We start from the raw sequence: 68,944 nt of genomic DNA on the forward strand, positions 1-68,944 counted from the left end.
TCTCCCAACAATCCTGAAAAGTCTGTCCCGTTATTATTACCATCTCACAGGTCAGGAAACTGAGGCACGGAGGGCGTAAGTAATGTCTGGAGTTTCACAGCTTGCCAGAGATAGAACTAGGATTTGAAGGTCTATTTCCTAACTCCAGGTCCGGCGATCTTTTCCACAACACTGCAGCCAATTCCTTATCACATGGGTGAAATCAGATGAAAAGTAAACATCCAGAGCGGTCTTCAAATGAGGCAGCCAGACAGGCCAGAGATCGAACTTCAGACTTTTAACCAAAGGTTCTGGGATTCATGCTCCCAGTTGGACACTGTTTACTTCTTAAGTAGTAAAATGAATGGGGTTGGATTGATCCAAACAGTGTCTAAGATCCCTTCCAATTCTAACACTTAGGAGTTTATGTTCAAAAGAACAGCCTGCAGAGGAGCCTGCAGAAGGGGACCCCTCCCACTCAGGGTGGCCTGATAGAATATAGGACATGCATGTCCCACCCCCAGCCCTCTCTGCAAAAGTTAGAGTCAGGGAGAGGAATATGGGCTGAGTATTCGTAGAATGAGGCTGGTTTTTAGCCCCACGCACTCCCTTTCCCTATTGCATTCTTTTTTTTTTTTTGAAAGATGCTGCTCAGCCTTCGAGTGAAGTCTTCTTCATCCATGATGGCAAAGGGCAGAGGAAGACAGATGCCCAAGGGCTCCATCAGGCTTGGTACTTTGTCAACCCCCAGTCCCTAGCATGAAAGATTTTTCCAAGACAGAGTAGGTAAATTTCAATTTTTTTTTTTTTTTTTTTTTTTTTGACACAGAGTCTCACTCTGTTGCCCAAGCTGGAGTGCAGTGGCACAATCTCAGCTCACTGCAACCTCTGCCTCCCGGGTTCAAGTGATTCTCCTGCCTCAGCCTCCCTAGTAGCTGGGACTACAGGTGCATGCCACCATGCCTGGCTAATTTTTTTTGGTATTTTTAGTAGAGACGGGGTTTCACCATGTTGGCCAGGCTGGTCTTGAACTCCTGACCTCAGGTGATCAGCCCACCTTGGCCTCCTAAAGTTCTGGGATTACAGGCATGAACTGCTGTGCCCAGCCTCAATTTTATCTTGTGTTGTGTTTGTATTATTTTCTCCATTCTCAAAATTCAGACACTTGCTAACTTAGCACCCATTGGCTACTGCTCATAGTCCTGCCTGGTTTGGGGTTTCCCAATTTGGGGTGGATCTGGCTCCACTTCATTTTCTGCCTCCATCAAGACTCCCTATTGTTTCTTTGAGGTTGTATTAGGTCAAGGCAAACAATTCTCTTGTTCTCCCAAGATGTAGCAAAATGTCACAATTCTTTTTGGCTCCATTGTTCATTAGCCACTCCATTTTGTTATTCTATCTGCACTACTTCATCACTGAACACGCTTCTTTTTAATAAGGATTTGTGATGGTTAATTTTATGTGTCAATTTGACTGGGCTAAGTGATGCCCAGATAACTGGTAAAATATTATTTCTGGGTATGTCTGTGAGAGTGTTTCTGGAAGCGATTAGCATTTGAATTGGTAGACTAAATGAAGATCTTCCCTCATCAATGTGGGTCCACATCACCCAATACCTTGAGGACTTGAATAGAACAAAAAAGTAGAGGAAGGGCAAATTCTCTCTATTTGAGCCCAGTCATCCATCTTCTTTTACCCTCGAACATCAGAGCTGCAGGTTCTTGAGGGAAGGGCACACGTAGATTAGTGTTTTCTGCACAATCAGTTCACTCACTTCTGCTTGTCTGACCCATGAATGTGTCCGTATCTTTTGAGGTTCATTTGATTCAGATGCTACAGACACCGCCCTTCCCCAGGCTACTGAAATGACTTTCAAACTTGGACTGAATTACACTACTGACTTCCCTTGTTCTCTAGCTTGCAGTCAGCAGATTGTGGGTCTTCCTGACCTCCATAATCACATAAGCCAATTCCCATAATCAATTTCTCTCTCTCTCTCTCTCTCTCTCTCTCTCTCTCTCTCTCTCTCTCTCTGTTTCTCCTATTGGTTCTGTCTCTTTGGAGAACCCTAACACAGGATTATAGAAACTGTAGGAGAAAATGTTAGTGCCTATTGGGATTGGAAAGGCGCATATGATAAAGCCCTATCCTCAAGGCTGTTGCAGCTGTGATAGGAGATTGTCTTATAGCTCCATTTATTTGTTCACAACGGATTTACTATGTGTTAATTATCAGGCAATGGTAGGCACTCAGGATACCAAGATCAACAAGATATGATTCCTGTCCTCAAGCAGTTCACACCTAAGAGATCACTAACTGGTGACTGGAGTTGTTTGGTTGGAAAGATGCATTAATCATTTCTGTCTGTTATCTGTGGCTCATTTCTGTCTGTTATCTATGGCTGTGTAACAAATCACCCCAACTTAGTGGCTTAAAACCACAATGATTTACTTTTCCTCACAATTCTATGGCTTAACCTGATGATTCTCCTCCTGGTCTCACCTGGGCACACTCATGTGGTTGCATTCAGTTGGCAGTTTAGCTAGTTGGTCCTAGACAGCCTCATTCCCAAGTGTGAAGCCTCAGCTGGGGCGGCTGGAATGGCTGAGAAGAGTTTGCTTCTGTCTGCCCATGTGACTTCTTTCTGCCAGTATCTCAATTTCCTTCCTTCCGGCTATCCTGGGCCTCTCTACAGAAGAGCAGAGCATTCCAAGAGGGTCAAAGCCAAAGTTTCAAGACTTTTTGAGGTCTCAACTCAGTGTTACAAATGCTACGCCCGCTGCATCTTATTGGCCAACACAAGTCACAAGGCCCGGCTAGAATTGGGAGGAGGAGGAACAGAATTAATCTCTGATGGGGGAGCAGCAATGTCACATTGTAAAGGGTGGGCAGATAGAGATGGGAGGAATTTGTGGTCATATGTTGCACTCTACTACAGCTGCTACAGCAAAACAAAATTAGATTTCACATAAACATCAAGTTTACAATGTTTTTTCCTTAACAGTGGGGAGATTTGGCAATAAGCCACTGGAGCTGAGTAACTGCTGTGCCATTTAGACTGGACATTCTATCTCTATTCCATCGTAGTCTCTACCACTTCTTTTTTAAAGAGTTGGGTTCTTGTTCTGTTGTCCAGGCTGGAGTGCACTGGCATGATCATGACTCACCAAAGTCTCAACCGCCTAGGCTCAAATGATCCTCCAGCCTCAGCCTTCAAAGTATCTGGGATTACAGGCACACACCACTTCAGCTATTTTTTTTTTTTTTTTTTTGGTAGAGGTGAGTTTTGCTTTGTTTTCCAGGCTGGTCTTGAATTCATGACCTCAAGTAATATCCTCCTGCCTTGGCCTCCCCACTACTGCTTTATTTATTTATTTTTTAAAGATGGAATCTTGCTCTGTTGCCCAGGCTGGAGTGTAGTGGTGCGATCTCAGCTCACTGCAACCTCCACCTCCCGGGTTCAAGTGATTCTCCTGCCTCAGCCTCCTGAGTAGCTGGGACTACAGGCATGAACCACCACACTCAGCTAATTTTGGTATTTTTAGTACAGACAGAGTTTCACCTTGTTGGCCAGGATGGTCTCAGTCTCTTGACCTCGTGATCTGCCTGGCTTGGCCTCCCAAAGTGCTGGGATTACAAGCGTGAGCCACCGTGCCCGGCCCCCTCTACCACTTTTTAAAGGTGAGGAAATTGGGATTTCCAGGGCTAGGATGTAGTAGTCTTTGGGCTACTGATATCAGAGCCTATGTTTTTAACCACTATATTCAACTGCCATCACCAAATGGGCTCTATGGATAATTACACGGGAAACCACTGGTGGGGAGTTACTGAAAAAGTTTGAGTAAGCTCATGTCACAGAGCAAGTGATGCTCTTCAATTAACTAGGGCTCTGGATACAGAGCTGAATAGGGGTGAGGGAGGCGAATGGTCTGGTGGCTGCTAGATCAGTTTGAAAGTCATTTCAGTAGCCTGGGCCAGGGAGGTGTCTGTAGCATCTGAACCAAATGAAACTCAGAAGATAAGGACACATTCTTGGGTCAGACAAGGAGAAATGAGTGAACTGGTTGTGTAGAGAATACTAATCCAAGTGTGCCACTTCCCTCTGAGAAACTCTGTAGGCTCCCTCCTGCCTATACCTGCCAGTCTCAGTGGTAACACATTGTTATGTTAAAAAAAAAAAAAAAAAAAGAGGCCCATAATGTAAGCTGTGACTTTGGTTGTTAATGTTGTGTCAACGTTGGTTCATCTATTCTAACAAAAGTATCACATTGGTGTAGGATGTTGATAGTGGGGGAGGCTGTGCACATGTGGGCACTAGAGGCATATGGGAAGTCTCCTTTACACTCAGCTTTCCTGTAAACTTAAAACCACTTTAGAGGCTGGGCGCGGTGGCTCAAGCCTGTAATCCCAGCACTTTGGGAGGCCGAGACGGGCGGATCACAAGGTCAGGAGATCGAGACCATCCTGGCTAACACAGTGAAACCCCGTCTCTAAAAAAAAATGCAAAAAGCTAGCCGGGCGAGGTGGCGGGCGCCTGCAGTCCCAGCTACTTGGGAGGCTGAGGCAGGAGAATGGCGTAAACCCGGGAGGCGGAGCTTGCAGTGAGCTGAGATCCGGCCACTGCACTCCAGCCTGGGCGACAGAGCGAGACTCCGTCTCAACAACAACAACAACAAAAAAAACCACTTTAGAAATAAATTCTATATACACGAAAAATGGAGGAGGAGGATGATTTCTGAGGTAAGTTTAGGAAATTCAGGTAAGTAAAGCTGATTTTTTAAAAAACTGCAGGACTTACAGCATTGCTTTTACTTCATTACAATATAATCACAAAACATAATTATGCAACTGCTTTTTTCAACTTTAGACATAGGCTCTGTGACAGCAGGGCACATACTCATTGATGTATCGCCAGCACCTAGAATGGCTTGGCACATGGTGGACACTTCTTAGTACAAGGAAGAAGGGAGAAACAATCAACTCACAGGACTTAATGATTGACTGGCTGAGAGAAGTGGGGGGCGGTTAGCTTCAGAGTGGCTTTGGTTAGTCATACCCTTGCTAGAGACCCCGCAGAACTCCCACTCCCTGTCCTTCTCTGCTTGACTACTAATGGCCTGAGACCCCTCAGCCTCCACGGGACCAGCTTTTGCCCTCATCCTGCCATCAGTGGCTCCTAGGCATGTGCCCTTCATCCACTGTGCTCACTGACCCGCCTTCAGACTTCCAGCCTCCTGCAGATACTCCCCCAAAATGTCCCTTACACAGCTTGGAAGCCCAGCCCAACACTCTTCAAGCTCTGAAACCTTGTTGCTCCTGTTTTTCTCTTCATGAATCACCTAAAGCACAGCAGTGCCTCATCGTAGTAAATATGGGTAAGTGTGGGAACCACCAGGGTCCTCTGGTGTCCTTGGGCAGCCAAGGAGTAGATCCTCCTGAACCTGCCCCAAGGCTTGTTTTAAGAAGGGCTGGAAATATGCCAGCACTGAGGCAAGGCAGAAATCACCGTATCTGGTGTGATGTCAGGGGCAGACTCTCTTTGCCAGCTCAAGCCAAGATAAACAGTAATTCTAAAGTCCCGGGGATAATGTTTGTTTCAGAAGCAAGTCCCAGAGAGAGGTGGGACCAGCCTCTTCATGTAAAGTTAGAACATTTCTGATAACAGAAGAAGAATTTCCCCTGTAAGTATTGATATAGTTGTGTAACAACAGGTGTACCTTCTTTCTGTTAATATTAAAAAATTATAATGATAGTATCTGCTTATTTTAAAAATTCTGGAAAAAATAAAGGACTCTGAAGCAGGAGGTGGAAGCCTCCTCTTGTACTCCCTACTCACTCTCATCTTAAAGGCATGCCATATATCTTGTTTTGCAGCCTGTGCCCTTGTGCTCCTCACCACCCCCCTCCTTTAGGAATTGCTCTATCCTCTACTTCATGATTTTTATTGGCCACATAATTTACCATGGTATGGGTGAACCACAATGCTGGAGAACAATCTAAGTGTGCACAGCCTTTAATGCAATTATTCTGCTTCTAGGAATCTGTCCTACAGAAACACCTGACACTAGCATGAAACACTGTATGTACATAAATGTTCATGATAGGATTGTTTGCCAGTAGTGAAACACTAGAGACAATCTGTCCATTTTAATATAATTGAAGAGAGATGAGAAGCCAGTCACTAAGGTATATATGAGAAACTGACTTCCAGGACTCTGTAGGGGAGACAAAAGGCCACTATAAAGTACTGAACATGAGTTTTCTACCAACAAAAGTTTCCCTTTTGAGGGGGCAAACAGGGTAGTATCAGGTTACCTGTCCTCTAACCTGGACTCCAGTGATCTAAAACAATCGGAAGGACACTCCTGACAGTGGTAGTAGCTGTTGTTGTTCTCCTTCTCCTCCTCCTTTTCTCTCTCTCTCTCTTTGTTTTATAGAGATGAGGTCTTGCTATGTTGCCCAGGTCCCACCTTGGCCTCCCAAAGTGCTCGATTATGTGCATGAGTCACTGTGTCAGGTCTTTTTTTTTTTTTTTTAAAGACAAAGGTTAACATGGTATTCTCCATTTTGCTTTTTAATTTTTCATATAAAAAATAGAAAAATCGGCTGGGCACAGTGGCTCACACCTGTAATCCCAGCACTTTGGGAGGCTGAGGTGGGTGGATCACCTGAGGTCAGGAGTTTGAGACCAACCTGGCCAACATGGTGAAACCCCGTCTCTACTAAAAATGCAAAAATTAGCCAGGCATGGTGGCAGGTGCCTGTAATCCCAGCTACTCGAGAGGCTGAGGCCCTGAGGAGAATCACTTGAACCCAGGAGGTGGAGGTTGCAGTGAGCCGAGATTGTGCCATCGCACTCCAGCCTGGGGGACAAGAGCAAGACTTCGTCTCAAAAAAAAAAAAAAAAAAAAAAAAAACATTAAAAAAAAAAAAAAAAAAAAACTGATAAGTACCAAAATACCCTAAATTCCAGAAAATAACACGGTATTTAAAAAAAAATTAATAAACTTCCCGACATGCAGTTTTTGTGACCTCTACCTTTGTGTGGCTATCCCAGGTGAGGTGGCACAGTGGACAACAGGAATATATCTGAGAGGCTTTTCAGCACAGGATGGCAAACAATAAGTATGCATGGAAGTTACTGCAAACCATGTGAACACATCCCACTGAACCCACAGTGAATGTGTCTCTAACCTACCTTCCCTACAGCTAGGTCCCAGAAAAGCCTGTGGCTGCTCCAGTGTCACTTGACGCAAGGTGATATGTGACAGAGCGGAAGTTGGAAGAGAAAGACACTGTCATCTTGAACAACTGTGATTAAAATATCTTTTGCAAATTCTACAAAAGCACAGGACCATGTGAACACACTGCTGGGTCCCCTCCCAGGGTCTTGGCAGGGGCCTCTGCAAGTGACCTGAAACTTTAGCCTCCTTAGCAGACACTGTGCCTGGGGATGTGGGTGCTGTGGCATGAATAGGGGCAGCTAGCAGCAGAGAGTTTCCTCCAGCTCTCCCTCCTCACACTTGGCTTCAAGTTTACCTTTACATGTCTTAGAGATAGTCCCATATTAGGACAAATAGAGGTGCCTAATTCTACCCTGCTCCCCCACTTCTTTTGAGTGATAGTATTCCATTGTATGAACATCCACATTTAGATAATTTCCAACCTGCCATAGTGAATAATGCTGCAAAGAATATCCTTGCTCAAATGGATATTTAGCATTTGTGAGAATATATCTGTAAAATACATCTCAGAAGTGTGATTGCTGGGTCACAGAGTATGTCTAGTTAAAGTTTTGATAGATATTGTCAGTTGCTGTCCTTGGAGGTTGTGAGAACATGCCAGCAGGGTGTGAGAGTGGGCAAGATTGTGTGTTAGCAAACATTGCTGATTCTTGCAGCATTTTTTTTTTTTTTTACCTCTGTAGGTTAAAAAAATAGTACTTTGCTGTAGTTTTAATCCGCATTTCTCTTATCAAAAGTGAAGTGGCACATGCTTTTATATTTTAAGAACCATATACAGTTTCCTTTTTGTGGACTCTTTTTATACTTTGTCCATTTTTCTATGGGTTAATCTTCTTCTTCTTTATTTGTAAGAGTTGTTTAAATACTTAGGAAATTAGCTCTTCATCTGTGGTATAATTGGCAAATATATTCTCCTAGCTTTTATGTATCTGTTGACTCTGTTTATGGTGCTTATGTTTCCATGGGAAATCATTCTATATTTATGTAACTAAAAGTATTAAACAGTTTTAAAATGACTTCTGATATGGGTATCATTCTTAGAAAGGCCTGCCAATCCCAACTGTAATAATATAAAAATTATTCCATAGTTTATTGTAGTACTTTTATGATTTCATTTTTAGTATTTAAGTGTTTGATCTTTCAGAAATTTGTTTTCTGTGTGGTGTTAGCTATGAATATTTTATTTTATCTCAGAAGGCTACCCTATTGTCCCAATATCATTTATTGAAAAATAGATGTTATCTCCACTGATTAAAAAACTATCTTGATTAGAGGAGAATACCTCCTGGCAAAAAACAAACAAAAACGATCTTGGTCATATACTAAATTTCAGTATATAGTTGGTCTTATTTTCTAGATTTTTAGTCTGTTCCATTGAACAGTTTATTTATGCACCAATTGTTCACAGTACCTTTAACATATGTTTTGATTTTGGGGCCTCTAGCCTCTAGAACTGGGCAAGAATAAATTTCTCTTATTTTATGCCACTCAGTTTGTGGTAACTTATGACAGCAGCCTAGGAAACTGCTATAGTGACAGAGCTGGGATTTTAACCCAAGTCTTTGACTCTGAGTCCTGTGTTCTGAATGGGAGCACAGGATTATTCATTTCTGTTCCTAAGAGAGTGTTTATGAGGGGAAGAGTAGGGGAAATTAGTATAACTTAGTTTCCTTAATCCTCCCCAGCCTGTAGGCATTAAGAGATGGAGTGTACTGAATATTCTATGTGTACTCTTCACTCTTCTCCATCCTGCTCTGTGTTCAGGAGGTTGACCTCAAGGGACAGCTTAGCCTTCCAAGGCCTTGCCATTTGGCTTCTGGTTGGGTTTGTCCACTGCTGGGCATTTGCAAGCCGCAGGAAGGTGGCTCCCTCCATGCTGGGTGGCAGCCTGCTGGTGGCTGCGATCGTTACCCAGGCCGATAGCTTCTGTCTTGTGGCCTATGGCTCCAGCTCTTGCCCAGTGGTTGGTTGCAGTAACCACTTCTGCCTTTTCCCTTTCAGGCCTACTGGTGGTAACAGCTTCCTGCTGATACCTAGCCCTCAAGAACTGCACCCGTCTCTTACTGGTTTTCCTTAACCCCACTCAAATCCCCATGAAAGAGCCATTCTTTAAATTTCCCTCAGTCCTCTCATTTGCAAGTACCGTGTTTCCTACTGAGATCCTGACCACTCTGGGGACCATATTGCGTGACACACAGAGAGTAACTCTGGTTTCCTTGACTCTAGCCCTCAGTGCTTATTTGGAGCCACCTTAAGTCCTGACCATTCCAAATGCCTCTGGGAGGGCAATTCTGCTTTGTGGCTCTGAAGGAATGCAAGTTGCTAAGGGACAATGGCAAAGTCAGGGAGAAGCCTGTCTCCTCTCTGGGCTACTCCTACACAAAGGTCCCAAGCAGGGCTGCCTGGGTTCCAGGGCTCCCTGCCCCATCTCCAGGACTTGGATAGGTGTGGATCTGGGCCAGGTATTTGAGTGACAGAACTGCCTCTCTCTCTGGAGCTATGGAGGGATAAGGATCTATTACTCTGTCAGGCTCACAGGGCAGGCCCTTCCTTTAAGCAAGATGAGCTTTCTTCTTGGAGGTTTTTCACTCCTCATGCAAACAGACTCGTGACAGGGTGTGCTCCCCTGTTGCCAGACATGCCTAGACATATCGAATTCTACTTACACTTAAGCTGGGATCCTTTTATATAAGGTTAGGAGAGTAAATGAGGGCCAGGTTGCAGAAGGCCTCCAACACATCAAACCAGTTTTAACCTAATATTGTAGGCAAGGAATCACTGAATGTATTTGAGATAAGGAGAGCCTTGGATCAAGAACTGCTAAGAGCTTAGCTTGGTTGCCATCTCGGTGCCCATATTCTTGCTCTCCCTCTAGTTGAAACATCCCCTCAGCAGAGAGGCCTCATGGAGGCATTCTCCATCACGGTACATTGCCTTATTTCCTGGAGAGTAGTTCTCTTTCTCTGAAATCACACTCTTTCCTTCTTCTTTTTCCATATTCCATGGGGGGCAAGGAGATCTCCATCTTACTCAATGCCATACTCTTAGGGCATGGCTTATAGTAGATACTCAGTGAATACGTGTTAAATTTGTTGAATGAGTGAATGAATTTGGTCCTATGAGTGAATTTAGATGAGGAAGCCCAGAGAGTTCAAGGGAGTTAGTGACCTGCCTGGGTCCACATTAACTCATTAACTCATCCAGAACTGAGCAAAGCTGGGATTAAAACCAGGCTACCTAACCAAATTTTTCTTTCTTTTTTTTTTTTTTTTTTTTTGAGACGGAGTCTCGCTCTGTCGCCCAGGCTGGAGTGCAGTGGCCGGATCTCAGCTCACTGCAAGCTCCGCCTCCCGGGTTTACGCCATTCTCCTGCCTCAGCCTCCCGAGTAGCTGGGACTACAGGCGCCCGCCACCTCGCCCGGCTAGTTTTTTGTATTTTTTTTTTTAGTAGAGACGGGGTTTCACCGTGTTAGCCAGGATGGTCTCCATCTCCTGACCTCGTGATCCGCCTGTCTCGGCCTCCCAAAGACCTAACCAAATTTCTACCTCCAGGAGAGGGAGGAGCTGGGGGATGGGTTAGTAGGAAGGGTGAGGAGAGGATTTCTATGAAGGTGTGGTGACACATTGGCTAGAACTGAGGTTGGGGAGAAGAGATAAGCTCTTGAAAGGGGGAACTAACATATATTGGGTATCTACTCTGTGCCAGCTCTCCTGTGTGGTCTGATTTCTACCCTCTGCTGTATGTATTATCATCATCCCAGTTTTCATGAGTTAAAGAAATAGGGATGCAAGAGTTTAAATAAATTGTCTGCTTTTGTCCATTTATACATAACTTGACTCTTAAGCTTGACCTCTTCTGACCCTCAACATGGCCTCTTTAAACATAGAATTAAACCCAGGAGTTCTCCATGAAGATGGCCACCATGCTTGGGGTTCACGATCAGATAGAGGAGGGCAACAAGAGTTAAGTATTCATTCAGGGAAAGTGCATGGAAGAGGGGTATGTAACTCTCACCTTGCTTTGTAACAGAAACTGAAGCACAATAAGGCAGGAGCCTCTTTTGATAAAAGGAGAGCAGTCAGAGGTGGAAAGAGGGCCAGAGATGGAGATTCACCCCAAAGGCCTTCTGCTTCAAGGTACTGTAGAGGGGCAGGACAGGGGGACCAGGCAGGACGGAGCAGAAGGCTTTGGAGCCAGAAGTAACACAGATGACTTTTTCCTTTTCTGGATTCCGATCTAGGGAGGAGAATCAGGGATGAAGCGGGGTGTGGTGGGCTGAGTCCAGTCCAGACCAGGAGTAGCATGAGCCCCTCCCTGCCCCAAGTTGAGCCCCTTCCTTGCAGTGGGGTGCTCCTGCTCCCTTGCCTGCACACAAACATATGATGACCCTGCAGCCCAGATGTTCCAGGGCAGGCCTAATTTAAAGTCTGATGCCTTTTGACCCCATAGGTATACTTGTGTCTATCAGACTGTGGCTCTTCGTTTTAATCTGGAAAATAAGGTCACTGAGGCTGAAACATAGGCCCTGCCCTCCATAGGGCCAGGTTCTGTTCAGGCCTAGGGCTGTATAAGGTGTTCTTTGTGCTGGGGATGTGACCAGAGCCTGGGTGTTGAAGGTGGCCCCCTAGCCCAGCGCTACTCCCAGAACACTCATGCCAATTGGCTGGCTGGTCAGGTGTTGCAGGAGACCTCGGAGGTTACATTACTGCCTAGACCCTCTATCTCCTTCCCCTCACAGCATAACTCAAACGTGCTAAAAAGGGCTTTCATAAACAACTGAAGTCTGAAAACTCTGGCAGCTTTCCCGCCCCTCCAGCCCTGGGGGGCTTCAGGAGGGTCTGGGCTGCCCGCCAGCTCCAGGCTGTCCCTAGACTTCAGTGGGGGGTGGGGAGTCAGTGCTGTTACCCTTTCCTTCCTGCTTGGTCTCCAGCCCAGAGTTTCCTTAGGCCCCGGCCTCCCTGGGCTCCCCACCCTACTCTACCTTAACCCTTTCCTCCCAGGGAAGGAGTGGCCGAGGTCCCCGTTCTCTTGGGACGCCTGGGAGAGGCGGTTGGGGGTTCGGGGGAGAAGGTGAGGGTAAAAGGGAGAGATCCCTGTTCCAGATCTCAAAAAAGGGTCCCGGAAACCAATCTTCCCCTCCTTCCTCTTCCCCCGTCCTTCCACTAGCAAGAGGGGAACGTGGAAGGAAACTAACTTTGACCCCTGGATTCTGGCTGTGGGCCCAAAACTTGGGTGGAAGGCAGAGGCCTCCGGGACCCTCCCCGCCCCCTCCTCCCCGCCCCGGCTACCCCTCCCTCTTCTCCGCTCCCCTTTAAGCTATCTAGCAGACGGAGACAGAGTTGATCCAGGAGGGGCTGGCGGAGTGCTGGAGGGGAAGGCTGGGGCGGAGGGAAGGGCGGCAGGAGCCCGACCGGTCCCACCCCTCCTACAACCCCGGGCAGGAAGAGCTCGTCGCGCGAGCGGCGGTCGAAGGGGACCAAGCTCCAGAGGGCGGGCGCCCGAGCCGTGCCGGGTGGGTCCGGCAGCCTGGAGGAAGGAGGCCGTGCGGGGGGCGCGCCGCGGGAGGAGGGGGCGTGGCTTAGGCGCCTGGGACTGGGGGCTGGGGCGCCTGCCGCGCCGAGACCCGGGTGACACTATCGTCTCGTTAGTTCCAGGAGCAGGCGGGGCAGCCATGCTCCTGTCTGGGGGCGATCCTCCGGCGCAGGAATGGTTCATGGTGCAGACAAAATCGAAGTCTCGGGTGCAGCGGCAGCGGCTGCAAGTGCAGCGCATCTTTAGGGTCAAGCTGAACGCCTTCCAGAGCCGCCCGGACACCCCCTACTTCTGGCTACAGCTCGAGGGGCCCCGAGAGAACATGGGCAAAGCCAAGGTAAACAGCTTCTCCCCACCCCCACCCATCTCTTCCACCCAGATCACTCTCTCCCCTTCCCCTGGGGAAGTGGTGGTCCTCAGAGGCACCACCCACCCTGCACCCGCCTGGATTTGGCAGTGTGGCGGGCAGGTACTGGGCCTTCCTCCTGCCTCGCCAGATCAGCTTGCGCTCCTTCCATACCCTCTCTTTCCCTCTGGTTCCTTCCTTTCCTGCCCCACCCCTTCCCTACGTGTCACCTCTGTCCCTCAAGTGCACTGAGAGCACCTCCTCGGTGTGTGTCCCCCCATGAGACTTCCCTGGCTAGGGCCCCAGCATCCGCAGCCCCACTTTTCCATCTGGGCAGCAACTCAAGGCGCTGTATTTCTGTGGCCTCTGCAACACACCTCTTTGTTCTCCACCAGGACTGAAAGGCCCAGGTCCTTCTGTCTCCTCTTAAGTCTCATTAAATCCTGGGCGGCCCCTTGGAGCCTCTGAGTACTAGGACTGGAGGGGCCTTTAGAGATCCTTCTAGAGTGATACTGGCATTTTACAGATGAGGTACTGGTGGCCAGAGAGGGTAAGGGGTCTGACTGAGTGCTCAGAGTCAGGTAGGTGAGGTGGTGGGGGTTGGACCAGAAGCCAGGGCTCTGGGCTCCTTACCCCACACTCTTGATGCCACTTAGCCTCTTGCAGGGGTCCTGAGTGAGGTGCAGCCCTCTTCCCAGATTCCCAGCCCTTGGAGATGGGTGGAAATCTGGGAGGAGGGCTGTGGGCTTTCAGATGAAAGGGCTTGCTATGTGGGGCTGGATCTTGGACAGGCCAGATCACAGTGCGCTTCTCTTGCAATCTCCCTGGCTTCTCACAAGCTTTTCCTCCCCTTGGGCCTGTTAGATTCCCCTGTGCCCCAAGGTTTACCTCTTCCCTTAGATTCCTTTATCTTACTTTGTAGAAATGCGACAGTCTCCCTCTGCCCCAGACCACCACCACCTTCCCCTTCAACACACACACCTACTGCAGCTGGGTCTATACCTATATCTTAATTGGTCAAGGCCTTGGGTAGAGAGGCCCAGAACTTGGCTAGCCAGGCTGGTAGGCATGCAGGCTGGGAAGTTCCTCCCTCAACCCCTCTGTGCAGCTGCTGGGTCAGCAGTTTTTCCAATTTTGACAGAGGTGCTAGGAGAGGGAAGTTCAGGGTGGGTGTCTTCCCAGAGAACAGATGTGCAGGAGGCCTTGAGAGGAAGATGTTTCAGAAGCCTGTGTAGGGTACGCTAACAAGAGGAGCGTTTTGGGTTCTTTGGGTTCTTAATCTCTTTGTTACTTTGAAAGGCAGCAGCTCACCCTCTTAGGGGACCCGCACTTTCTTTTTCTCTTTCTTTTCCTTCCTTCCTTCCTTCCTTCCTTCCTTCCTTCCTTCCTTCCCTCTCTCCCTCCCTCTTTTCTTCCTTCCTTTCTTCCTTCCTTCTTTCCTTCCTTCTTTCTCTCTCTCTCTCTTTCTTTTCTCTTTCTTTCTTTCTTTCTTTCTTTCTTTCTTTCTTTCTTTCTTTCTTTCTTTCTTTTTTCCTTCCTTCCTTCCTTTCCTTTCCTTTCCTTTCCTTTCCTTTCCTTTCCTTTCCTTAACTTTCCTTTCCTTTCCTTTCTTTCCTTTCTTTCCTTTCTTTCTTCTTTTTCACTCTGTTGCCCAGGCTGGAGTGCAATGGTGTGGTTTTGGCTCACTGCAACCTCTACCTCCACCTCTCATGTTCAAGTGATTCTCCTGCCTCAGCCTCCCGAGTAGCTGGGATTACAGGCACCTGCCACCATCCCCAGCTAATTTTTGTATTTTAGTAGAGATGAGATTTCACCATGTTGGCCAGGCTGGTCTTGAACTCTTGACCTCAGGTGATCCACCCGTCTTGGCCTCCCAAAGTGCTGGGATTACAGGCATGAAACACTGTTCTAGGCCAGGACTCACACTTTCGGAGGTGCCCCACAACCCCCTCCTTGCTCAAATCCTGGATTGGCTTCTCCAGGCCTACCTGCTCCGTCTCCCTCTGCTGCTTCAGGGTTCTTCAGGCCACAGATCTCACACCTCAGGCTCCCACTCTAGGCCCTGCTAATGGAGTCAGTGGCTCCCTTGATTCCTAGCCCTGTTCCTCCACTTCCTTTTGTCTTCCCTTTGGGAAAGGCATTGTTGAAAAGTGGGAACCCAGCATGTGGGGATTCTGGGTAGCTCCCTGACGTATTGTACACAATGAGCAGAAAGGAAACTTTGTCGGCAATTTGGAGGAGGACGAAGGGAAGGTGGGGGGGATAAAGTTTTGTCTCAGGGGTTAGGGGATCTGGGTTTGATATGCTGTCACCAAGTTACAACCAACATAGGAAGGGTATGGTGAGGAGAGTATGAGACTGGGGTTTGCTACCTGTTAGCTGGGTGACCAGATCAAATAATTTATCCTCTCTTGAGCCATTTCCCTTATCTGTGGAACAGACTATAATACCTGATTCATGAAGAGGTTGTGACAGTCTGCGGAAATCATGCATGTTACAGTACTTTCATAAAATGTGGAGAGCTATAGAGTATAGATGTTAGCTACTATTGTTTTTAACTAGCTGCATGACTTGGAGCAAGTCCTTTTCCCTCTCTGAGTCTTGATCTCCCTGTTTGTAAAGTGGAAGTCTTGGATTAAATGCTATCTAAGGTCCAGCGATCTGACACATGAACATTTCCCAAGTGTAAGGATCTCTTGTGGTTCTCATAGGGAGGTAGTATGGCTGGCCCCAATCTCAGCTGTAGGGTCTCAGAATTATGCACTTTGTTAATGGCCTACTGAACATAGGCCAACAGGCAGAGAGGACTCTGGGAGATCACAGGTTGCAGGATGCTGGGAGGGCTGACGGTGAGGGTGGCTTGCTGGGGTCTAAGGGGAGGAGGGATCGAGGATACAGGCTCATCTGGAGAAGGGCCTGAGTGTGTTTCTATGTGGTTGGTTTCTCAGGAAAATCTCTGTAAAACTTGAGTGCTTTAAATTGTTTTGTTTGGTGGGATTAAAAAACATTGAAGACATTACTGTGAAACACATTCCCAGGCAGCAAAACAAACACTGGGGAGTACTCTGTGAGGTGAAATCAGTGAGTGGGGAGGCGGGTTTTAGTAATGATCAGAAGAGGCCCAGGACAAACCCTGCTCCGCCCTTCTGCCCTTTGGCAATGAGGTGAGGATGGGGTGGGCGGCAGAGAAGAGAGGTGACCACCGCAGGAGGTGATGGGGAGGGAGCCTAAAGGCAGTGGTAGTGGGCAAGAGTACCTTCTGGAGACTGGGTTCTGGAGCTCTGGGACAGGGTGTGGCCTGCTGACATTTGGCTTGGCTGTCAGATGGAAGTTGAACTATCTTTGCTGCACACTAACTGTGAGAAGTACCCTGAGAGGTGGTTGTGGTCAGTGCCTGCAGTTGGCTCCTATGGACCCACTGTTAAAATTTCGGGAATTGTGCAAGCGAGTGGAGGAGTATTTACAGCCATGGTGGGAATATTTATGCCATAAAAATTGGCAAATGTGACAAATCAAGGTTACCCCCCACCCCCAGCTGATTGTTAAACATTTACCAGGACACCTACTTGTGTTTGGGCACTGAATGCTTCTTTTTCTTTAAACTTAAATTTTCTTTTATCAAAGTAATACACATTTGGAAAGTCCAATTATTACCAAAAGGCTTAGAAGAGCACACAGTGGTTTCCTGCCCTGGCCCTCCCAATTCCTCCTTCAACAACCATCCCCATTAACAGTATTTGCTCTGGCATTTATGCATCTCCACATTTCTAAAAGAATATGTAGGCACTGTTGTCTTTTAATTAATCAATTTTTGGTGTTATCTTTTTTTGGTCCCATTATTGTATGTGAGGATTTAGCTCCCTTTCCCTGCCAATCCCTTTTCTCAAGATAGTTCTGTTTCAATTATCTGCTAAATCTACATTTAGCATTGCCTCATTATGCCTGTGCACATAGCGTTCACATTGAAGCACTGAAGTGTACTATGATTTTGTTTTCCTTCTTACTTTTTGGTTTCACTGAGGTCATTGAGGTTAAGTACTCCTTGTTTTTCAATTTGCCTTTCTTTGTACCTATTGTTAATTCTTACCACTTCCAGTAGCCTCTCAGTACAGTTTTCTACAAGGTCAGTCTATCAGTTCAAGGTGTTCTTTTGGTTCTAAATGTTTTCTTGGCGCCATCTCTCCTGTCTGGTCAGTTGCTTTCCAGGCTGACACAGCTGTCGTTCTTGGCATCCTTTGCCTTTTTTCTTTGCTAAATACTCATGTCCTGGACCTTGAAACTTTTTCTTTCTTGGGTTGATGGAACACATCCATCTGTAGCCTCAAGTTAAAAAGATGGTGCAGCAGCAAAGTGTACGCAGATGCCAGCTTTCAACATACCTGCTTTCAACATGCCTGTTTCTTGATTGATACCCTCCAATCTGAACTAGTTGTCCTGTGTAGTGACCATTGTCACCCTAAAACAGTGCCTGGCATGTAGTGAAGAATGATTTATCAAATGGATGAATAAATTCTGAGATTTCTCTTCACTGTCATCCTGGAGATGGTCTTTGCTTCTTTCCTATTTGGTTTGCTGGAAAACTGCTCTCCAGTGGCTTCCTGGGAAAGGTTTTACAGAAGGAAAAATGCTGAGGTTGCATGTCTACGTTGCATAGCCAAAGGATACTTGATTGATAGCTTGGCTGATATCGAATTATAAAAGGAAAATTATTTTCCTTCAGAAATGTGAGGGTTGTGCTCCATTTGGAGGAGCCTGAAGCTATTCTGGTCCCTGGTCATTTGCGTGAGAAGTTTTTTTCTCTCTGGAAGTTGTCAGTTTTCCCCGGTGTTCTGCAGTCTCCCAGTGAGGCCCCTTTGTGTGGGTCTGTTTTCCTCCATTGTCAGGCACTCTTGTTGTACTTAGGGGGCCTTCTATCTGGACACTCATGTTCCTCAGATCCGGGAAATGTGGGGGAAATATTTAGTGGATGATTTCCTCTCCTGTGCTGTCTCTGTCTTCTCTTTCTGGAAGTCCTCTACTTTTCTTATGTTTTCTCCTCTTTATCAACTTCTTGTTCTGCTTTCTGAAGATTTCCTTATTTTTATCTTTGAAGCCTTTTCTTGGGTCTTTCATTTCTGCCATCAAATTTTTAACATCTAGAAGTCACTTATATTCTGTCTGTTAAAAAACAGTATCCTATGCTTTTAAATAAAATTTGAAACTTATGTATTCTATTCTTGTTTAGCGTGTACCATATTCTCTGTTATCTCTCTGAGGAGAGAAATGGCAGTAAGCTTTTTGAAGTTTTCTTCTCCCCACCTAGTTTCTCTTCTTTCAGGTTGCTTTTTTTTTTTTTCTCCTGTATGGTTTGGTCCCTGTGTTTCACCTTAGAAGTTTTTCTCATAAGCCTGATAATCCTTGCATGATAAAGAGTGAAGGACAAAAAGCTGATTGGGAGTGGAGGCTGTGGGCAAGACTTGTTGATTTTGAACTTGATTGTACAGAGATTTGCAGGTGCTGTCGGTTAGGGACCCCTGTTTTGTGATCTTTAAGTCTTTGCTCTTGGGCTGGCCAGGTTTTCCAGAATGTATGCCTCTCTTCTCTGGCCTGGAGGGTCAGGGTCTGGCTGCCAAGTGAATCTCTGAGTGGGCAGAATGAGTGTCTCTGCATTTAGCTTGCATTGTATACATCAATCTTTGGCCGTCTTCAGTCCCTCCATGTTTTTTGTGTGATACTCACACCTTTGATTATGCTGATCAACCTCTACTCCTAAGACCTTGTTTTGCACTCCCTGGAGAACAGCCCTCCAGTGAGCGGGAAGGTACTTGCCAAGCCTATGTGTGTGTGTGTGTGTGTGTGTGAATGTCAGTGTGTGTGAATGTGTGTGTGTGTGTGTGTGTGTGTTGGGAGTGGTTGGGCTCCCAGGTCTAACTGCTCCTCAAAGAACCTGGTTTTTCATGTTCCCCTTCACTTCCAATTCCAGAGTTTCTTGTTGTTTTTTCTGAGTCTTTTGAGTATCCTGCAGTGTAAATTGGGGTGGTTCTGGAAAGTAGACAGTGAATGATAACTGACTTATGAGAAAGGAGAACCCTAAGTTAGGTGTTAAGTAATAAAGCACCTTGACAAGTATAGAATAGTATTAAAATAGGTCATATAAATGCTTTTATTTAACTTACAAGTTGACTAACGACCTGCCGGTATTGGACAATATATTCTTACAAATACAGTGCACTTTTTCTGTGCCCTTTTCTATTCATCCGTATCATCTTTCTACCTAGTTGTTAGTTGTTCCTGCCTCTTCTTCTCTACTTTTTCTCCTCTTGGAGGAAGACGGTCTGGGTTGGCTTTAGGCAGGAAAGCTGTTCAGGTATTTTCAGGCTGTAAATGCCTGTTGTTTCCTTATCTTCTCTCCCTCTACAGTATAGACGGCATCATGGTGAAGACCCCCGACTGTGGAGCTAGAGTGCCTGAGTATCCCAGCCTACTAACTGTGTGATCTTGGACATATGGCCTTCCTTGCTCATCTAAAATGGGGATAATAGTGTTTCCTTAAAGGGCAGAAAGAGGAATAAATAAGATAATGTGTGCAAAGTGCCTGACACATAATAAGCTCTCAGTAAATATTAGTTCAGATTTATTATTTTAAAAATTATCACAGTTTCTATATATTTCTTAATTTTAAAATATCGGGCCCGGCACAGTGGCTCACACTTGTAATCCCAGCACTTTAGGAGGCCGAGGAGGGTGGATCACATGAGGCCAGGAGTTCGAGACCAGCCTGACCAACATGGCGAAACCCCATCTCTACTAAAAATACAAAAATTAGCAGGGTGTGGTGGTGCACGTCTGTAGTCCCAGCTACTCGGGAGGCTGAGGCAGGAGAATTGCTTGAACCTGGGAGGCAGAGGCTGCAGTGAGCCAAGATCGTGCCACTGTACTCCAGCCTGGGTGACAGAGTGAGACTCTGTCTCAAAAAATAAAATAAAATAAAATAAAATAAAATAAAATAAAATAAAATAAAATGAAATATTGAACAGTTGATGGAACCATAACTATTCTAAGCTCTCTGCAGAAAGAGAAAGAAGCCTCCTATAATCTTCTTCCCCAGCACATCTCTCCATGTTTCATGTTGTTTTCAGGTCATTGAAATGGGGGTGCATGGGGTGGGGAATATTTGTTAAGGTCTGAGACAGCCCACACCTGCTCAGATTTAACCTTGCTAGGCAGTGGGACCAGATGAGGTTGGGATAGGAGGGGTTGGCTTGGTATGTCCATCAGGTTTTGAGCTGGTTTTGGACTGACTGAAAAGGGATTAGACATGTATTTCAGGCTCTGAGGAAGACGTTGCAGGTCTGTGGCCTTGGCCAGGTGGAAGAGGGACACGTAGACCCGGGCAGGGAAGGATGGCCCGGGAACTGAGGAGAGGCACCTGGGTGGTCTTCAGGATGGCTGTTGGAGATCCAAAATGGAGTATGGGACTGTCAGGGGAAAGCAGGAAGAGGGATGAGAGGGATGACTGTCAAAGAAAGGAGATGTGGAGGGGCATGGGGGCATATGAAGTCCACATGGGGTGGCTGATCGGAGAGAGAGCTCATGGGACCACACTGATGGAACTCAGCCAGAGTGGAGGAACCCCAACCTCGCCCACCCAGCCACTGCTAAAGATGGCGAGTGTGTGCCCTGTGAGCTCTCTGAACTCTAGGACTTGGTCTGCCCAGAAAGCCAGAGGTCTTCCTTCTGGTTAGCTATTGCGTGTATGTGCGGGTGCAGGGGTTCCCCTGGACACTGGCCCAGTGGCTTATCTCCTCCTCTGTCCCCTCTGGGCAACACAGTTACTATGATTAGGGGTACAGGTTGTGCTAGAGGCATTCTGGAGGGGGATGAAGCTCGAGTCTCACATGATTACCCTGTAGTCACTGTGGTCAGCCAGAGGAGGTAGAAAAAACTCTGGTATCAGAGCCTCTAGCTATGTGCCCTTGGATAAGCTGCATAGTTCTTCTTAGCCTGCAAAATGGGAACAGGCTGTGCCAGGTGTCATCCTCAGTACTTTCTGCATATTAATTCACTGAAGCTTCACAGTGGCCCAGTGAGGCAGGAACTATTACTGTTCCCATTTTACAGATGAGGAACCGCAGGCATGGGGGCAGGCGTGTTGTGTGATTAATAACTGGCCCCACATTGCATCAGTTCCTAGCTTATGGAGGGTGCTCAGAAGTGTGCAGCCACTTTCCCCCCAGCTGTCACACTATTCAGGAATGCCAGACTGGGACTAGACCTCAGGAGCATCCAGTTCAATCTTCCTTTTTCTCGGTGAAGAGACTGAGATGCTGAGAAGGTGATAAATGCCCCACAATTAACCTAATCAGTTGAAGTTGAGTTGGAGCTGCAACCTGGGTTCTTTCCCTCCTCCCTCTCAGGCTTCCCTGTTCTGTTGGTGTTCCCTGGAAAGAAATGGGTGTGTGAGGGTGCAGGACCAGGGAAAGAGTGGCTGGCCATGGTGGAGTCATTTGGCTCATGATGGATGGGGCGTGGTAGTGGTGGGGCCACATGGTTAGTGAGGGACTGGCCTTTTGGGTGGCGAGGGCAGATCCCAGAACAGACCCCTAACGGGCTGACTTCATTGTGTTCTCCCCACTGTGCCCAGGAATACCTGAAGGGCCTGTGCAACCCGGAGCTGTGGAAGGAGGTTCGCTACCCACCGATCCTGCACTGTGCCTTCCTTGGGGCCCAAGGCCTCTTCCTGGACTGCCTCTGCTGGAGCACCCTGGCCTACCTGGTGCCTGGCCCCCCTGGCTCTCTGATGGTAGGCGGGCTGACTGAGTCTTTCATCATGACACAGAACTGGCTGGAGGAGCTGGTGGGGCGACTGCGCTGGGGCCCTGCCCCTCTGCTGACACCCCGGGGGATCTGGGAGGCTGAGGTGACCCGGGCCTTTGGGGCCCTGGTTTGGATTCGTGGTGACCAGCATGCAGGGGACCTACTGCAGCTGCCTCCAGCAGTCCAGGAGCTACTGCTGAGCCTGGTGCGGGATGCTGCAGGCAAGGAAGACATCATCGAGTGGCTCAGCCGCTTCGGCATATCTGACTCCCACTCTGATCCGGAGGTTCTAATCTGCCCTCCCCAGCAGCAGAAGGCAGCCCCAGCCCTGGTGTCTGTGGGAGAGAGTCCTGGACCCTTTGTGGACATGGGGACCCTCCAGAACAGGGTCCCAGAAAATTCAAAGAGATTATCTAGCCTGGGAGCCACTGGGTCCCTGATCCCAGCCCAGAGTACATCGCAGGAGGCAGCAAACCAGCTGGTACGGTAAGTTCTGGAGAATGAGCCTGACTTCTCTGATCCTACCCCTGCTCCCCTACCCCAAGGAAATAGTAGTAGTTTGGGACCAAACTGGCCTTCCACCTTTTCAATGAACTTGGGCTTCCTCCAGGGTCGGTTCCAACAGCCAAGGTGGTATGGACAGTGCTCAAGAGGAAGGGCCAGTGCAAGCCACCAGCAGCCAGGACTCCACGAACCACACACAAGCCTTGTTGAAGCAAAAGCAGGTCCAGAGGATAGAAGATAAACTCCTCTTCCAACCTCCAGTATCAGCCCTGGGTGTGTGCCCATCCTGGAAGGCCTGGACCCCGGGGCCAGCCTTTGGGCCATTGTGGCCGGGGGCTATTGCTGCAACCTTCTGGAGGATCAATGAGCTGCATTCTCTCCATCTGGCCTGGCTCCTGTCCCAGGCATGCTTCAATTTCCCCTTCTGGCAGAGGCCTCTGGGCCCCATTCAGTTGAAGCTGCCAGGGCAGAATCCTTTGCCCTTAAATCTGGAGTGGAAGCAGAAGGAGCTGGCTCCTCTGCCCAGTGCAGAAAGCCCAGCTGGTAGACCAGATGGGGGGCTGGGAGGAGAAGCAGCCCTGCAGAATTGCCCAAGGCCAGAGATTCCCCCAAAAGTTACGAGTTTATTGGTGGTCCCTGGGAGTTCAGATGTAAAAGACAAAGTCAGCTCGGATCTTCCACAGATAGGGCCACCCTTGACCTCTACATCCCAAGTACAGGCTGGAGGTGAGTCGGGAGATCAAGGGAATATACAGTTGGATTGTAAGGGACTGGAAGAGGGACCCGCTCCAGTGCTGCCAACAGGGCAAGGGAAGCCCATGGCTCAAGGGGGACTGACAGATCAGTCAGTACCTGGAGCTCAAACAGTGCCTGAAACTCTCAAAGTGCCCATGGCTGCAGCAGTGCCCAAAGCTGAAAATCCCCCCAGAACTCAAGTGCCACCTGCAGCTCCCAAAGTGCCTACATCCCAAATGATGCCGGCAGTGCACACAGAGTCTGCAGCTCCCAAAGTGCCTTCGGCTCCTACGAAGCCAGCAGCTCAATTGATGGCCACAGCTCAAAAAACAGTTGTGAATCAACCAGTGTTGGCAGCTCAAGTGGAACCCACAACTCCAAAAACTCCCCAGGCTCAGAAGATGCCTGTAGCGAAAACATCACCTGCAGGTCCCAAAACACCCAAAGCTCAAGCCGGGCCTGCAGCTACAGTTTCCAAAGCACCTGCAGCTTCCAAAGCACCTGCAGCTCCCAAAGTACCTGTGACCCCCAAAGTTTCCAGAGCTCCCAAAACGCCTGCAGCTCAGAAGGTGCCCATGGATGCAGGGCCAACCTTGGATGTAGCCAAACTTCTGAGTGAGGTCCAACCTACATCAAGGGCTAGTGCCTCCTTACCGAAGGGCCAGGGGCAGGCTGGAAGGCAGGGTCCCCAGCCCAGCGGCACCTTGGCCCTCAGCAGTAAGCACCAGTTTCAGATGGAGGGGCTCCTGGGGGCTTGGGAGGGGGCCCCAAGGCAGCCGCCTCGCCACCTGCAAGCGAACAACACAGTGACCAGCTTCCAGAGGTACCACGAGGCCCTGAATACACCCTTCGAGCTGAACCTGTCAGGGGAACCTGGAAACCAAGGGTTGCGGCGAGTGGTCATTGATGGCAGCAGCGTGGCCATGGTGTGAGTAGTCACGGGCATGGGGTGGGCTGGGGATGCTGTGGAGCTGGGGCAGGACATCCCGGGGGGACAGAATGTGGGCATCCCCTCCCATCTTTCTGATGGGTGACATGGGGAAGAAATGGGAGGGAAGTGGTCCATGTTGAATGGCTCCTGCATACCAGGCAGTGTGCGTGGAATCCTCACCGCAGCCCTCAAGGGCAGGTTTCTGGTTTCCCTCTCTGATAGATGCTGAAACAGGCTCAGAGGTGGGAAATCCTGCCCAAGGTCCCTGAGCCAGCAAGGGGTCCAGCTGGCCTTTTGGCTCAAATGTGTCCACTGCCAAGGTCTATGCCCTTCCTGGGCCAGCTTTTAAACTTTTAGCCCAAACTTCAAGGCCCAGCATAGACCTCTGGTGTGAAGCTTTTCCTGACCTTGCTGGCCCTTAGCGATTGCCCTTCCTGCACAGCACTTACTGCTGTAGAGGTGTTAGCATAAACACGTGCATGCCACTTAATTTGCCACATGATAGAGTAGTTATCTGTGCAGAGCACACTCCCAGCACACAGTCGGTGGCCAGGGAATTTTCGTTTGCTTTAAGCTCTCAACTGAGCTCTCTGAGTGGAGGGGCTGCCTTCTTCCTCTTGCCCTCAATGTCCCTACACACATGCTTGCACACAAGTACATGCACACAAGTATATGCACACACACACATGTACACACACACATGTGTGCACACACACATAGAGTTTCTGGCAGTGCCCCGCACCCAGTAGGTGCTCAGAGAATGTCTGAGTATGGAGGGAAGGGGAGAGGGCATCATTAGTGTCCTTGGTGCTGGCATTGCCTGCTTGCTGCCCCAGGGCTGGCTCTGAGGGAGGAGTGGTGAGGCAGGGTGTTTCCTTGTCCCACGACCCCACAGGCACGGCCTCCAGCACTTCTTCTCCTGCCGAGGCATTGCCATGGCAGTGCAGTTTTTTTGGAACCGGGGACACCGAGAGGTCACTGTGTTTGTACCCACCTGGCAGCTGAAGAAGAACCGGAGGGTGAGAGGTGAGGTGTCCCCTGCCTGCCCAACTTCCGCAGTGTCACTAGGCTTTCTTCTCTCTGCCTTGCTGCCCCCACCCTCCACCACTCCAGAGTGACTATTTCCACTTAGCCCTCCCTTGACCATTTCTGTCTTCTGCCTTTTGTCCCCAGAAAGCCACTTTCTGACGAAGCTACACTCGCTCAAGATGCTTTCAATCACGCCCTCCCAGCTGGAGAACGGCAAGAAAATCACCACCTACGATTACAGGTGTGCCGGTCCCCAGGCCTGCCCTCCTGGGCTCAGGGAGTTGGGCCTGGCTGGTGTGTCAGGTGGAGTCCCGCCTGTCTCCTCTGGGGAAGTGGAGGCAAATATGTTGGGGGTGCAGGTCGTGCAGAGGGTGGGGTGGAGCACGGGCCCCTGTTGGCAGAGGGATGGTCACAGTGAGGAAAGGGCTGGAGGTTGGTTCTCTCCAAGCCCGGAGTTGTTCCTGACTTTGGGACTCTGGAGTCCATCTGCCTTAGCTAACAGCCATTCTTCCCCCATGACCTGTGAACATCAGAGATTCCCCAGGGTTTTGGGTGCCCGTTTCGGTTGAGGCTTATGTCTCCAGACTGCTTTAGTCTTTTCCTCCCTCGGAGCCCTGGCACTGGTGGAGGTCTATGCATGGCTGATGTGGATAGAGCCCTGGGCAGGGCTCTGAAAAAGGAAAGCCCTGAATGCATAAACCCCGAATACTTGCCTGCTTGTCAATCCTAAGTGCCCACTCTTCGGCATGGCTGCAGGACCACTGTATTCAGGGGAAGCCTGTGACCCCACCTCTCTTAGGGCAGGGAAGGCCCTGGCATAGTCACTGGTCCTGGGTTGGAGTTGATGCTGGGCAGACAGAGACCTTGGTTTCACATAGTCAACTCTCACGCCAGGCAGGGAGAAGTTCTGTTTCTCCACACTTTTCCCAAGACATGGCACCCAACCAGGCCTGGGAAGGGCTGGGCAGAGAGCCTGGCGCATCCCTCCTTGTAGAGCTAGTCCCCTCCCTAGTCTTTAAGTACCTCTAAGTTCAGGCGTAGGTTTGAGGGAAGATGCCTTTTGTGCAGACAGTCCCTCTGCTGGGCACTTGTGGAATAGCATGCTCTGGGAAGCAGGAATGGAAAGTTTCAGGGAATACTGAGAAGTAGGTAGCCTTTGCTTTCTTTACTGGTCACAGCCCTCTTTAGAGGACAGGTGATCCTTGGAAAAGTGGATTTGTTTATTCAGGTATGTGTGCTTATATGTGTTAGCGTATATATGTATGTATGTCTTGGCATGTATATGAATATTGTGCATTGGTGAAGCATTATAATGGAATATGTGTGTGTTTGCTGTGTGGCGGGCACTTACCTAGACACTTAAAAGCATTATCTCGTTCAGTTTAATCCTCACAGCAGCATGTGGTAGGTATTTTGTCTTTTTTTTTTTTTTTTTTTTTTTTGAGACGGAGTCTCTCTCTGTTGCCCAGGCTGGAGTGCAATGGCACAATCTCCTCTCACTGCAAGCTCCACCTCCCGGGTTCACACCATTCTCCTGCCTCAGCCTCCCGAGTAGCTGGGACTACAGGCGCCCACCACCACGCCCAGCTAATTTTTTGTATTTTAGTAGAGACGGGGTCTCTGTTTTACAGATGCAAAAATGGAAGAAGTAAAAATACATGTGTGAATGTGGATGAATGTGAGTTTCTGTGTCTGTGCATGTGTACATATGTGCCTATGTGTATAACGGGTGCGTGTTTGTATATACAGCTGGGAGTGTGTGCATCCAAGGTCACCCTTGGATGACCTCGATCCCTATCAGTGATCTCACATGGCTGCATAGAGGAGGGGATGGGCTGGGGGGTCCTGGATTTCTGAGTAAGGAGGGCAGTGCCTTTGTCTGACACACCTCAATGTGAAGCTGCAAGTTCATTTTCCCAGATGACCCAGTAAGTAAAGGGGCTAGTTACTGGATCATTAGTGACTCCCCCTCTCCCTGCAGGTTCATGGTAAAGCTGGCAGAGGAGACAGATGGCATCATTGTTACCAATGAGCAGATTCACATCCTGATGAATAATTCCAAGAAACTGATGGTCAAAGATCGGTAAGATGGCTCCCCAGAGACTTAAGCCATTCCTTCCCCTTGGATGTCAGGCAGCCCCTGGCATGGGAGAGGTTAGGGCAGGAAGAGAGGCCTTGGAGTAGTGCCCACCAGCACCTGCCAGGATGTGGGTCTCAGCCCCGTGGAGAAGCCAGGCGACAACAGGGTGTGGGTGGGTCAAGGGCTCACAGTGACTGTGCCTCTTCTCCTCCTGGGCCCAGCTTGCTGCCTTTCACCTTTGCGGGGAATCTCTTCATGGTGCCTGATGACCCCCTGGGCCGTGATGGCCCCACCTTGGATGAATTTCTGAAGAAGCCAAACAGGTAATGGGTCAGGCCTCCCCAGCCTCCCAGGCCCTCCTGGGGCTGATCAGAAACTTCCCCTTAGTGTTGGCCAACATCTAGTGTATAATAATGATCGGAGTGATCGGACTTTTTCATGTCTTTATACTTGTGCCACGTTTATGTGTTCATAAACCACTTACAGTAGGTTTTAATACAGACATGAACGCACATATGTAGAATGTAGTTTTAACATTCTATATGCATCCTTTAATACTATATGTATCTTTCCAAACTGGCATTTGTACTCAATGATTTATTAGTTTTTTCAGATGAATCCTATGCTAATTCATGTAGCTCTGTTTAATGGTCATATAGTATTCCATTACATGAGTACCCAATAGATTTTTCTGTTTTCTTGTTGAGGGCCATTTGGCCATTTCCATTATATGCTGTTGGGTCCAAGGCTGCAGTGAATAGCCTTGCTCTTATTCTTTGTATCCAAGGGAAACTGTGTCTAGAATATTCACCAAGTAGGATTTTTTCTATGTTTATTATCTCATTCAATCCACACAACTTGAGTTATACATAAATGACCACTGTCCTCATTTTATAGATGAGGAATCTGTGACTCAAGTGACTTTTCCAAGGTCACGTTGCTGATGCCAGCAGAACTGGTTTGCAGTAACTTGGATCCTCAGCTGCCCACCTGCCAGTTCCCTAGGCCCGGCAGGGGACCTTGGTCAGAATCTTCTGGGCAGAGCACTGCTTCCTGGGGCCAGATCCCCCAGTCTCACTTTGCCAGTTTGGAAAAAGTGATGTGGATGAGGTTTGTCTGCTGTGTCCTCACAAGTCCCTTGTCAGGCTCTCCTTTGCTTTGGTGACCCCTCCACTCCCCCACCTTTTCCAGGATTGCTCATCCTGGGTTAGGCTGGAAGCCACCAGTCATCTCTTACCAAACCGTTGGCTTACAGCTAGTTTAAATGTTACTTGGTCAGTGAAGTTTTGATTGGATGAGCCTTTAAGGCACAGATGAACTTCTAATATTGGGGGTCTGGCCCATGCAGGAGGTAGAGGAAGTGTTTATAGGCAGGGGCCCAATTGTGCCTATGCCATGCAAGTTGTTGGCACTTGGCCCAGCCTCAGGACACTTTGGAATGGGGTTTCCACAGAGGTGCTTTCCCTTTGGAGGATTGCTCAGAATGGGGCTGCCCTCCCTCTTCCATCTGTTTTGGTGTAGGTTGGACACTGACATTGGCAACTTCCTGAAGGTGTGGAAGACCCTTCCTCCCAGCTCAGCCAGTGTCACTGAGCTGAGTGATGACGCTGACTCTGGGCCCCTGGAGAGTCCGCCGAATATGGAAGAAGTCAGGGAAGAGAAGGAGGAGAGGCAGGATGAGGAGCAGAGACAGGGGCAGGGCACGCAGAAGGCGGCTGAGGAGGACGACCTTGACTCTTCGCTGGCATCAGTGTTCAGAGTGGAGTGCCCATCCCTTTCAGAGGAGATCCTGCGGTGCCTCAGCCTTCATGATCCCCCTGATGGGGCCCTGGACATTGACCTCCTGCCGGGGGCAGCTTCTCCCTACCTGGGCATCCCCTGGGATGGAAAGGCTCCCTGCCAGCAGGTTCTTGCCCACCTGGCCCAGCTCACCATCCCCAGCAACTTCACCGCACTCTCCTTCTTCATGGGCTTCATGGACTCCCACAGGGATGCCATCCCTGACTATGAAGCCCTTGTGGGCCCCCTGCACAGGCTCCTCAAGCAGAAGCCTGACTGGCAGTGGGACCAGGAGCATGAGGAGGCCTTCCTGGCCCTGAAGCGAGCCCTGGTGTCTGCCCTCTGCCTGACGGCCCCCAACTCCCAGCTGCCCTTCCGCCTGGAGGTGACCGTTAGCCATGTGGCCCTGACGGCCATCCTCCATCAGGAGCACTCAGGGAGGAAGCACCCCATAGCCTATACCTCAAAACCCCTCCTCCCTGACGAGGAGAGCCAGGGCCCCAGTCAGGGGGAGACAGCCCCTATGCCGTGGCCTGGGCCCTCAAGCATTTTTCCCGCTGCATCGGAGACACCCCTGTGGTCTTGGACCTTTCCTATGCCTCCCGGACCACTGTGGACCCTGAGGTGCGGGAGGGCCGCAGGGTTTCCAAAGCTTGGTTGATCCGATGGTCCCTCTTGGTTCAGGACAAAGGCAAGAGGGCCCTGGAATTGGCCCTCCTCCAGGGCCTGCTGGGGGAGAATCGCCTGCTGACCCCTGCGGCTTCCATGCCTCGCTTCTTCCAGGTTCTGCCGCCTTTCTCTGACCTGTCCACGTTTGTCTGCATCCACATGTCGGGCTACTGCTTCTACCGTGAGGATGAGTGGTGTGCTGGCTTTGGTCTCTATGTTCTATCACCCACCAGTCCCCCTGTCTCCCTTTCCTTCTCCTGCTCCCCTTACACACCAACCTATGCCCACCTGGCAGCCGTGGCCTGTGGCCTGGAACGCTTTGGCCAGTCCCCACTCCCAGTAGTTTTCCTCACTCACTGCAACTGGATCTTCAGCCTTCTGTGGGAGCTTCTGCCCCTCTGGAGGGCTCGGGGCTTCCTGTCCTCCGATGGGGCTCCACTCCCTCACCCAAGCCTGCTCTCCTACATTATATCCCTCACCTCTGGCCTCTTATCCCTTCCGTTTATCTACCGAACCTCCTACCGGGGCTCTCTGTTTGCTGTGACAGTGGACACCCTGGCCAAGCAGGGTGCCCAGGGGGGTGGGCAGTGGTGGAGTTTGCCAAAGGATGTGCCAGCCCCTATAGTGACTCCCCATGCCATGGGCAAGAGGCCCAATTTGCTGGCATTACAGCTGAGCGACAGCACCCTGGCCGATATCATTGCCAGGCTGCAGGCTGGGCAGAAACTGTCCGGCTCCTCACCGTTTAGTTCTGCCTTTAACTCACTCAGCCTCGACAAGGAGAGTGGCCTGCTTATGTTCAAGGGAGATAAGAAGCCCAGGGTCTGGGTAGTCCCGACGCAACTCCGGAGGGATCTGATTTTCTCTGTGCATGACATTCCCTTGGGGGCCCACCAGAGGCCCGAAGAGACCTACAAGAAGTTGCGTTTGCTGGGGTGGTGGCCCGGGATGCAGGAGCATGTGAGAGATTACTGCAGGAGCTGCTTGTTCTGCATCCCTCGAAATCTCATAGGCAGCGAGTTGAAGGTTATTGAGTCTCCATGGCCACTCAGGTCGACCGCCCCCTGGTCGAACCTGCAGATCGAGGTGGTGGGCCCGGTCACCATAAGTGAGGAGGGCCATAAGCATGTGCTTATTGTGGCGGACCCGAACACCAGGTGGGTGGAGGCATTCCCCCTGAAGCCCTACACACACACAGCTGTGGCCCAGGTGCTGCTTCAGCATGTGTTTGCAAGGTGGGGTGTTCCTGTGAGGCTGGAGGCAGCCCAGGGGCCCCAATTTGCCCGGCACGTCCTTGTGAGCTGTGGGCTGGCCCTGGGAGCCCAAGTAGCCTCCCTGAGTAGGGACCTCCAGTTCCCCTGCCTGACGAGCTCAGGGGCCTACTGGGAATTCAAGAGGGCCCTCAAGGAGTTCATCTTCCTGCATGGGAAGAAGTGGGCGGCCTCCCTGCCCTTGCTGCACCTGGCCTTTAGGGCCTCCTCCACTGACGCCACACCATTCAAGGTCCTGACTGGGGGTGAGTCAAGGCTCACAGAGCCCCTATGGTGGGAGATGAGCTCTGCAAACATTGAAGGGCTCAAGATGGACGTCTTCCTGCTACAGCTGGTAGGGGAGCTGCTGGAGCTCCATTGGAGGGTGGCTGACAAGGCAAGTGAAAAGGCCGAGAACAGGCGTTTCAAGCGGGAGAGCCAGGAGAAGGAGTGGAATGTGGGTGACCAGGTGCTTTTGCTGTCCCTCCCCAGGAATGGCAGCAGTGCCAAATGGGTGGGTCCCTTCTATATTGGGGACCGTCTGAGCCTGTCACTCTATAGGATATGGGGCTTCCCAACTCCAGAGAAGCTGGGGTGCATCTATCCCAGCAGTCTGATGAAGGCCTTTGCCAAGAGTGGCACCCCCCTGTCCTTCAAGGTCTTGGAGCAGTGAGCGGGAACAGTGGGGGTGCCCCCTGCCCCAGGGCCCTGGGTTTCTGCTGCTAGGCCTCCCCCGTCCCAGCAGTTCTCTCAGTCCACTGGGAGCCCTCAGTTGTGCCTTTTGTAGAGAAGTTGCTTCATAAAGCTTTGCTGAATTGCCTTGAACTAGGGACCAGCATCCCCATGGAAACATCCCTAGTTTGGGGTACTTGGAGAATTTGCCAAAGGCTGTCAGATATGAGTCCCTGGCAGTTTTACACTGGGAAGTAGAGTGCTCCTCTAGGATATACCAGGCTCCGTGTCTTTTCCCCAAGTATCCTCTTTCCCCTTCACATGTCGGTGTGTGGTGGTGTGCATACACACTCACCCCAGAATCTTACTATCTTGGCCATGAAACTGTGGCTGTGGGCCTCAGAATTGGAACCACAGTCCTTTCCCATACGGAAACCCCAGTCTTGCTCTGTCTCTCAGGCTGGAGTGCAGTGGCCGGATCTCAGCTCACTGCAAGCTCCTCCTCCCGGGTTTACGCCATTCTCTAGCCTCAGCCTCCCGAGTAGCTGGGACTACAGGCGCCCGCCACATCGCCCGGCTAAGTTTTTGTATTTCTTTAGTAGAGACGGGGTTTCACCGTGTTAGCCAGGATGGTCTCGATCTCCTGACCTCGTGATCCACCCGTCTCGGCCTCCCAAAGTGCTGGGATTATAGGCTTGAGCCACCGCGCCCGGCCCACAGTCAGCTTTCTTAAGCCAGGTGTGGCCTACTCAGCTGTTAGGGCAGAGCTGGCCATCCTCCCAGGCCTCAAGGACAGTGTCATGGAGTGGGAGAATGGCCAGCCACAAGCCACCGGCTTGTCAGCACGGGAAGGGCAAGAGGGAAATGGGTTGGCCTACCTCATTTGACTCCAGCCAATGGAGACAATTCCTGACCCCTGCTTTGATGGTGTTGACCCCACAGGAATCAAGGATATTGATGCCAAGTGTGGCAACTCTACCTGAAGAGCTGCTTCTGTTAGACCCAGGGGCCCCGGCCTCTGGTTTAATCGAGAAGGGTGTCTGCAACGAGAGTGGCACACGGCGAAGTGCTGGCGTGGCTCTACCTCCCAACCTCTCCCAACCCCATCCCAAAGCCCACAGCCCTCTGCTCCTTCCACCTCCACTGTACCCTGCATCCCAGACCCTACAGATTGTGTGATTACTTCATCTGTATCACCCCCCAGTCATGTGGACTTGCCTTCTGTGTAGAGTAAAACCCAGGCTCCCTCACAGCCATTCTTTGCAGAGAGCACCCTTGCAGTAAGAGTGAGTTCCTCGCAGGTGTGTGCGCGTACACTCACCCTCTGAATTGCTGCCACTGCCAAGGAAGTGGGCTCCAGGTGAAGGCCAGTGCCACGTCACTCTGGCTGGCCTTCTGAGTAGTTTCATTTCTCTGGAAGCTGAGCCAGTCTCCTGGTCTAGCCCAGGTTGCCAGAAGGCTTGGTGTTGCAGAGTGCTAGAGCCAGTACAGAACTTGCCGACTTGATTGTTTTACAGCAGAGGAAAGAGGATCACAGAGGGAAAGTGATTCACCCAAAGTCACACAGCGAGTTCATGGCTGAGCTGAGACCAGGATTAAGCTTCCTGACTCCCAGTTCACCATGAAAAGGGTTCTGGTAATAGGTTCAAGCTGGAGAATCCTTCAAAATCCTACACCCACGTTTGCTGCAACTCCTCATCTCTCTGATCTTCCAGACAAACTACCTGGATGTTGCCTTAAACCATTTCTAGCTGTTAACCCTGTCCAGAAAAATGATTGAGTGATAGCTGAGAAGTGGAAAGTGTGGGATTTTTGGCAGGTGCTCTCTTTCCTCCGCTCCCCGTGCCATTGTTTCTCTTCCTCCTCTCTGTGATGGTATGTCCAGCCTCACTCTCCCTCCCTGGTGCTGTATGCGTTCCCCCTGTTAGCTACATTTGTGATCACATACCCTTCTTTTAAGTGAATTTTTTTTTTCATTTGATTTGTCAATAAACGAATCAAACTGGAGCTGATGTCCAGTTTTTTGTTTAGCTTCAGTCTCAATTGTGGGAATGAGGAGTGCAGGGGCAGTCATGGGGTATGGCTGCTATATTTTTCCCGGATAGACTTGCAGATTTGAAGACCTGGATAGTACCTTTTCCAGATCATCTGCCCTAAGCTCCTACTGTACAGATGAGGAGACCAGGGCCCAGAGTGTGATATGCTTAAGGCCCCATAGCTGGTTCATGGCAGGGATAGAAGGAGAGTCCCACCTTTGGCCTTCCAAGCTGGTACCCTTGGCAGTTAATATCTTGGAAGTGGGCAGGGTGGGAATGAAAACAAATGATGAGGCAGGGCACGGTGGCTCATGCCTGTTATCCTAGCACTTTGGGAGGCCAAGGCGGGTGGATCGCTTGAGGCCAGGAGTTCAAGACCAGCCTGGCCAATGTGGCGAAATCCGTCTCTACTAAAAATACAAAAATCAGCTGGGTGTGTTATCAGGCGTCTGTAATCCCAGCTACTTGGGAGGCTGAGGCAGGAGAATTGCTTGAACCCAGGAGGCAGAGGTTGCAGTGAGCCGAGATCACACCACTGCACTCCAGCGAGACTCTGTCTCAAAAAGAAAAGAAAAGATGAAAAGAAAATTTATAAATGAATGATGAGAGAATGGTGTTAGTGCTGAAACAGCTTCATTGTGCTGGAAAAATTATAGACCTAGGTTTGTGTCTATATTTGCTACCTATGGCAGGCTGTTTCCTGGGGCCTCAGTTTCCCCATCTGTAAAACGCAGGGTTAAGAATTCCTAATTTATGAGATGGTTCAAGGATTACATGAAATAATCTGTTTGAAGAGGCTAGTATGGCTTGGGATGGAATAGCATTCATCACATGTAGCTAACATTACTCTTCTTGCTGCCCTGGGAACTCTTGCTGTTCTCTCCCCTTAGGGTCAGAGACCTTCTTAACCCAGGCCAAGCTTTGTGACTTTAGGCCTTTGCTTTTTGCTGCCTTTCTCACCTGCCCAGGGTTCTGCTTAGCACTGGCTGGCATATGGGTGGGGGTGGGAACCATCCTTCCGGAGAACTCCCCAGCTCATGTGCATACCATTGTTCATTCAGTATTTATAGGACACCTACTATATGCCAGGCTCTGCCTAGGTGTGGGATGACTAACAGGTAACAGGAGTGACACGGTCTCTGCCTCTTTGCAGCCTACAGTCAGGTGAGGGAGACAGACAATCCAACAAACAAATACAGTTCAGGGTGGTAAGGGAAACAATGTGGCTTAGGAGCCCATGGTGCAGGGGTCTGGGGTCTTCAGCCCACATGACAGTCAGAGAGGTCTTGCCTGAGCCCCTTCGTCAAAAGTAATAAATTGTTTGCAGCACAGGTCAGCAAGGGAAAGGGTCAGCACTCTAAAGTGGAAGGCTGACTGGAAAGGTGGCTTGGCAAAATCCTATTATTTTTTACTCTAGATGACTTTAAGCAAGAATTAGATTTTACTCACACTGACTTCTAAGTCCTCTGACAGTGAGGTTTTTCTTCTTTGCTGTTCAACAATCTACCAGGTCTGAACAGAAGTTTGAGATTCCTCCTATTTTTGGAGGGGTGAATTAAAGAGTTTTGTCCATAGTAAAGAACCATAGACACTCTAGGCAACCAGTCAGTGCTTCTCTGGTTTACACCATCACAATTATTCCTTCTTATTTGGGCCCTGGCAGGAGGGCTTCCCTAAGTCTCTAACAGAGAAATTACGAAGTTGCCAGTATCCAGACAATCCCATGACATAAGCAAACAATAAAAATAAAGAATATCCCTATCTCCTGCCCTTGTTAAAACTTACATAAACTATCTGGTGAGGTTGGGACCACCTAAGACTTGCTATACCATGTTTTCCTAGCAACTATTTACTAAGTCCGTGTGTTTGTGAATGAAAGTGAACACACCTGGAAGACAAAATCCTTGTAACAGGTAAATGGCTACAATAAATCAAAAATCCTACCTGCTTTTAAAAGATTGTCCAAGAATCCCTGGGACAGGCCCAAGTTTTAACTTGTTTACTACGTCGTCTGGTAACAGTAACTTACATATACTGAGTACTTGCTTTGTGTTGGGTACCGTTCTAAATGCTTTCCAACCCTGTGGGGTGCGTACAATTAATATCTCCATTTTATAGATGAAGAAAATGAGGCGCGGAGGGGTGAAGCAACTCACTGAAAGTCATGTACAGCCACTGAGAGGCTGGATTTGAGCACTGACCCCTGTGCTGACCATCTTTTTCTTTCCTTTTTTTTGCAACAGAGTTTTGCTCATGTTGCCCAGGCTGGAGTGCAATGGTGCGATCTCGGCTCACTGCAACCTCCACCTCCCGGGTTCAAGCGATTCTCATGCCTCAGCCTCCCGAGTAGTTGGGATTACAGGCGCTTGCCACCATGCCCGGCTAATTTTTGTACTTTTATTAGAGACGGGGTTTCACCATGTTGGCCAGGCTGGTCTCGAACTCCTGACCTCAGGTGATCCACCTGCCTCGGTCTCCCAAAGTGCTGAGATTACAGGCATGAGCCACCGTGCCCGGCCTCTGTGCTCACCATCTTAACCACTATACTACTGCCTCTGACACAAGTACATTCATTTTGTTGTTAGAATTAGTCTCCCTTCACTTAATTTATGGTCTCTCCATCTGTTATTAATGCACTACATAGTGTCCGCTAAGATGCCTCCATTAAAGTTTGGTCCTCAGTAAGATGATTCATAAACTAAAGCGGATTTACCTCCGTTGAGTCCAAGAACTATTCTCTTGGTCCTGATAAGTTTTGACTGAAATGCTGTACTCTCTTTTTCCAAAGAGGGCCGTTTCCCCTCAGCTAATAAGTGGCACTATTTCTTAGCTCTGTACATTCTTGTAGATGGTGAAAAATGAAGTAGTGGAGATTCTGGGAGATGAATTGTGAGGGATCTCGAAAACCATGGTAAGAAATATGGATTTCATTCTGAGGCCCACCTGGAGCCCCCAAAGGGCCTTAGACAGTGAAGTTTATTTACACAGATCACTAAGGCAACCGCAGTCTGGAGAATTGAAGGGAAAAACCAGAGACCACAGGACCAGTTAAGAGGCTTTCATAGAAATCTAGCTAAAAGATTGTTAGTTTGAGCCAGGGCAGATGGAAAGAAATGAATGGAACCGATGGATGTGAATGACTAGATATGAGGGTTATGGGAAAGGGAAGAATTAAGGATAATGGCCATTTTTGGTTTGGGCAACAGGGAAGTTCCATTTACAGATATAGAAAACAAGGGCAAGAGAACAGATTTAGGGAGGAAAGACTATAATTTCAGGTTTCAGTATGTAGACTTGAAAGTGGAATATTCAATGTATGAGTCTGAGTTTTAGAAAGGGCGATCCTGGATAGAGACAACATTGTCAGCATATGGATGGTCATTTGTGCCTTTGAGAGTGTCTTAGGACCAAAGAATGCTAGGGCAGAACCTTGACGAAAATCAACACTTAAGAGTCGCAGGGCACAGGAAGAGAGGTGGAGGAAAACCAGGGAGTGCACAGTCAGGGAAGTCAGGGCAGAGAGTGCTTTTAGAAGGAGGGCATAGTCAGCAGGGTCAAGTTAGGGAGAGTCTGAGTGACAGGAGGACTAGGAAGTGTTCACCAGCTTCAGTAACACGGAAGTTATGAGCCATGGCTGAGGGCAGTTCAGGTGGAGCAGTGGAGGCCATAGTTCACTGGTGATTACGAGGTGTAATGGAGAGTGTAGGCATTTGTACTATGATATTTTGCTTTAAAGAGGAGATTAGCTGATGCTAACTACCTGCAGGAATAGATAGAGCTGAGGATAGCTATATCTAGATCTACAACTACTCCATGCCTATTTTCTCTTTTAGATTTAAGAGACTTGAGCTCTTAAACTTTAAAGCTGCTGAAGGGAAGGAGTGAGTAGAAAGGAGAGTGATAGATGGCAGGATGTCTGCAGGAAACTGGATCCAAGACTGGTGGATAAGGATAGCAGCCTTGACAGGAGGAAGAACTCGTCTCCCATCAAGACAGACAGGAGGAAGAAGAGATGGTGAGGAAGGTGAGTTTATAAGTGTGGTGGTGGTCAGGGTCCTGCTTGGAGTTTCTGTGTGCTCAGTGAGGTGAAAAGTGAGGCTGTCTGCCACTGACCATGGGCCATAGGAGCAGAACCGGTGGGGCAAAAGGCTTAAGGAGTGAACAGAAGCTGGCAGTGGATTCTGGGGAAGATGAGGGGCAGCGGGCAAAGGAAACCAGTAGAGTCAGAGGACTGAGGATTACAGGATTGAGGACCAGATGTGGCTGGAGGCCATGGATTTAGATCCACATTGAATCCTTCCTCAGTGGGACTTCTCTGTAGGAATCAGCTGCCAGGCCATGGACATAGGGAAGGTGAACAGTTGGAGTCTGCTGTTAGGATCCTTAAAGTCTGAGGAGCTTTTGGTACCTGAAGAGGATCACTCACCATCACCTGTGCTTTATTTATTGTTTAATCTATTCACAAACCTACTGGAGGAAAAATGGTCTAAATATTTGAACACAATTTCTATAACCAGCAAATCAAAATCTCTACATTTAACAAGTAAAATTATTTAAACATTGATTAAAAACAATCAAATCCTCCTAAATATTTCAATTGAATCACTAACATCAGTTTCTCTAAAAGCTTCATTTTGATAAAGGACACACACCATTATAAGGATTATAAAGTTCATGATATCTATGCTTAAATCCACTATAAAAATGGGCTGTAGACCTGAGAGACATTATCTCAGCTCAGGCCAATTTTTGAATTTAGATATCTAAAATAAAAATATATCTCAATGTAGATCAAGTTTTGGATTATTAATCAATGAATTTTTGGTTGGGACCTGGGAATTGGTTCACTTTCTAAAATGATTAAAATCTGAACTGATATTTATCTTGTATATATCATGGGAAATTTTCAAGCCCATACGTTTTCCATGCAGCGGTATTGTAGCTGGATGCCTTTTCTCTACATGATGCCATCTTTAAGTTTAGTGACTCTGATATGCAGATGTCCCGAAGATGTCCGTACCTTAATCCCTGGAACCTATGAATATGTTATGTTACATGGCAAAACAAACTTCAAATATGCAATTCAGGTTGTGGACCTCAAAATAGGGAGATTATCCTGGCTTATCTGGGTGGGCCCAATCTAATCACATGAGTCCTTTAACTTAGAGAACTTTGTCCACTGAAGTCAGAGAGAGATGGTAGAAAGGTAGGCCTGAGAGATTCAAAGTGTGAGAAGCACCTGGCTTGCCATTGTTGGCTTGAGAATGGAGGGGGCCAGGACCTAAGTCCTACAACCATAAGGAACTGAACTTTAAATGAGTTTAGAAGTGAATTCCTCCCCTCCAGTAAAGAAGGCCACCCTGCTTATACTTTGCTTTTGACCTTGTGAAACCCTGAGCAGAGAAGCCAGGGTAATAAATAGTTGCTTTAAGCCACCAAGTTGGTAGTACTTTGTGGCCAGATGTGGTAGCTCACACCTGTAATTGGATCACGTGAGGCCAGGAGTTTGAGACCAGCCTGGACAACATGGCAAAACCCCATCTTTACTGACAATACAAAAAATTAGCTGGGCCTGGTGGCGCACAACTGTAATCCCAGCTACTCATGAGGCTAAGGCATGATAATTGCTTGAATCCAGGAGGCGGAGGTTGCAGTGAGCTGAAATTGCGCCACTGCACTCTGGCCTGGTTGACAGAGCGTGACTCTGTCTCAAAAAACAACAACAAAGAACAACTGCTAGTTGTCTTCCTCGATAGCTAATCTCCCCTTCTTCTTTATTATAAAACTCCCAACTTCTAGCTGGACATGGCTGCCTGGAATAAACCCTATAGCTCCTAGCCTCTCTCCCTGGCTTGGTGAGCCCAGGTGACTAAATTCTGCTGAGACACAATCAGACATATTGGTGCACCTTTCAGAAAGCTTCTTTCAAGGAAAGAGATGTGCTGTTTCTTCCTTCCTCCTTCCTGTTAGGCTGATGTAATGGCTGGAGCTCAGGGAGCCGTCTTGGGTCATGAGGTGGCAAGCTAAGGATGGTAGAACAGCAAGACAGGAGACTGGGCTTTCAAATGATCATAAGGCTGCCATCCATCCCTGGACTTTTATTTACAGATTCTTCTATGTGAGACAGAAATGATTTCCTATTTTGTTTAAGCTATTCTTATTTTGGGTTTTACTGTTACAGCCAAACCTACTCTTAATCATTTTGCCTAATTAATATCTCATTATAATGAGTGGGGTAATACAGAGGATCCATTTTCCGGGAGATGAACAATCAAGCCTGAGCAGTGAACAGTTGTCTTGGACATTTGACTAATCCATTGTCTTATAACACACCATTAGACTGTTTTTCTTCTTAGTTGCAAAATATGCCCAAATAGTATCTTTCATTCTTGGCACAGTGCCAGATCTTCCTGGAATTACTCACAGTTCTCTGTACTCACCCCTCCCTACTTACACAGATAAAGAAAAACAAACGTACCTTGCAAATAGGCAAAATGTCTACTATATTTATGTTCTACTTATCGCGACTCACTAAAATAGCCTATTATGTTCACTCTTTTCACTCAGTATATTAACTACCTTTTGGCACACTTTATAGTGACTTCTTTCTTTTTGAATATCATTATAGATGCATGGATTTTAAAAAATTCACCTTGTTCCAATTAGCTATATTATTTTCCTTTTGATAATCAAATTGTCAAAGCATGTTAAGTGGGAGTCTCTTTAAATTGATTCCTTTGCCTTTTCAGCTTTACTTTATACATTTAAAAAGTATCTTTGCTTTCTGTCATCAACAACATTTTCTGGGCCTGGAGTTACTTAAGGTGTGCAGCTATTCTTCAAGGAACCTGAGGGTTTTTTGGTATTTTTTTTTTTAATGGTGACTAATATTTGAAGCAAAGATCCAGTTTCTAAGAATGGATATCAGATTGTTCTTGATGTCGTTTTTAGTATCAGTGACAGTTCACAAAGTTATTTCTTTTTAAAACCACAAATTCACCTTGGTATTTCCTTAACTCGAACATTATTCAACTTTTCAAATGTAACTTTAGTATACAGTTTAATATTTATTTTCCTCTGCAACATACCTACTTGTACCTGTAACACCCGATCCAAACTCCAGAGGCATCTTCTCTTTAGTGATCCTATAGTGTCTCACTGACCACCATTCTCTAGTTGTTTTATTGATAGATTTATCCAGGCTGGGCCAATGGGACAGCAGGATAAGAAACAGAGAGGGAGGGTTTAGCATACTGGCAGGAGAGGGTCTGAAGGAATGAATCATGGAATCCCAGGTAATAGGAGGCCTAAGGAGGAGAATAAGACAGCACAGATCAGGAGAAAGAGAGATGGTGTAGATAGGCTGGAACAGGTACAGTGAAGATAACTCAGTGAGAGAGCTGGGAGGAAGGAGGCAGCAGTCAGAGTGTGGAGGGACTGACGTTCAAACTTCAAAGATGGAGCAGTTTCAGGAGGTGGCCAAGCAAGAGGATGCATGGTTATCGATGTTTTCCATGGTCCACCTCCAGCTCTGTATACCTGCTCTCAGCTCTGCTCTCAGCCAGAGCAAACACACTCACCCTAGTCTCAGGTGGGGAGGTAAGGGCCAGAGTCTATCTGGGATCTGGCATAGAAGGACATCCAGGATTGCTGCCTGCTGGCTGCTCTGCTATACATGCAGAATGTGTACCATGTTCAGACTAGACAATACACCCTCCTTCCTTCCTCACCAGCTACAGACTCCAGGCTCTTCCCACACTTCTGCCTGTGGCTGAGCTTCCCACCCTAGCCCATACGGTGCTGGTTCAGCTTCTGACGGTGCTGGCTGAAATCTCTGATGCTGGCATTCCTCACAGGAAGAAGCCTGCAGGGTATGCTGAGGCTTGTCCATCTGGGCTCCTGTGGGGGCCTGTGAGGCTCACCTGTGCCACCTGTTCCTGAACAGCATTGAGCAGGAAGCTGGGGTGGGAGAACAGGAGGAGCAGAGGCTGCAAAGTAGTGCAGATCTTCCTTCTTGCCAAACCTTGCCCTGATTCTAGGGCTGCAGGCAGGAACAGATGCAGCAGGTGGCTGGGAGGGGAACTGGTGGTGGGTAGGTGGAAAGACCAGGTCTGGAGATGCCACAGCTCTACTCTTCTCTTAAACTTGGGTGTTTGGCACAGGGTCCCATGCAAGGAGGTGGGATCTAGGCAGCGAGAGGGGGGTCTCTCTCCTGCCTCTGCTGTTTCTGGGGCAAGAGAGGGCAGAAGAAAGTTGCCAGGGGCTGGATTCTTGTGCTTGAAAGGCTTGGGTCCTCAGAGAGGGAAAATGAGGAAGCCAGAGAAACTTGAGTATTTCCAGCCACCCAGTAGATTCCCCCGACGCAGGCGCAGAGACACTCGGTCCCCGGGGTCCAAGGGCAGTAGCACAGAGCTGGTGGCTGCCTCCCGGGTCACATCAGGGTCATTGGCAAAGGCTGAGATGACAGGCCACGTGTTCAGCATCAGGCTCACCTGGGGAGGGGAGCCCAGTTAGCCTCCATTCCCCAGTCCTTAGCTCAGGACCCCCACTTTCCTAGGGGCTTCCTCTTGGGAAGCTGGGTCTTAATGGGCTCTCCCCGGGGGGCTGAGGGGTGGCCAGCATTGGACTCTGCACATCCTCCACATTCAATGCAAGGCAGGCCCATTCCTCCCCTGGTCCTGGCCTCCAGGACACATGTCCATGGAGGGTCCACCTGGAGGTCAGCTGGGCTCCACTTCTTCCCCCTCCCTCCCCTCCTGAGCCAGGGATGGGGGCCAGTGCTGAGGTCACCTGGACAGTTTGGCGGTTGTACACCTTCACCACATGGAACCGGAAGCTGTAGACACCCCGGACAGGGGCTACGAAGGAGCCGGAGGCCCGGTCAAAGCCACCGCCCTCGTTCACCAGGACCTGGGGGAAGCAGAGCCTGCTGAGTGGGGCTCAGGAAATGCCCATGGCACAGGGGTACCATGGGGACTGGGCAGGGGCAGTGAGTAATGAATAGAAGGAGTGGCAAGTAGGAGTTAATAGGCATGAACAGATTAAAAAGAAATGGTGAGAAGGGGCAAGGAGGGGCTGCGTATGGGTGGAGGGAGGGGAAACCATCGGTGGGGTGAAGCGGCAACAGGCCAGATTAGGCAAAGATGTAGGAAGCTGTTTTCTTAAAGCCTCGGGGACAGCAAAGTGGGCTTGGACAGTTGCTTCCAGGTCCTTGCAGGGTCCTTCCAGGTCCCATGGACAGGGGTCGGGGGATTACCTGGTCAAAGTAGATGGCCCCACTGGTGCCATTGCCGGTTTCCCCTGCTGGCTCATGGTGGTGGCTTCTGACCGCAGCAAATGCCACTCGCCCAGGGGGTGCCTCTCCCAGGGCTGCTCCTCCGGGCCCCCCTGCGGTAGCTCGCCCAGGCTCACAGACCACAAGGCACTCCCCCTCCAGCAAGACGGGCTCTGACCCCTCCTGGGCCCACCCGGCCCCCAGGGCCAGAAGCATCAGAGCCAAGGGAAGCCCAGGACTGTGTAGGGGACCTGGTAGCCAGTGTGGCTTGGCTCCCAACATGGCTGAGGGGCTCTGCAACCCACAAGTGCCCCTGTCTTCTGTTCCTCTTCTGTTTCCGCTCCTCTCCCTGGACTCTCACCACCAGCACCCTGATCATCTGCCCTCTCTAGGCTCGCTACACCCCCTCTCCATACCTGTGTCCCGGCTCTGTCCTGGCTCCCACTCTTACTCCTGCTGTCACTGCAGTTCCCTCCTCCTTGGCAGAGCATGCAATGACAGCAGTTGGGCTTTGGGAGAGAGAGGAGGGATGAAGCCGCCAGCCCGCTGGACGGGAGGGCTGCAGCCAGAGCTTCAGGGCAGCCCTGCTGGACGGGACTGCACTGAAGGCTGGACCTGGGGGGATGGAGAACACGGTATGTTTGTGTGTGAGGGGTGCGAGAGAATGTGTGCGTGTGTGCATATGCCAGAGGCAGCCCCTCAACCCCTTCCTCCCATTCCTCCTCTCTTCAAAATCCCCCACAAATCAACAGCCCTTTTTCGTGGCATCTTTCCATTTGTTGGAAGAAAGGGGTATTCCACCCGGGGTATCCCCCTCCCTCGCCTCCGCCACGATTGCTTTGGTAGAAAGTGCTTGGGCCTAGAGCACCAGTGGAGCCAGTCACGCTGCCTCTTTGGTTGGCCACATCTTTATTCGCGGGAAACAACTTTGAACGCATGGTTCCACTTTCCGAGAAATAACTGCGCAGAATGCGCGAGCACCCCGAGGGCCGGGAGACAGACTGGAGAAGAGCGAAGAGCGAGCCCTGGAGCCGCCGAAGGGACTAGGCCGAGCGGGCCCGCCGGGGCCGCTGGGCGAGGCGGCGGGCTTGGGAGGAGGGCGCGCAGCCGGGAGGAGCTGGGCTGACTCCGCCCCAGGCCAGGAAGTGACTCAAGAAACAGTTTGCGTGCGATGTGGACAAGAGAGGTCCCCGCTGGGTGAGGAACCCGGGAAGGACCGCCCAGATTCGGGCCCCCTGCCCTTGTCCCCTAGGCTAGGGGCGCGGGCAAGGCGGGGGCCCGGCGGGCGCTGAGAGGACCCGAGGCCGGCGCGGGCGGCGGAGGCGGTAGGCGCGCCCCTCCCCGCGCCCGGGAGAGGGGAGCGGGGCCATGGTGCGGAGTAGGCCTGGCCCAGGGTGGCTGTCCCAGTCCTCGGTGGGCGGGCCCGGCCCGGCCCCTGGGCCCTGGGCGGCGCTCGTGGCGTGACGGAGAGGGGCAGCAGACGGCTGGGGGAGGGGTGGGAGTGGCTTGAACCTTGGAAATGGCAGACCAGGGCCCCCAGAGGACAGCCTAGTTCAAACCCCTGCTGAGGATTCGTCTTTAAGAAGCTGCAGAGTCCCCCAGGAGACTCCTTCTGGCCTCCAGGCCGAGAGCTGAAGCTCTCCCCACCCTTCTTGCTCAGGACTGTGGTCTTCGTTTTCCAAAGCCCAGACGCCCACTCTCGATAGACAGCCTTGTTTACCGGGACTTCCTCTCCGGAAAGGCCTGCATGACATACTCCCTCCCTACCTCCAGTGGACTCAGATGCTTGTCACCTACTGGGGCTGTTTACCAGAGCCTTAACTAGGTGCGACCTGTTGATAGCTGGTGTAGTCCCAGAAACCAGGATTTGGATTGAGGGTGCAGTGAGGCTCTGAGCTGCCTTCTCCCCTTCCAGGGCTGGGGGCAGCAGCCATGCCTACCTGGGAGGCCCGCCCCGCGTCCCCAGACCGCTTTGCAGTGTCTGCGGAGGCTGAGAACAAGGTTCGGGAACAGCAGCCTCATGTGAAGCGCATCTTCAGCGTGGGGGTGAGTGTCCTTCCGAAGGACTGTCCGGACAACCCCCACATCTGGCTGCAGCTGGAGGGCCCTAAGGAAAACGCCAGCAGAGCCAAGGTGAACTCCTTCTCTCCCCCATCCCTCCAGGCACCAAGGACGCTTTCCCCCAGGGCGGAGGAGAGCAGGGAAGAGGAGGGGCCTGGGGAGGATCTCGATTTTCTTGGTTGTCTCACTGGCAACCTCAGTGCCCCTGAGTTTTGAGGGACTTTCCAACTGTATATTTGTTTTCAGTTTCAGCTTAATTTCTTCTGTGATAGCCCAGGCTCGCAAAAATCATTCTGTGCTCGTTGATAGAGTAGAGATATCTGGCTGAACAAGTTGGCCCCACCAAGGAATGCACTGTGGGGTGGGAGGCTGGGCCACATTGCTTCCTTTGGGATTAGGCTGGGGTTCCAGGATGGCTCAGTTTTGTGATGGGAGTCTCAGTTTCCTTATTTCTAAAATGGGAATAACATCATGTGGATACTTCAGACATCCTGGAGCTCAGGAGCGAGCAAGGAGCCAGGAGAGGTGACCCAGGCCAGTTAGGATTCCAGCAGTTTACTTTTCCTGACCTTCCCTTCCTCCCAACCAGGAGTACCTGAAGGGCCTCTGCAGCCCAGAACTGCAGGATGAAATCCACTACCCGCCCAAACTGCACTGCATCTTTCTGGGAGCCCAGGGCTTCTTCCTTGACTGTCTGGCCTGGAGCACATCAGCCCATCTGGTGCCCAGGGCGCCCGGCTCACTGATGATCAGTGGCCTGACTGAGGCTTTTGTCATGGCTCAGAGCCGGGTAGAAGAGCTGACAGAGCGGCTGAACTGGGACTTCATGCCAGGACCATCTTCCGGAGCCTCTCAGTGTACTGGAGTGCTGAGAGACTTCTCTGCCCTGCTTCAGTCGCCGGGGGATGCCCATAGAGAGGCTCTGCTGCAGTTGCCCCTGGCTGTCCAGGAGGAGCTGCTGAGTCTGGTGCAGGAGGCGTCCAGTGGGCAGGGGCCAGGAGCTCTGGCTTCTTGGGAGGGGCGGAGCTCAGGCTTGCTGGGTGCTCAGTGCCAAGAAGAGAGAGCTCCCCCTAGTGACGGCAGGGAGTCCCTGGACACTGGATCTGTGGGACCCAGAGATTCCAGGGGAGCAAGGGGAGACAATTATGCTGTGGGGAAGGAGGGAGGGAAACAGGGTGGTCCCAGGGAGATGGATTTGGGGTGGAAGGAGTTGCCTGGGGAAGAGGCCTGGGAGAGAGAAGTGGCCCTCAGGCCACAGTCAGTGGGTGGAGGGTTAAGGGAGTCAGCACTCCTGAAAGGGAAGGCCCTGGGGAAGGAGGAGGTAACTCAGGGAGGAGGAGGGCTCTGTGTCCACCGTGAGCCTCCTGGTGCCCATGGCTCCTGTCACAGGGCAGCTCAGTCCCGAGGAGCCTCCCTCCTCCAGCGGCTCCATAATGGGAATGCCTCTCCTCCAAGGGTGCCCAGCCCTCCGCCTGCACCGGAACCCCCATGGCACTGTGGAGACCGGGGTGACTGGGGAGACCGGGGAGACGGTGGGGACAGGGGAGACAAGCAGCAGGGCATGGCACGGGGTCGGGGGCCTCAATGGAAACGAGGTGCCCGAGGGGGCAACTTGGTGACTGGAACACAGCGTTTCAAGGAGGCCCTGCAGGATCCTTTCACACTGTGCCTTGCCAATGTGCCTGGCCAGCCAGACCTCCGCCATATTGTCATTGACGGCAGCAACGTGGCCATGGTGTGAGTACCTGGTGGGGCTAAGGGCCTGGGGGAGGGAGGATATGTCCTGTGGGGCTGGCATTGTAGCCAGGGTGCCAAGCTCCCCCTCTGGCCAACCCCCTCCCACTGCAGGCATGGCCTTCAGCACTACTTCTCCAGCCGGGGCATTGCCATTGCTGTGCAGTACTTCTGGGACCGTGGCCACCGAGACATAACTGTCTTTGTGCCTCAGTGGCGCTTCAGTAAGGATTCCAAAGTCAGAGGTGAGTTGGGCCTGGTCTTCAGTGTCCCAGGGCAGGCTCTGTTTCCACCTTGAGGAGAACCCTATTATGTTCTTTTTTTAATAGAGAGTCACTTCCTGCAAAAGCTATATTCCCTCAGCCTGCTCTCCCTCACACCCTCACGAGTCATGGATGGCAAGAGGATCTCCTCCTATGATGACAGGTACTTGCTCCTCTCCTGGCCCCAGTCTTGATATTCAAGGAGCCGTGTGGAAGATTGAGGGAGAGAGAAAAGCTCTTGGTGGTTTACACTGTTTCCAAGCCTTGGTGGTGGGTAAGGGCCAGTTACTCCTCTGTGTGCCTTATGATCGGGTAGGTAAACCTGCCCTGCAGGTGTGATGAGATGAACTGTAGACAACCATGTTTGCCTATTCATCATTCATCAAACAAAATGATACCTCGTATTTATATAGTGCCTTACTGTCTAGAAAATACTGATTTAGTGGAAAGGTGGGAAAGCTGGTTACATAAATAGCTGACAGATGTCTTCTTATTACCTGAATTTCCAAACATGCAGAGAAACTTCCCTAACATTCTGGAAAAACCAGAGTAAAGATCAAAATAACAAGTAAAATGAAGAAACAACCCACGAATAATAGGACTGTACAAAACATGGTGTAATAGAAAGATCACTGGATTTAGAATTGGAAGATCTGAATTTGAGCCTCATGTAGCACTACTCATTGACTTTGACTGTGGAACTTTTCTTGGTGAATTAACCTCTTTGTCTCAGGGTCCTTCTCCATTCATTTACCCTCCTTGTGAATATACGAAAAAGATGAGGTTTGTGCTTGCCTTGCTCAAGGTCCTGGGCAAGAGTACAGTGGAGTTCCCTCGTAACTTTGCACAGACCTACTCAAGTGTAGCAGCGGGTATATCTCCAATCTACAGTTGTGGAGGCAGAGCGTCAGAGTGGTTACCTGTCTTAGCAAAGGGAAATTAGACCTCAAAGCTGCCAGATGGTTTGAATGAAAATACAAGGCACACTTCTACCATAGTCTGCATAGGTGGTGTGAGAAATGAGCAGATTTTAGAAAGCCAAGTTAAAAAATTTACAAGTTCTTTATTCTCTAGGGCATTATTCAGTTTTTAAAAATTAGTTTCCAAACCATAGTGATATATACTTTGTCTTTTCAAACACTTACCTTCTATTCCTTAACAAGTAAATGGTATTCTACAAAAAAGCAGTTTACTTTCTCCCAATGTTATTCTATTTATGTCTAGATTTCACAGATTACCCAAGATATGGAACCTTCTTTCCACACCTGCATTGAAACAGAATTGAAACTGAAGATTGAGTTTGTTTTAATGAATGTTAAAGGCATGTGTCTGCCCAGTTGTGTGGGACCTGGTTGGCAGATAACATAATATAAATTGGGAATTTGCCCAATAACAGTGAATAAACACAGTGGTGCACAGCACAGGCATACTGAACGAATGTTGCTGAACAACATACTCTGTAATTCGATCATAGTAAAATATGCTTAACTGGAAAATACCATTTGCATACCATAAGTGTACCATATACTTTTTTTTTTTTTTTTTTTTGAGACAGAGCCTTGCTCTGTCCCCATGCTGGAGTGCAGTGGCATGATCTCGGCTCACTGCAACCTCCGCCTCCTGGGTTCAAGTGATTCCCCTACCTCAGCCTCCCGAGTAGCTGGGACTTCAGGTGCATGCCACCATGCCTGGCTAATTTTTAGCATTTTAGTAGAGATGGGGTTTCACCATGTTGGCCAGGGTGGTCTTGATTTCCTGACCTCGTGATCCGCCCACCTCGGCCTCCCAAAGTGCTGGGATTACAGGCATGAGCCACCAAGTCCGGTCAAGTGTACCATAGACATTTATATGTCATTCCCTGAATTTGTTTCCCAGACAGAAGCTCAGAGCCTGATATCTGTCATATCTAATCCTGACTCCCAGTTCCCCCTATACCACACTATCTTTCAAATACTGACTGCTCACTTAGTACTAGGTGCATGGCCTGCAGGAGGAGGTGGGAACACTGGGAACAAGATCTGATTCTTGACTAGAGAGCCGAAAGAAACCATAAACCAAACACTACAGGAATGCTCCCTTCCGGCTGGGGTTTTGTGGGAAAGGAGAGATTTTTGAGTTTTTGTGTTGAGAAGACTGGGATGGTTTGGATCTCTTGGTTTCTAAATCTGTTAAAAAGACCACCACCCACCACCTCGTGAGTCCTATCCTGTCTTGTGGAATCAGAATTACTGAAGTGGAGCCCAGGCATTTTTTTAAAGAGTTCCCTTGGTGATTCTTTTCCTCAGCAAGTCTTGGGAAGTGCCTTCCAGATAGAGGAAATAGTTGGAGAAATATGGAAGTCAGCATAAGACATATGTGGAGAGCAGAGTGTAATCTGATGATTGATTTTAGCTGGAGTTGGGAGTGGATTAGGGAATATTGGGAGAGAGAAGTCTGTAAGGGTGATTTGAGCTGGCCTGTAGAAGGCCTTAGCTACCAGGCCTGGGCGTGTAGACTTTATTTGGTAAATAAAGGGCAAGTGTGGAAGAGTTTTGTGTAGGGGATAAGCATGCTTTCTTGTGGCAGGGCAGGGGAGACTCGAGGGTGGGTGAGTGGTCAGAGGCGGGGAACCCCTTGTTAGGAAGTGATGCATGATCTCAGTTGCAATATTTGAATTACTAGGGTGGTAATGGTGGGCCTGGGAAGTAAGGGAGCAGAGCACAAAGGCTTTTCAAAGGAAGGGCATGTTGGATTTGCGAGGGATTGGTTGGGCAGGGTGGAAGACAGTCAGAGCTAGATCTTACTGTTTACTAATGAGGCACAAAGTGTTGGGTAAAGGACTATGGTGAGCAGATAGGATACTACTGGGAGACCACCTTGGAGTCGTCTTTGTTTCCTCTCTAGCCCATGGCAGTTATATCTAGTCAGTTGCCTGTAGCTGGGTCAAGTGAGGTAGGGGGCCAGATCTCCACCATCAGAAGTGACTCATGGGAGTCAGTAAAACTTCTGGGGTTGGGGCCTTGGAGAGTCTCAAATGGTTGCTGTGGTTTTACTCTTATTTTATAGATTTGGGGATACCAGTACAGTTTTGCTACATGGATACAATGCATAGTGGTAAAGTCTAGGCTTTTAATGTAACCATGATCCAAATAGTGAACATTGTACCCAGTAGGTAATTTTTCAACCCTCTCTCGGTTGCTGTGGTTTTGGAGACAGGTTCATGGTGAAGCTGGCTGAAGAGACAGATGGGATAATTGTCTCCAATGACCAGTTCCGGGACCTGGCGGAGGAGTCTGAGAAGTGGATGGCAATCATCAGAGAACGGTGAGGGAGCCCTCCTGCTGAGAATTGGGCACAGATGCAGATGTTTTTCTAAAGCCAGCTCTGCTCTGGCCATGGGGTGAAAACTCTGGGAAGGAGGTGAAGTTTTCTTGAAGGATGGAGCCAGCAGCTTCTGGTGATACTGGTCTCAGTTGTCTGGGAGGTAGGCCAGGGCCCCCTCTGTGACCACATATCTTTCGCCATCCAGCCTGCTGCCCTTTACCTTTGTGGGAAACCTCTTCATGGTACCTGATGACCCACTGGGACGAAACGGCCCCACCCTGGATGAATTTCTGAAGAAGCCAGCCAGGTAATCCTTCCCCTAGACTACTTGCCGGCAGCCCCCACCCCTGGCCCTCTCTCAGCAGGCCCAGAGACTTGGGTGGAAGTGTGATCTCAGTTTGGGCAAAATTAAGTGTGATCTTAATTTTGCAGTGGTTTGAGTTGCCTTGGCCTTTATAAGCTTCCCAGGGGATCCTGACATAGAACCTCCTTGCTGGGAGGGAAACACCTGCTTCCTGTTTCTCTTAATCAGCATGTTTGATGGAGTTATTTGGAAAACGGTTGCTTATACTGAGAGCCAGTTGTATTCAGCATGCCTTCTACTGACCATTACATAAGCGATTCATTTAGGACTAGAACTAGATCATAATAGTGGCAGAGTTCACCCTGGTTCCAAAAGAACGGCCCAGCTCCCCTTCAGAAGTGGGTTGATACTGCCACTCAGTGGTCAGCTTCAGGAACTTCAGGGTTTCTCCCCCAAAGCCAAGAATACGCAGGACGATAATTAAGAGAGGGGTAGCCCACTAAGATCTAATTTCCCCCCCAGGATGCTCATCGGCTCTTTTTGATCTGTTTCTTCCTAGGACGCAGGGGTCTTCTAAGGCTCAGCATCCTTCCAGGAGCTTTGCAGAACATGGTAAACAGCAGCACGGGAGAGAAGAGGAAAAAGGTAGTGGTGGCATTCGGAAGACCCGGGAAACAGAGCGGCTCCGGCGGCAGCTGCTGGAGGTGTTTTGGGGTCAGGATCACAAGGTGGACTTCATCCTGCAGCGGGAGCCATACTGCCGGGACATTAACCAACTGTCTGAGGCCCTGCTCAGTCTTAACTTTTGAGCCTCACCTGCTTGAGTGGTTGCCGCCCTGTCAGCTCCAGCCGCCTCCAGCGCAGCCCTTTCTGTGAGAGTCCCTCTGCTGCTCACACTCTGATCCAGAGGCACCCTGAGTTGTTGCTTTGGATCAGGGAAGCCACTTTGGGACAGGTCCATAAAGTGACCTGATCTTACCGAGTCAGGACCTCAGCCAGCTCTCAAGAGGTTCTGCTCAGCCTTAACTTCTCAACTTTGCCTTAGCACAGGGTTTCTGTAGGGAGTAGGGGCTGCTGGAGAGGATTAGTTCTGGAGACTGAGACTGTTGGCTCCACCTCCAAGCTGAGCTGGGGTGGAGGGCAGGGTGGGCGGGAACTGACAGGAAGTTAAGCTGTTCCTCTCTCTGGCTGCTGCTGTGGATGGCCAGAGGACAAGATACTCCCTGGCTGAGCTCCTGGGAGTGTGGAAGGAGACGCTGGGCCCTGGAAGGGTCACAGCGTTATGTGGATGGGGCCACGATAGGATGGAGTGAGCTAGTGAAGAAGGCAGAGGGAGACTTGGCTTCTGGTCTCAGCTATGCCTGTTTGTGACCTTGATTGAGTTGCTTGGGCTTTACTTCCGCCTACAAATCAGTGGTAAAAATACCTGTTGGGAGGAGAAATGAGAACATAGAGGAAAGCTTCTTAGAGAAAAGGTGCTTGGACCAAGTCTCAGGTGTGTCTGCCTGTGGCTGCACAGGCTCTCTAACCAAAACCTCATTTTCAGAGAGATGTGGGTCCTTTGTCTTCAGGGTCCACACCCTAGATTTTAACACTGCATTCTCACTATAACATGCCCTATAATGGCTGCATCCCTTTTGAGCAACCTCCAAAATCCACATTTACACAATAGGTAAATTAGGGATGACTGCATTATCAGAATACTCTCAGGGTTCCTATAAATGGCAGCTCTCCTGTTGTATTCAAGTGTTTGTTTACAGACTAACAAATTTGTTGGCAAATCCCTGGTTAGATGCACTTGCTGGTGTTGAGATGAACACATCGATTTTTCACCAAATCGATGAAGCCATGCTCTGCAATGACAATATTAATGTGATCCAACCCTAACATTTTCTCTATGGAAGACATATGTTGCATAAAGCGAGGCACACTTCTGCTTTATGTATGTGTGTATGGGGATGGGAGGACTTAACGGAAGTTGAACCAGTTGGTTCTAGATGAACCAATTATCTGGAAAATGAAAGAACCAGAGTTGGAAGGCACTTGACTGGCCACCAGACCAACTCTGCTGTCACTAACATGCTCTCTCCACCCTGATTCCTACAGGTCATTGCCCTGGGTCTGCTTGAAGTCCTCTTGTGCCAGGGAATTTACTATCTCCAAGGTAGCACATTCCCTGTGTAGATGGTATTAATCAGTACTCCTTCCTTTAGTGCAGCCTAAAGTATGCTTTTCTGTTACGTCTACCTTTGAGGCTGGTCATACCCCCAGGAACAATACAGAGCCAGTCAACTTCCTGGAATCCAAGACCAGATAAAGAAGTAGGACATGTGCCCCTGGATTCTGTTCTATGTGGGCCCTGTGGTGAGTCTCTGGTTAAGATCTTTTCCAGGCCCTGACTTTTGCCTCCCTCTGAATGGCACAGGGAGTTGAATACTGCATGGAGAATGTAATGATGACGGGGAGGGTCCTTGGGTCCTTGTGTCCTCACCCCTCCCTTTTTGGTGATTTACACCACTGTACCATACTGACCCAGGCTGGGGGCAGGTGTGTTGGAGACAGGCTGGTCAAGGAGGTGACAATGATTCAGAGATAACCCAGAGTCCCTGAGAAGAAGAGACTGGTTAATATGGCCTGAACTGGTGGCTGGGGGAACTGTATCTGATTAAGTTATGGCGGATGTCACAGCTTTAGGTAGGTAAAAAGGGTCCTAGATGAAAACTTGGGAGTTTTATTTTTTTCCAGATAGGGTTGTTTATAGTTCTTGATTGGTATCTTGCCCTTTTCACTTTCAGTGATGGTGGGTGTACAGTAGACCAAAAGTAACTTCTGCCCTTTTGTGCTAACGGCCCTGGTTGACTGAGTGGCCCCAGTCAGATGAGAGGCAAGTCCTAAGCTTCTTATAGACAGGGATGTTGGCTTTGTTCTGCTGCAGCCTGATAAACTGGGACCACTGTATGGTTAGTAATGCACTTGCCATTTGGTGACACAGACTGAAGTCTGTCCTACACCTGGGCCTCACCTCTTCCTCTATTGGCATTCTAATGGCACTTGGACAGCATCCAGGGTGACTACAGGGCCCACTGGAAGTGGATCATCATTCTCTCTTCTAGTGCCTACCTTTATCATAACCTGATGTCCCAAACTTGTGACAAATTCTTTTGGAAACTGAAGGACCAAGAAGGGAGAAGGTGATGAGAGAGACTGCGCATTATAACTTTCAAAACCCCGTCTTGGGGGAAGAATCATCTAGGGTGACATTCCTTGAAGTAAATCGTAGGAGAATCTAGGCCAGAGAGATGAGCCAAGGTTAGTGAGATAATTTATCTTTATTGCCTAAACTGCAGAGCATTTTCTACACAGCATAAAGGAGAAGTGGGGCAGCTGCAGGACATGTAGAGAAACTCAACTGGGAAATCTTACAAGGAGTTGAAAAGATTAATGTCCCAACCTGATGAGATTACAGCCTTGAGACAATAAGGTGGAGCAACAGAACAATGGGAAAGAGGACTGGGGGAGGAATCTAAGAACCAGATGGCTTCAGCTCTCTAGAGGAGCTGAGCCTATTCACAGTGCCTAACCTGGAAGCCTATGAGGGACAGGCCTCAGGCCCTTGCCATGACCTACTTAGGCTACAATTTCCTTTAAGGCAGCCCCTAGCTCTGGGAAGGAGTACTGGTAGCCAGTAGCCAGTGTTCGTCGTGGGATCACCTTCTGGCCCTCCAACAGCATGATGGCACGCTCTCGCCCAAAGACAGCTTGCACCATAGTGCTGGGGAGAGGGATGAAGGCTCGGTGGCCCAGGGCAGCACCCAACGTCTGGGCAAACTCAGCATTAGTGGCGGAGGATGGAGCCACTCCATTCAGGACCCCGTGCACGTGGTTTGCTTCAAGGGCATGGGTCAGGATTCCTGCCAGGTCCCCGATGTGTATCCAGGGGAAGAATTGGTGGCCTGAGCCGATGGGGCCCCCCAGGCCCAGCCGAAAGGGCAGCAGCATGTGGCCGATGGCACCACCCCCACGGCCCAGTACAACCCCTACAGCAGGCAAGAGGGAAGGTACAGAGGTCCTCTCAGCCTTGAAGCAGCCCCACTGCTCCTCCTGATTTCTGTTTCCCCTTTCCCACTCTCCCCATGCTGACTTGGCTCTGTAACAGAAGTGAGTGGTATGGCTGTCTAAGACTTCACACCTTCTCATCTGCAGGTTGGCTAGAAGTCGTGGCATCCTCTCACTCTGTAATCTCAGCTCTCCTAATCCCATCAGCTCTCCTAATCCCATCACTTCCTCAGCCCAGAGAAGACATTCCAACCCTGTCTGATACACAGGCCCCTGTTTCTCACCCGAGCGCACCACCACCTGGCGTGTAGAATCTCCAGGAAGCCTGGCTGCAGCTTCCCATTTGGTTACGAGGTTGGAGAAAAAGTCAAAGTCCCCTCCTGGGCTGTCTTCATCATACTCTGCAGTCAGACTGGGCTGGTAGTAAGCTGCCGGTGAAACACACTCATTTGCCCTGGGTGTCCTTGGTCCTGCCTGGCTCTCTGTAGTGGAGGCTTCCCTTGGCCTCACCTTCTTTGGCCCTTAGGATCTCCCCATTTGGAGACAGAGCCATTTGGATATTTCCCCCTTGAACTTCTCCAGGACCTGAAGTGTTCCTTCCCTGGAGGAACTCTGGTTGCAGGGCTAAACTTAGAGGCTGCTAGAGTGTAGTGGTTAAGAACAGGAACTTGGGTACCAGACTGCCTGAGTTTTAATCACCTCCCTCATTTATTAACTCTGTGACTTGATGCAAGTTACTTAACCTCTCTGTATAGAATTTTCACATCTTTAAAATGGGAATAATAGTACCTACCTCATAGGGTTGTTGTAAGGAATAAATCATAATAAGCATAAAACACTTCAAATAGTGGCTGGTGTGGGCATTATAATTGTTTGCAATTACTTGGTCCCAGAGGTGACCAGGAACTCTGTTCCTAAAGAACTATGGTGTGAAAAGTAAGGGACTTTGGAATAGGTGGACTCTTCCCTGGCACTAAGAGTGATGCCACTCCTCACTCTTTTTCAGGGTCTCAGTTTCTTAGTGAAAGTACACAAAGGTTAGGAGAAACATGCATGGATTAAGGGACTAGGAAGTCATTTTGCCTGGAAAAGACCAGTGCTCTGGTGTGTGCACAGCTACAGAGGTCTGAGTTACCCCCTTCCCATAGCTAATATGAGGGGCTGGTGATTTAGGGGGCATACCTACACCTGTGACTAAGACCCACGCCTTGGGGGGTTGTAGGGCTTTGGTGATGGCTTTAGCCAGCAATTGGGTGGTCTCTAGGCGGCTGCGGAGAACCTCTTTTTGGAAGGTTTCATTCCATCTGCAGGAGAAACATGGGAAATAAAAAGCCGCTAAATACATAGGTGCACATATCCCTCTATCTTTTCCTGGGAACTATTTCATACCCATTTCTAGTAAAGCCCTGAATTTTGGCTTAACAGAAACAGTCAATGTCTCCTATAGAGGGAAAGGGCATACATTTTCTGGGCATCCTGAGTTATACCTGAGGACTTAAGCCAATTGGCTGACTGGGTGGAAGAGTGGAGCAGAATGAGTAGTCTGGGATATCGGTTTAGTTCAGAATCTGGGAGCTCCATTACCGCTAGCTCACAGATTCTCATCAGTGGTACACTGTCCTCCCTGTGCTCTAGTGGGTATCAGCTTTAGGCCCAGGCTGACCTTCGGAGAGGGTTGAGGATGTTCTCTCCGGCCAGGTTGACGGCGGCATCGCAGCTCGGCAGCCCAGATGCAGCGAGCTCATCCTGTTGGAGAGAGCACACAGTGCCCCTGCCCCGCCCTGCACCGCCCAACTCTGCCCTCCCACCCGCTTCCAGAGGATGGACTTACCCACGTGATCCGGCCGGGCCCAGGCTGTCGGGAGACCAACGTCACTTCGTGGCCTCTGGCATTCAGCAGCTGGCTTAGGGCTGTCCCAATGAAGCCAGTCCCGCCACCTGATCGGAAAATACAAATTGCTTACATTCCCGGGAAGTCGGGGTGGGGATGCCTTTCGTCCCCGCTGTGGCCCCCCTCTTCCGGCGCCAGCCCATCTGACACCAGACTGCTCCCCACTTCTCCCCCTCCCCGCGATGCAGAGGTGACACAGGTCACAGGGATTAGGGAGATTCGGCTTCTCGGGCTAGGAGGCCAAGGCCAGGTTACCAGTGCACTAGACAGTGCCCTCCCGGAAGCGGATTTCCAGCCCTCAATCCCCGACTAAGCCCGCCCGGCACTCTCCCTTTCTGCGGTCCCTCACCCACAAGCACACGCATAGCGACTAGGACCTAACGCGCCTGCGTAAGGTTTAGAGTTTACCTCACTTCAAACGCGACTACGACCTCTCTGCGCATGTGCCTTTCGGGAAGCGGGTTCCAATCGAGGTCGCAATCCAGTGCGTGGCCCTTCTCGGCGACCTGGTAAAACTTGTAAATATAGGCTGTGTGTTTCTCTAGCAAGCGAGGTGGGAGGGATTAGACCGATGGACCCAGAAAGGGCGGAGGAGGAAAGGCTTTAGTGTAGAAAACTAGCCAAACCAAACTCAACCAACAAAACCCTTCACTTAAAACCCGAAGCTACCCAGACCTCAGAATTCTGGATGTCTATTAAGTTGGCGGGTCGGTAATGCAAGAGAACCCTTCCACTGGTAGTCTGGATTTCTTTCCACTCGGCCAGTTTTTTCTTCTCTCTCTTCCCGCTGGCTCCTTTCTATCCGCATTTAAACATTCCAAAGGTCCCTTCATATTAAAATAACCCTTCTCCAGACCTGTTTTTCCTCCAGCTAATACTCTTTTTTTTTTTTTTTTGCCTTCATAGCCAAACTTCCCAAAAGTGTGGTTGCCATTTTCTACTTCTTACTTCACTCCTATAGGGTTTGTGCCTTTATCATTCATTTCCTCACTCTCCAAGAACAAGTTTCCCATGTGTCAACAAATCTAATCCCTAGTTTTCAGTTAGTTTTCTTGACCTCTCTGTATCATTGGGCAGCTGATGATTCTGTCCTCCCTTTGAAAATGTTTGGCCTCGGTGAAAGACATTCTCTTCTGGGTCTTTCTCCTACCTTTTTTCAGTCTCTGATGCTTGCTCCACCTCTGCTAAGTTCTTAAAATATTGGTATTCCTCAGAGCTGGGTCCTAGGACCTTCTCTTCCCACTCCGCACTTTACACCAGGCATCTATGCCTTGAATTCAGTTACCAGGCTTTAACAGAAGACATCCCAAATCTCCTATGCAACTCGGATCTCTCATCTGAGCTCCTAACCTCTATAAAAACTTTTCACTACACATCTCTTCTTGGACATCTGAAACCCTATTGATTTTAAATACGGAATCTCTCCCAGGTTTATCTAAGAGGGGTCTTTGAAAAGTTCATGGAAAATGTGTATTATGCTAAAAACTACATAGGTTTCCAAATTTTTGTACACCAAAATAAACTTGTATTGACTTGTTATATAACATGTCTGAACAGGATCTGAGGCACTAAGACGGTTAAGACAGTTTGAAAAGAGCCCCTATTAAAGCAATCTGAATTCTGCCAAGATTGAAGCAAGAACAAACACGGAATTTGTGGTGAAGAATGATGAAATTGATGCTTTATGAAAAATTTATGAGGACAATGCCCCAAATAAATCAGCAGTCTACAAGTGCATAACTCATTTTAAGAAACGAGGAGACGTCCAAGCATGGTGGCTCATGCCTGTAATCCCAGCACTTTGGGAGGATTATGCATGAGGCTCTCTCAAGTCCAGGAGTTTGAGACCAGCCTGGGTAACATAGCAAGACCTCATCTGTACTAAAAATTTAAAAATTAGCCAGGTGTGGTGGTGTACACCTGTAGTCCCAGTGTCTTGGGAGGCTGAGGCAGGAGGATTGCTTGAGCCCAGCAGTTCAAGGTTGCAGTGAGCTATGATTGAGCCACTGTGGTCCAGCCTGGGCAACAGAATGAGACCCCATCTCAACAAAATGGGGAGGAGATGATGTTGAAGATATAGATAGTGGCAGAGTATCCACATCACTTTGTGAGGAAAAAAATTCATCTTGTTTGTGCCCTAATTGAAGAGAACAGCAGAAACAATAGCCAGCACAAGAAACATCTCATTTGGTTCAGTTTACACAATCCTGACTGAAAAATTACAGTGGAGCAAACTTTCCACTCGATGGGTGACAAAACTGTTGTACTCAGATCTGCTACAGATAAGAGCAGAGCTTTCAGTGGAAAGTTTAAACAAGTGGGGTCAAGATCCTTGATATGACTTTGTGATCTCACCCAAATCTCATCTTTAATTGTAATCCCCAGCTATTGAGGGAAAGACCTGGTGGGAGCTGATTGGATCATCGGGGCAGTTTCCCCCATGCTGTCTTCATGATAGTGAGGGTGTTCCCATGAGATCTGATGGTTTTATAAACAGCAGTTTCCTCTGGGCTTTTCACTCACTCTTTGCTACCACCATGTGAAGAAGGGCTTTGCTTCCCCTTTGCCTTCCACCATGATTTTAAGTTTCCTGAGGCCTCCTGAGACATGCAGAACCGTGACTCAATTAAACCTATTTTGTTTATAAATTACTCAGTTCCTGGCAGTTCTTTATAGCAGTGTGAAAACAGACTAATACAATCCTGAAGCATTTCATCAAAGAATTGTAGCAGGAGATGAAACATAGCTTCACTAGTATGATCCTGAAGAAAAAGCGCAAGCAAAGCAATGGCTGTCAAGAGGAGGAAGTCAAAGCAAAGCAGACCAGTCAAGAGCAAAGGTAGTGGCAACAGTTTTTTTTGGGATAGTCAAGGTATTTTTCTTGTTGACTTTGTGGAGGACCAAAGAATGATAACATTAATTTGCCTATTGAGAGTGTTTTGAGAAAGTTAGCCAAAGCTTTAGCAGAAAAACACCTGAGAAAGCTTCACCAGACAGTTCTTCTCCACTGTGACAATGCTTCTGCTCATGTCTCTCATCAAACAAGAACAATTTTGTTAGTGTTTCAATGGGAAATCATTAGGCATCCACCTGATTTGGCCCCTTCTGACTTCTTTTGTTTCCTAATCTTAAAACATCTGTGAAGGGCACACAGTTTTCTTCAGTTAATAATGTAAAAAGGACTGTATTGACATGGTTAAGTCTCCAGGACTCTCAGTTCTTTAGGGTGTACTAAATGGCTGGTGTCATTTCTTACAAAAGTGTCTTGAACTTGGTGGAACTTATGTTGAGAAATAGTTTATATTTTATATTTTTTATCTTTTAATTCATTTTTTCCACAAACATTTTGAAATTTCCTCATATTTCCCTCTGTCTCTGCCATCACAATCCTCTTATGAGTTATTCTGTCTTGTGTAAATATCTGCAATAGTCTCCTAGTAGGTCGTCCTGCTTTTGCATGTTTCTCCTTTCCAAACTATTTCACACATTGCAAGCTGAGTGACCTTTGAAAACCATATGAGGGGAACATTATAGTGGCACATATAGTTTAAAAAACTCCCAGTTTAAAATTCCTGGATATGCTGGATAAAATTAAACATACCTCCATTTAAATGTATTGCCAATTTAACTAGAAAAATAAAAAAATCCCAGAGGCCAAAAAATGAAGTGTGTCTTGGGACTGAGGTTAAGACAAAGATTATTTGCTTGGCCAAACTTTAGTCAGGCTTCTGAACCTTCTAGGCTTATTTGTACACCTCTTTGTAAAATCCAGTTTTCGCAAAGAGCCTTGCTAAGTCAGTTTAGCAAGAACCCCCTCACCCTTGATATCTGATCATTCTCAATCTCTGATCAGGTCCCTCATCCTTCACCATCCCCTAGGTGATGTCTGATCACCTTGGCCTATCTTCACAATCTTCACATGAATCCTATTAGTTTGGGTTAGCCAGAATCCCTCTTACCCTTGATATTTTTCTCTTATTTATTGTTCATGTACAGAGTTGAGCCCAATCTCTCCCACTGCAAGACCACATTGTAGTGGTACCTATACTTATTGTGATGGAAAATCTTCCTTACCTTACTCTATGAAATGTCACTGAATAATTGTCTTTAACAGGTATTTTGTGGCTTTTAATTTCAGTAACCCAGAGGCTTGGGTGGCAGGAGACAATGCCTGAGATTGAAGCAAATTTGGGACTGAGGCCCTTGCGTAAAGCCCTTGGGCTGTGTTCTCAGAGAAAAAGTAAACTTTAGAAGTCCACCTGGTATCAAAGAACATGGCCTGGAAACTTGTTTCTCTAGGCTTTGCTCTTGTCTAGGATTGGTTGTAAAAAAAAAAATTACTATTCTCTGAGAAGTTTTATCTATTTCCTGTCCTCCATCATATTTGTGGTTTGCATTAATTGTTACCTACTTGGCCTAGGAGGCTCTAACCCAAAAATTTAAATTAAGTGTCCCAGATAGAAGACATAAATCTTCCCTTGGTTTGGTTTCACAGGATTTCAATAGATAAAGTCCTGTCAAACATAAACATACAATCCAAAATTACAAAACACACAAGTAAACAAAGCACTCTGAAGAAGTGTCAAAACAACAACAACAACAAACAGCAGAATTACACAATCAAGGATTTAAAATGTTAGAATTTAGAGATATAGAATATAAAATTACTAAGTTTCAAATGTTTAAGAAAGAGAAGAAATTAAAAACATGAGAAAGGGACAAGATGCTATCAAAAAATACCAGCAGAATTGATAAAGAACCAACCTGAACTTTGAAAAATAAAAATGTGACAATTCAAATTTTTTTTATTATACTTCAAGTTCTAGAGTACGTGAGCATAACGTGCAGGTTTGTTACATATGTATACAAGTGCCATGTTGGGGTGCTGCACCCATTAACTCATCATTTACATTAGGTATTCCTTCTAATGCTATCCCTCTCCCCTCCCCCCACTCCATGACAGGCCCTGGTGTGTGATGTTCCCCACCCTGTGTCCAAGTGTTCTCATTGTTCAGTTCCTACCTATGAGTGAGAACATGCGGTGTTTGGTTTTCTGTCCTTGCAGTAGTTTGCTCAGAATGATGGTTACCAGCTTCATCCATGTCCCTACAAAGGACATGTACTCATCCTTTTTTATGGCTGCATAGTATTCCATGGTGTATGTGTGCCATATTTTCTTTTTTTTTTTCTCTTTATTTTTTTTGAGACAGAGTCTCACACTGTCGCCCAGGTTGGAGTGCAGTGGCGTGATCTCGGCTCACTGCAAACTCTGTCCCCTGGGCTCATACCATTCTCCTGCCTCAGCCTCCCATGTAGCTGGGACTACAGGCACCCGCCACTATGCCTGGCTAATTTATTGTATTTTTAGTAGAGACAGTGTTTCACCGTGTTAGCCAGGATGGTCTTGATCTCCTGACCTCATGATCTGCCCGTGTCAGCTTCCCAAAGTGCTGGGATTACAGGCATGAACCACTGCGCCTGGCCATGCCACATTTTCTTAATCCAGTCTATTGTTGATGGACATTTGGGTTGGTTCCAAGTTTTTGCTATTGTGAATAGTGCTGCAATAAACATACGTGTGCATGTGTCTTTATAGTAGCATGATTTATAATTCTTTGGGTATATACCTAGTAATGGGATGGCTGGGTCACATGGTATTTCTAGTTCTAGATCCTTGAGGAATCACCACACTGTTTTCTACAATGATTGAACTAGTTTACACTCCCACCAACAGTGTAAAAGTGTTCCTATTTCTCCACATCCTCTCCAGCATCTGTGGTTTCCTGACTTTTTAATGATCGCCATTCTAACTGGTGTGAGATGGTATCTCATTGTGGTTTTGATTTGCATTTCTCTGATGGCCAGTGATGATGAGCATTTTTTCATGGGTCTGTTGGCTGCATAAATGTATTCTTTTGAGAAGCGTCTGTTTATATCCTTCGCCCACTTTTTGGTGGGGTTGTTTTTTTTCTTGTAAATTTGTTTTAGTTCTTTGTAGATTCTAGTGTCCCAGAAGAGAGGAGTCAGAGAAGAGGACAGAGAAAATATTTGATGAAACAATAGCTGATTGTTTTCTAGAATTAAAGAAAGATGTGAATCCTCAGATTCAGTAAACAAAATGAGTTTCAAGTAGGATAAATAAAACAAAACTATACCTAGTTTCATCATAGTAAAACTAGAAAACAAAGAGAACTATTAAAAGTAGTCAGAAAAAAGACAAAATATCTTTAAAAAAAAGCCTTTTTTTTTTTTTTTTTTTTTTTTTTTTAAGATGGAGTCTCTCTGTTGCTTAGGGTGGAGTGCAGTGGCAGGATCTCAGCTCACTGCAACCTCCACCTCCTGGATTCAAGAGATTCTCCTGCCTCAGCTTCCTGAGTACCTGGGATTATGGGCGTGTGCCACCACAGCCAGCTAATTTTTATATTTTTAGTAGAGATGGGTTTTGCCATGTTGGCCAGTATGGTCTCCAACTCCTGACCTCAATTGGTCCACCCACCTTGGCCTTCCAAAGTGCTGAGGTTATAGGCGTGAGCTACTGTGCCCGACCTAAGAAATGACCATTAGAAAGACACCTGACACCTCAGCTGCAACAACACAATCTAGTGGAATAATATCTCAAGCGTGAACAGAAAATAATTACCAACCTAGAACTGCTTATCAACAAATTATTCAAGAGTGAAGGTGTTGGAACCAGCTGGGTCATGGAGACCCTAACCCAGCGGGCACTAGAGGAATTAAAGACACACACACAGAAATAGTGGGAAATCAGGGGTCTCACAGCCTTCAGAGCTGAGAGCCCTGAACAGAGATTTACCCTCATATTTATTGACAACAAGCCAGTGATAAGCATTGTTTCTATAGATTATAGATTTACTAAAAGTATTCCTTATGGGAAACAAAGGGATGGGCTGAAACAAAGGGATGGGCTCTGGCTAGCTGTCTAGCTAGTTATGCAGCAGAAACATGTCCTTAAGGCACAGATCGCTCATGCTATTTTTTGTGGTTTAGGAATGCCTTTAAGCGGTTTTCTGCCCTGGGTGGGCCAGGGGTTCCTTGCCCTAATTCCGGTAAACCCACAACCTGCAGCGTGGGTGTCATGGCCATCATGAACTGTTTATGATGATTTGGAAGCTTGTTCCCAACATGAAGGTAAAACAAGGATACTTTTAGACAAGCAAAACTGAGAGCATCTGCCATCATCAGACTTAATATACCTTGTCAGGAAAAAAGGATCTCAAAAGGAAAATGTAAGATACAGGAAAATAGTGATCAAAGGCATTGATAAAGTTGATAAATATAAATATTTACTATGTTAAGCAACAACAAAATGTTTAATTTGTGGGTAAAATTAAAATATTAGTCACAAGTAATAGGTAGTAAGAGAAATATTTGATTGGAGTTGAATTGTTATGAAAATATAGCAATACTGAATAATGTTAAACTTTGTTAAATGTAAATTTAAAAAGGCTAAATCTTGCATATTAGAAGTAAAGTGTGCACTTCTAAATCAGTAGAGGGAAACAATTGAATAAGATAATCTAATCAATTTAAAAGTTATTAGGAAAAGATAAAAAGAGGATGCTTAGAAAAAACTAGAAAGGCCAAAATAAGATAATAGAAATAATCAGTAACCATAATAAATTTAAATGGAGTAAGAAATTAAATTAACTAGATGTAACTGGAATTACAAATTTCAAGAGAAGCGAATCTCACAACTATAATGTTAAACAAAAAAGAAGTTGCAGAAAAGTACCTACAATGCAATGCTATTTACCTACAGATTAAAAGTATGCAAAATAATACTTTTTTTACATTGAGGGGCTAAATATATTTGCAGTTAAAGTAAAAAGAAACGCAAGGGAATGATGATGATAAAAGTACTGTGATCAGGGAGGAGTACCCAGGGAAATTTAACTTCTTATTTCTTAGGCTGTATTCATTTTATCTTTTGTGTATCTGAAATATTTTACAATATACAAAAATGTGTAGTGGATTTAAGACGTGCTGTCATATTTCAGATGTATGGAAAGATAACTATTTTCTGTAATTGAACAGAACTTGCTCATAAACATTTCTCCTTGGAAGTGGTATAAACTTAAACTCACCCAACAAAATTAATTATCATTTCTAGTTTAAAACTGCTCACATACTCAATTTTCTTTGGATAAATTCTTAGTCTTTCAGCGTGCCTTGTCCCTTTTCTCCTTTCCTTCTCCTAGCTAGACATCCGGGTGTAGCAGGCCCTTTGGCAGGCACTATTATCTAGTCCTCATTGCCTGCTTGGAAGGGTCTCATCTCTTTTGGCCTTTGGATCTTGCCTCCTGAGATCGGCTAAGGTGCAGCTGGTTAGGCCAGACCTCTGGGCAGTATTTTGGTCACTGCTTCTGATACCCATGGCTCTTGCCTTGATATCAGGGTTCCACAGCATCTGCTGGAGGATGAAGAAACACTTGGCTTGCCCCTGGCCAACAGAATGGAATGCATGGGCCTTGCTGAGTGTCCCTTCAGGCTCATCTCTTGGTAATTTTTCACAGTCCTTACTGCTCAATCACCTTATTGTGATCTAGCACTGAGTCAGTTATATGTTGCTGTTAACAAATTATCTTAAAACTTAGTGGTTTGAAAACCTCAATAGTGTTTATTATCTTATACAGTCTTGTGGGTTCGGAATATGGTAGCAGTTTAGCTCGGTGATTGTGGGGTGTGGCTCAGGGTCTCTCCTGAGGTTATGCTCAAGATATCACCTAGGGCTGCAATCATCTGAAGACTGGGGCTGGAAGATTCTCTTTCAAGAAGGCTCATACACACTGTTGCAGGAGGCTTCATTCCTTGCTGATTGTTTCTTGCCATGTGGACCTCTTCACATTGCTGCTTGAGTATCCTTATGACATGGCAGCTGACTTCCCTGGAGTGAGTGATTCAAGAGAGTGAGAAGGAGGAGAAAGCTTCAATACCTTTAATGACTAATCTAATCTCAGTGTAACATACAGTTAATTTTATCACAATCTATTTGTTATATGTGAGTCACTGAGTCCAAGGGGAGAGAAATTTAGCTCTAAAACTTTTAAAGGGAAGAGAGTCAAATAATTTGTTTGCACATTTTAAAACCAACACAAGCTCTGTGTTGAATTTAGGGTGGCTTCTCTGAGATCCTTGTAGACTCTCTCAATTGTGCCTGGGAATTGTGGTACGATCCCTGTTATTTTCAGATGCCTCTTTTACCTCTCTAGGTTTTCAAGCATCTCTCCTTACCTGCCTAAATAGGCTCCTTCTCAGAGGGTTCAGGCAGCATTTATAATCTAGTTATGTTCTCTCCAAATCTTTTAGCTTCTTCCCTAAGCCCAGGGAAAGCTAGGTAATGGGCAACTGCTCTGACATCATAGCCAGTTTCTTTCCTACCCTCTGATTTATAGAACAAATTCCATGCTTGGACTTCTCTGAACAAAACCCTTGCTCTTGAATTTCCTCCTTTCCAGGCTATTAGATATGTAATAAAACAACTTGCTTTTGAGAGTCAAAACTAAGGCTTGCTGGATTTGTTCCCTTACACAGCAAAGAGAAAAGGAAGTACTGAGAGGGAAAATACATTGGGTAATACTGCAAAGCAAACTGGCTTCATACATGGCTAGATCCAGGTGCTTACATAATGTCATCAAGAATCCACATCTTTTTAATTCTCAGCTTTTATTTTTTGATGGTTGACTTCATTCTTAGGAAGATTTTCTCCTTTTAGAGTGAGGATGAATTCTTGGCTTCTATTTCCAGCAGAAAAACTGTTTCTCTTAGTTCCATAAAGAATATCAGAACTAACTCTCCTTGGACTGTTATGGGTCTTGTGCCATCTCTGAACCAACTATTGTGACCAAGTGTGGAGTGTTCTGCCTGGCCAGGCCTGAGTCATGTGTCTACTGCTGGACCAGGGGTGGGGTAGCCCCACTCACTGTCCTCCACTGTGGAAACCCAGCTGAGCCCCTGAGGTGTTAAGGAACTCCTCATCTCTTCAACAACATTGACAATCCTTCCTTTCTCTTCTAGCTATGTCTTTCCTTCCAGTGAGCTGAGGGTTGCAGTATAGAAGGTGAGAGGTGAGTGGGAGGGTTCCACTAAATTAGATACCTTTTAGTGTATAGATTTAGGAGGGTGGATGTCCATCAATATCCTCAAGGAGATGAGATGGAAACCTCCTGCAGAGCTTTACACCTCTTGTGAAGAGGAGGTACATAGGGGCAGAGCTCTGATTGCAGCAGCCAGACCCTCATCTCCAGGGAGGCTGATGGAGAGTAGGCTCTGTCTGAGTGTGTTCCATCTTTCCCTCCAGCCTCCTTAAAGTTGTTGTTCTTCTGGGTTCTGGGGATAGGTGGGTCAACTTCTCTTATCCTCCTCAGCATCTCCTTTAGCAACTTAACTATTTTAGTTAAACTTTTTGCAGCTCTCAGAGTTCATCTGTCACTTTGGAGGTAAAACATTCAAACCTTAGACAACAAGACATGAGAAATTTTCATCTGCACATCTGGGCATAGGGGTGAGTGCAGCTGGCTTTCCCTTTGGGAAGAAAAGACTTCTTCCTGGGTCTGCAGCAATCACAAGGACTTTGTTCATTGAAACAGGACTGTTTTCCTCACAGCTGCTTCCTGAAACAACAAAAGGAGCTGAGCTCAGTCAATGTCTGGGACATCCGGCCAGCCCTGCAGGGCAGGATAAAAAGTCAGAGAGGGATCCTGGCTGCTTCCTCAGCTTAGGCAGAGGCAGAGCGGGATGGGGGATTTGCTGGTGACAAGTGCCCTGCTCCTTCCCAATGCCACCTGTGTGAATGTTCCCTGCTTCATTTTGTTTGAATAGATTTTTGTGACTTCTCTCAGGCTCTGAGATGTTACTTGCTAAATGCTATTCACATAACCATTTTATATGTTTCTATTACTACATGGTAGAACCAACCAACCAACCAACCAACAGACCAAAGTCCTAATTCTGGAGACACATTAGATAAAGGATCCTAAAACTCTCCCTTCCTTTTTATAAGATACTCTGTTCTGACCTCAGGGTCTGGGGCCATAGGAACAACATTCCTGAGCCTCGGCATCTGTGGAGATGCCAGGTCTGCTCCAGGGGCTGCACCTTGTCTTCTCCTTTCTCCCTTCCGCTAAGACTTTTAGATGCCCCCATCCCTAGTCTGAACCCTAACCAGACATCTGTTCCCAGTGGGACCTTTTGTAGGAGCTGACCAGCCTCCAGCATCAGCTCCATACCCTCCATTGTTGGCCAGGACCTGCTATGGAGAACAAGTCCCTTGAGATCTCTCTGCTCTTAGTTTCCAGGGCAGTGAATGAGAAATACCCTCTTACACACTTTGACAGTGCTGGATAGAGAAAGATAGATGGATAGATTGATAGATAGATAGAGAATGATGTTAGTTTTTGGCGAGGCCAGACCTGAGGGGAACTATTTAGCATGAGCAGCTCTTCTTGCACCACTAGAGGCTTCACCAGCCCAGAAATTCCATTTCCTACTCACTCAGAGGAAGGGCTACTGGCTGCAGGCTCTTGCCACTGTCTGGCTCTGTGCTGTAAAATGGCCATTGGGAGGCTTCTCCTGGGTCTGTTTTCCCCTGGCCCCAGCACAGGCCCCTCTGAAATTAATCTATGGAGAATGTATTTCCCCATCTCCAGTGTGGCTGTGGCCCTTTCCCTACAGTCTACTCAGCACTACATGAGATGGGGGTAGTGGGAGGCTGGGCCCTGGGGAAGGGACCCAGGGAGACATGATAAGGTACTTGCAGGGAAGGTCAGTTTTCTCCAACTCCTTTCTCATGGCAGACACTCAATTAGAGGGCCTCCCAGGTGCTGGATAGCTCTGTGCTGGCAGAATGCTACTTCTCATACCCCTCTGCACAGCAGAGATGATGAGGGCTGGGCCTGCTTTTCTCCCTGCACTCTGATATAATAAAGGTGTTGTCACTAGGACCTATTAAATAAGACACTCATGGTAGTAAATGTAGAGACCAGGCAGCTTGGAAATCCTCAGGCACATGTGCATGTGGATGCGTGTGTGTGTCATGAGGATACAGGATAAAGTCTGTTGTCTGTGGCCCTGGGGGGTTGAGGCAGTGATCACCAGAGCTGGCTTTATCTTTGTGCTCATGCATCTTCTGCCCATTCAGCTCACATTTCGTTATACAGTTCAGCAGTTGGCAACCTGAGGGGTTTCTAGGGAGGGAGATGTAGGCTAGTCTATCTTCTCCTCCATGGATCAACATAGGCCAGACCCAGCTACAGGAGGCTCGACCATAACCAACATGGAATTTTTACTGAGTTTAGAGAGAAGGTCACTATGTCACTGAGGTATCTCACTGAAGACTTGATTAGATAGAGGAGATGATGGAGAAGAAAGAAAGATGACAGGAGAAGAGAAAGAGGTGGCCATGACAACAGAGGAAGAGAGAGGACTCAGAGGGTGTCCCCAAAGCTTAGACTCTAAA

General features: G+C 48.2%; 4 protein-coding genes across 13 annotated transcripts; 2 read left to right on the top strand and 2 right to left on the bottom strand.

Moving 5' to 3' along the window:
* The first annotated feature begins 12,609 nt into the window (after positions 1-12,609).
* On the top strand, positions 12,610-32,059 carry NYNRIN (NYN domain and retroviral integrase containing). Its single transcript, XM_017890262.1, is given in 10 exon segments — positions 12,610-12,736; positions 12,873-13,093; positions 21,726-22,384; positions 22,509-24,065; positions 24,964-25,094; positions 25,242-25,338; positions 27,079-27,180; positions 27,399-27,500; positions 28,699-29,447; positions 29,450-32,059. Coding segments are annotated over 9 exon segments (5,694 nt in total). The 5' UTR covers positions 12,610-12,736; positions 12,873-12,895; the 3' UTR covers positions 31,549-32,059.
* Positions 32,060-37,247: 5,188 nt separating this feature from the next.
* On the top strand, positions 37,248-55,423 carry KHNYN (KH and NYN domain containing). Of its 8 annotated transcripts, XM_017890266.1 has the most exons (9): positions 44,000-44,182; positions 44,518-44,682; positions 44,773-44,990; positions 45,508-46,655; positions 46,767-46,897; positions 46,982-47,078; positions 50,111-50,218; positions 50,424-50,525; positions 51,082-52,458. In XM_017890266.1, exons 3-9 carry the CDS (start codon positions 44,790-44,792, stop codon positions 51,329-51,331), a joined length of 2,037 nt encoding a protein of 678 aa, XP_017745755.1. In that variant the 5' UTR covers positions 44,000-44,182; positions 44,518-44,682; positions 44,773-44,789; the 3' UTR covers positions 51,332-52,458. The 8 variants fall into 8 exon arrangements, 7 of the variants coding, with proteins under 7 accessions (XP_017745752.1, XP_017745753.1, XP_017745758.1 ...); XR_001888812.1 differs by lacking the exons at positions 44,000-44,182; positions 44,518-44,682 and adding an exon at positions 37,248-37,607 and having other exon boundaries at positions 50,107-50,218; positions 51,082-52,462; XM_017890263.1 differs by lacking the exons at positions 44,000-44,182; positions 44,518-44,682 and adding an exon at positions 37,255-37,607 and having other exon boundaries at positions 51,082-52,462.
* On the bottom strand, positions 40,622-43,917 carry CBLN3 (cerebellin 3 precursor). The gene is made up of 3 exons (XM_017890274.1): positions 42,840-43,917; positions 42,374-42,493; positions 40,622-42,075 (listed from the first exon to the last, which is right to left on the bottom strand). Exons 1-3 carry the CDS (start codon positions 43,137-43,139, stop codon positions 41,878-41,880), a joined length of 618 nt encoding a protein of 205 aa, XP_017745763.1. The 5' UTR covers positions 43,140-43,917; the 3' UTR covers positions 40,622-41,877.
* SDR39U1 (short chain dehydrogenase/reductase family 39U member 1) lies at positions 53,833-57,332 on the bottom strand. 3 transcript variants are annotated; one of them, XM_017890272.1, is made up of 6 exons: positions 56,819-57,329; positions 56,410-56,516; positions 56,242-56,324; positions 55,761-55,882; positions 54,863-55,006; positions 53,833-54,559 (listed from the first exon to the last, which is right to left on the bottom strand). In XM_017890272.1, the coding sequence occupies exons 1-6, from the start codon at positions 56,832-56,834 to the stop codon at positions 54,150-54,152; spliced, it is 882 nt and encodes a 293-aa protein (XP_017745761.1). In that variant the 5' UTR covers positions 56,835-57,329; the 3' UTR covers positions 53,833-54,149. The 3 variants fall into 3 exon arrangements, with proteins under 3 accessions (XP_017745761.1, XP_017745760.1, XP_017745762.1); XM_017890271.1 differs by having other exon boundaries at positions 53,833-55,006; positions 56,819-57,332; XM_017890273.1 differs by lacking the exons at positions 55,761-55,882; positions 56,410-56,516; positions 56,819-57,329 and having other exon boundaries at positions 56,242-56,323.
* Positions 57,333-68,944: the final 11,612 nt, after the last annotated feature.

This window comes from Rhinopithecus bieti, unplaced genomic scaffold (assembly GCF_001698545.2).
Source record: "Rhinopithecus bieti isolate Rb0 unplaced genomic scaffold, ASM169854v2 scaffold_20178, whole genome shotgun sequence".
NCBI lineage: Eukaryota > Metazoa > Chordata > Mammalia > Primates > Cercopithecidae > Rhinopithecus > Rhinopithecus bieti.

What these genes read in the sequence shown, in the direction of transcription:
- KHNYN (XM_017890263.1), top strand. Translation starts at nt 37,496, where the DNA reads ATGTCTGCAGGAAACTGGATCCAAGACTGGTGGATAAGGATAGCAGCC. An exon ending in AAAACGCCAGCAGAGCCAAG is followed by an intron (nt 44,991 to 45,507) that starts GTGAACTCCTTC and finishes CCTCCCAACCAG; the next exon opens with GAGTACCTGAAGGGCCTCTG. An exon ending in TTTCTGAAGAAGCCAGCCAG is followed by an intron (nt 50,526 to 51,081) that starts GTAATCCTTCCC and finishes GTTTCTTCCTAG; the next exon opens with GACGCAGGGGTCTTCTAAGG.
- CBLN3 (XM_017890274.1), bottom strand. Translation starts at nt 43,139, where the DNA reads ATGTTGGGAGCCAAGCCACACTGGCTACCAGGTCCCCTACACAGTCCT. An exon ending in GGGCCATCTACTTTGACCAG is followed by an intron (nt 42,494 to 42,839) that starts GTAATCCCCCGA and finishes TGCTTCCCCCAG; the next exon opens with GTCCTGGTGAACGAGGGCGG. An exon ending in ACAACCGCCAAACTGTCCAG is followed by an intron (nt 42,076 to 42,373) that starts GTGACCTCAGCA and finishes TCCCCTCCCCAG; the next exon opens with GTGAGCCTGATGCTGAACAC.
- SDR39U1 (XM_017890271.1), bottom strand. An exon ending in ATCCTCAACCCTCTCCGAAG is followed by an intron (nt 55,883 to 56,241) that starts GTCAGCCTGGGC and finishes TTTCTCCTGCAG; the next exon opens with ATGGAATGAAACCTTCCAAA. An exon ending in GGTCTTAGTCACAGGTGTAG is followed by an intron (nt 55,007 to 55,760) that starts GTATGCCCCCTA and finishes TTTCACCGGCAG; the next exon opens with CTTACTACCAGCCCAGTCTG.